The sequence below is a fragment of the Cyprinus carpio genome, chromosome A14 (genome assembly GCF_018340385.1).
Source record: "Cyprinus carpio isolate SPL01 chromosome A14, ASM1834038v1, whole genome shotgun sequence".
Lineage (NCBI taxonomy): Eukaryota > Metazoa > Chordata > Actinopteri > Cypriniformes > Cyprinidae > Cyprinus > Cyprinus carpio.
In genome coordinates this window covers 22,196,393-22,256,817 of record NC_056585.1, presented here as the reverse complement: position 1 = coordinate 22,256,817, position 60,425 = coordinate 22,196,393, and the positions used below count along the sequence as shown (strand labels likewise).

The 60,425-nt window shown below is 36.6% G+C and overlaps 1 protein-coding gene across 1 annotated transcript; it reads right to left on the bottom strand.

Annotated features, from left to right (window-relative positions):
* Positions 1–5,378: 5,378 nt before the first annotated feature.
* On the bottom strand, positions 5,379–53,108 carry LOC109110929 (vascular endothelial growth factor receptor kdr-like). The gene is made up of 31 exons (XM_019123881.2): positions 52,908–53,108; positions 52,642–52,818; positions 39,889–39,985; positions 38,468–38,667; positions 36,994–37,118; positions 35,115–35,274; positions 34,845–34,981; positions 34,524–34,695; positions 34,310–34,427; positions 32,848–33,017; positions 31,990–32,146; positions 28,894–29,014; positions 25,775–25,883; positions 24,067–24,354; positions 23,246–23,392; positions 22,974–23,099; positions 21,851–21,957; positions 21,439–21,574; positions 20,659–20,763; positions 18,868–18,981; positions 18,671–18,759; positions 18,429–18,582; positions 17,722–17,819; positions 17,029–17,151; positions 16,519–16,630; positions 14,332–14,431; positions 11,146–11,251; positions 9,731–9,852; positions 9,031–9,109; positions 8,825–8,925; positions 5,379–7,145 (listed from the first exon to the last, which is right to left on the bottom strand). Exons 2-31 carry the CDS (start codon positions 52,709–52,711, stop codon positions 6,968–6,970), a joined length of 3,921 nt encoding a protein of 1,306 aa, XP_018979426.2. The 5' UTR covers positions 52,712–52,818; positions 52,908–53,108; the 3' UTR covers positions 5,379–6,967.
* Positions 53,109–60,425: the final 7,317 nt, after the last annotated feature.

The following is a 60,425-nucleotide window of genomic DNA, read 5'->3' as shown; positions in this document are numbered from 1 at the left end:
AGGGCGAACTTTTTACATTCCGTATCCCTCACACCATAACACTCTCGGGTCACACTTCACAGCTAATTCCGGTTTATGGAAATGTGAGGTATCACCTACAGTACCCATGCGACGACAATGTGTCGTGCGTGTCGCCATGTAGTCGAAATATTTAACGAGTTGTTAATTCTTTTTACTGCGAGGTTTCTGGAGTATTTTAATCATTAACATATGCAGACAGTAGCCTGTTCAGGCTTGACTCTCTTGTCCCAGATGTTAGGGCAGAAAGGACAGTACATTTCATCTGAAAATATATGTGTTTGGACTTTATTTACTATAAATGACTAAATTTATAGATTTATAAATTAATTCATTTTACATTCGTTTACTATACAAAGCATTATATATATATATAATATATATATATATATATATATCTATATATATATATATATATATATATATATATGAAATATTAAAAAATATGTTTTTATATACTGCTGTTTTCCAAAACTGGTGATTTGAGCTTTTTTTATTTAATTTAAAGTCTTTTGCTCTCATAAATGCATTTTTTTAAAAATACAATTACTTTGTAAAGCTTTTCCAATAATACACTGGCATAAAATGCATGTATATTAATTTTACAATTGTTAATAATGTTTTAAATGATTTTAACTCATCAATTTAGGGACATTCACACATTTTCAATCATTTTCAAGAAGGCAATGCATAAACCCATGTCTCATCTTTATAAAGTGATATACTGTAACAGATTACTAAATTCATTTTAGTTTACTGTTTGTTCACTAAACTTTTGAAAAACAAACATCTGATCATGATTTCCATCATAGATCATCACATGTCTGTATGATACAGTGAACTATGAAAAAGTAGGACAGTTTTTGGCAGATTTGTGATGATGCACAGATAAAACCTTTATGCAATCTGTTGTTTTTATGCTACAACCCTCATAACATAAATATGTCAAAACGATATTTAATGTGATTTCTGTGTGATAATGATTAACCTTTGAACATAGCAAGGAACTGCATCTCCCTTAAACTGTCCTACAGTACAGCGAGACTGATCATCAAATCAGTGCTTCAAAGTTTATAACAAATGTGTTTGCTACAGTTTCAATACTGCAACATCATATTTATAGTTTTCTTCTATAAAAACTGATAAAAACAATAAAGATGATGATATGAAATTAAATCTATACCCCTACTGGAAAAATCATGTTATATCAGCTTGAGCTGTTTTTTTTAGAAGTCTGAGGTGGTCTACTGGCTTATAGCCTGGTCAAAGTCTACTAGGTTGATCTCAACCCCACCAGAGTCCAGCTTATCCATGTTCCAGCTTGGACCAGTTAGTGACCTCATGTCTGTGCTAGTGTATAGCTATAATCAAGCTATTTGGAAATATGCAGGCTTTAACTGTTGTATGACATGATTCATGTTAGCTTGCCTTGAATGATCCATCAGAACAGGTTCACATGGTGACAGATATCATTTATAAAAGCGTGTAAGTCCATGCTATCAATTAGATGCAAGCAAGAACACATTCCGTGAGCACACACGTTGCAGATGCAGGGGTACACAATAAAGAAAGCGACAGGTTGGTTTGGAGACTCAAAGCGCAGCGCAGCGACGCCCTCTGCTGGTCAATCAGCTGCAAGAGCGACTTAAAACCTAGCGAATTAAAACGTAGTTTAAGACACATTTTCTGACATTTATGGTACAACACGTTATTTCTACATCCTTTCATTTTTTAATGAAATTAAGAGTGATCTTGAGATTTCATTATAAATTAATCAGCACAATTACAGAAGGACCTCTAGAGGGCAGTATTCACCAAGTCATTAGTTTCCGTCGCTTCTACGGCTCACTGAGCATCACATTTCTGTGAATTACTTGCAATGATTGTATGTGAAGTGACATATATAATCAGATAAATTTCTGTTGCACAGTTGCCTAATGTTGTCACATTGCTTTTCGTTATTCATCATCAGTATGAAAATTTGATATAGCCTGTGGCATTGGCCTGACCGTTGTTTAGATATGACAATTGAGATAGCGGTAATGTCACTGTAGACTGTATGTTCTAGTACATAAACAAAAACAAATGAGTAAAATGTTTAGACTAAGCCTATGCATCCATAAGAATTGCTAGAGAGAGAGAGAGAGAGGGAGAGAGAGGGAGAGAGAGCGAGAGAGCACTCTCTTAGTAGTAATAATGAAATGGTCTATTTTATTATTTATTTATTTATTTGTTAGTATATTATGGTCACGTTATGTTTGTCTGTTGAAAGGCTTAAATAAGGATGGAAATGGATTTTAAACAAAGGGAAAAGTTTTGTTTGTGCACAGTTTTTATAACGGAAAGGATTCCGTTCTCTTCTTTCTAAAGGAAGAATGGTTTATCTGAGGACAGAGAAGCTCTCAGCATGACAGATTTATAACTTTCTTGGAAACTTCAAAATAACAACACGTGTGTCTCAAATGTATGGTGGTTTGGGGACAGATTTTACTCAAAATAGTTGATGTTAATTATGAATCATATACTATCTCTTTTTTTCCACAATGAGAATTAGGTCATGATACTGTTCATAAGAATATTGCTAAATTTATATTTACTAGGAAATAAAGGTTTTTTTTTTTTTTTTTGATTTATGGGCTATTTCAGAAATGTAATGTAATGTAATCATTACACAATGTTTGGTTTTCTCACAGAAACTTTATTGCAGTAATTCCCTAGGTTTTAATTCTCCTGTGTGAAATCCGAAATGAGTAAATGTCAGAAGTTTTGTTGAAGAATTTCCTCAAACTTTTATTTTTGAAATACAATGGCTATAAATGTATGTATCCAATGAATTCCAAAACAGAACAGATGCTCTAAGACAGCGTGTCTGAAACAAGAGCAGTGGCATACATGTTCATATATTCTTGGAAAGACTATGAAGGCAGTATGGATGGATTTTACTGGAGAGATCTTAGTTGTTTGGTCCAAATTGACTGTTGACTTTTTCTGGGGGTTCTGTCAGATAAAACCACAGACCCCCATCAGTTCAGTGCTCGTACTCAAACTGAGTTCATTCTGAAAGCTTTTCGCACTTTACTAACATTTGCAACAGTTTGAATTACCATTCATCATTTATGAGTTCATCATCAGTAATCCCATCTTGTTTTTCTTTACAACATGAACCAGGAGAATATTTAGTTATCCTGTCAAATAGCATACAGTATCTTTTAGACAGTCTTTGGTTCAATGCTTGGGCAGTTTTGAGTCCAGAGTTCCCATAGCACTGTAGATCAGATATTTCTTAATTGTTTTCAGTGTCAGAATTCTTGACAGATTATAAACAGTTAATTTTTAGTCATTGGAACCCAATGGGGACATAAAGAATTTACTTTGATCTGAAGGCCAAACGACTAAGACAACTATTTTTAAGACAAACAGTCTGTGTGATTTAGTCAGAACTCTTTGACTCAGTCTTTGGGCATCATGGGAGTTTATTAACTTATTTGAGGCTATTTGTATTTTTGTTGCCACCTTTCTGGGAAAAGGTGGGCAAAAGCCATATGTGGAGAGTGAAGTCCACCCCATTGTCTCAGGCTGTAGGTGAGAGGTACAGATGTGGTTCCCCCCAACCCCGATCCTGCCATTCCCAAAACTCCCTCACCAGAACACAGCGTGGGAAGCGCGAGCAGAGGGAAGAGCACATTAATGGGAATTGTACAGAGGAAGGATAATGGGGTATGTTAGGATTTCAAGGCATTCTGGTTTGTCACCAATTGAAGGAATGAGTTTTGGCAGACTCCCAAAGGCCAAAATATACCACCTCTGTTTTAGTGATTAATGAAGCATCTTGCTACCAGGAGGCTATTTTTTCTTGGGAAGGGACTCTGGAAGTGGCAACGCAGGGATGTACACATTGTCGAACAAGAAAAACAAAACAGTCCCAATAGGAGAGAGCCTTTAATTAGATGCATACGTGATGTTTTTCTCAGAGATAATTTTAGAAGATTCCATTATAAACTATGAAGTTAGACAAGGACTGCAATTTACAATCCATGTCATATAGGGGGCCGGAAATCCTCTGGTACAGTTAAAAACATTTACTGTCTATATATACATTGCCATTTAAAAGTTTGGGGACAGTAAGATAAAAAAAAAGTTTTTGATAGAACTATAGAACATATTTTATGCTCACCAAAGTTACATTTATTTGATAAAATTCAGTAAAAATGGGATACATTGTGAAATACTATTAAAATGTAACATAACTCAAGAAACATTTTTTATTATTATTATCAATGTTAAAAACAGTTGTGTAGCTTCATATTTTGTGGAAACCATGATAAATTTCTTTCCAGGATTCTTTGATGTATAGAAAGTACAAAAGAATTTTTTTTTGTGACATTGTAAATGCCTTTACTGCCACTTTGATCAATTAAATGTCTCCTTACTGAATGAAAGTAATAATTTCTTTAAAAAAATAAATAAATAAATAAATAAATAAGTTAAAAAAAACCTACTGACCCCAGACTTTTGGATTGTGTATATAGATAGATAGATAGATAGATTAATGTAAATGTGTTATTTTGTACTTTTTCCTGGTAAATAAAATGGGAAAAATACTGTAAGAAATTATGCATGATCATGTAATGTTCATATTAATTTAGAGCAAGGGAAATTGAAAACTCTGATTAGCTTCAGAGCTCTGAGACTGTATGTACTTCCTGTGAGCTTGGAAGATATATGAGGTGTGTGTGAATGCCCTCCCAACATACTTCCCTTGTTTGTTTATAGCTTTAATTCCTGAATCAGTTTACATAACCTTCATAACAAGCCAATAACACACCGCCAATCAGTCAATTGAGCTTTTAAGTGTACAGTAAACACTGTTTATCTTCAATATGACAAGCAGAAACGGCAACAATATGCACCTTTTTCACTTTTAGCATTTTAGTGCCAAAGCTGGGGGGCACTGTTGGCCCTTGGTAAGTTTAGTGTTTAGAACCCTGTTGTGATGGGAATGATGGAGAAGCCCTTCCTTTTCTTGCTAATAGTCATAGAGGTATTGTCCTGGTGACAGACAGACTGCCGTCACCTCGCCCTGTTCAGGAAATGTGTCTCTGTGACCAAGAAGCAGGAAAAAGAGTGTACAGATGACACACAGCCCAACCATCTCCACCAAGAATCTTATAATACTTAGCCTAACCTTACTGGAATTATGTATAGACCTATCGGAAATCATGCTGTAGGAAGAATAATGCAATTCTTGGCAGGCAAACCATTGGCATTGTTATGTCTGTGCATTTTTATTTATTAGTAGCAGTAGCTAAAATATACAGGCATGTACTAGTACAAATTCAATCATGACTCTGAAAAGGTGCTATATATAAATATATAGATCTTTATTTATGCTTGGTTAATATTAAAATACAAGTATAATACAAAATAATGTATGTAAAAATCAGTGCATACAATTCTTCACAAATATCAGTCAGCGAAAATAACAACATTATTGAAAGCATCATTTGGCAGTATATACATTTCATTATTTGGAAGACTATTATTTCAGCTATGAATGTAGTACTTGGACTTGAAACAATAATTAGCAATAAAGGGCCTAATTGCTTTTATAACTGTCAATATATGATCTGATTTAACCAATACAATGATTTCCCACTCGTTCCATAATGTTAAGGAGTTAATACTGATAGCACCTACATGTGTGCACATGCTTTTACTATAATTATCATGACCATTTATATAGTGCCTTTTGACAATATTACAGCCTGCCCTGCAAGCTTTAGTAGTATTTTAGCATAAAAGACTACTGAATCAGTAACAGAATACATTCCTCTGGTTAATAGCTGCACAACATATTACGTGCTGTTATGTATACAGTAGTGTAAACAACATAAATATGGAAAGTACACAATGCAGTGTAACTACTGTTGAACAGAGAAAGGCTGTTTAATTGTGGTCCAAATTTGATCAAATTTGTTTCCTATTAAATGTGCATGAATAATTTACTTGCTAAAGCTTTTGAAACCTTTTTCACAGTGATAGACTGGATGTAACGCACCCATAAGCCATTCTGTCCTGCCATATGTAAGCAGTCCAAGATGTTAAGCTTGACTGATTCTTTAAAATGATCCAGATTAAAAGCTATGATGATAAAAATACTAAATGCAGGAGCAAAAGTGATTCATTTTAGCTTCACTGAGCAAGACTCAGGAAAACGGCCCTCAGACTGGCGTGACAGAACTTGGAAACACAATGTGCATCCTTAGTGTTGATGATCAATGTGTCCTGCAATTTCAGACTGAGTTCTGGGAAGGAATTTCAGACCACACATTCAATTATTCATGATCTGTGGTGTTTGTTTGACAGTTTGTCGGACGGAGTAAAATATGAGTGAAATTTATTCTAAAGAAAAATATTTTCCTACAAAAAAAAAAAGAGCTTTAGTGAGCTCCAAAATAATTTTAGCAAAATAAAAATAAAATATCATATAACCAAAATTCCAGTTTTCATTACAATAAAATATTTATCTAGAATAAAATAAGAATTGCCTTTGTCCTCATTCTAACAGCTGAACAAATGATTTCATAATTAGCCACCATTCTGTATGAAAAATGCTATTTCACTGGGATAAACAGTGCCGTTATTGTAATAAAATGTGCTTGTTGTGTTCACAGTAGACAGCAGGAATATCTGAGGTGGTCCATATGTATCTCAGACTGCCACGATGATATAAGTGGCAGCCCACTGTACTCACACACTACCTTGAAAAAGTGCACAGAAAGAGAAAATGTGAAACTCTGAATGACCATTCCAGCATCAGGATAAAGTGGAATGGAAAGAAGTGGGGAAAATATAAAACAGATCTAATGTGCAGAGATAAAATGGACCCAGCCGATCAGATCCTTTAAAACTGGGTGAGACTTCTAGCGACTAAAGAGTGGAGATCAACTCAGACGGGTGGTGTGGAGTAGCGGACCACATAGTTATAGTCTGGAGGTGGGCTATGACATTCCAGCTCTGGGTCGAGAGAGGAGTCCTCCAGACTCAAGTCCAGTGAGGGAACAAGTAGTGGGTATTTCTCCTTTTCGCCCTCCAGCAGAACTGACTCCTTACTTTTGTTCTTCATCCTGTGGAAGGAGCAAACAGATTTTAATGAATCCAAATTGAAATAGTATTATTCTGTTGTACTTTGCTCTGTGTGTTGCTATAACTCATCTGGGGTCAACAGGTCAGACACCCTGGAGGGAGTCTGTGATTTTAGTCTACAGAGGCGATAATTTGCAGTAAATACCGATGCAAAACAGATTGGCATGTATTGGAGTCTGTACACAGTGTGAAGCAGAGCTGTCAGTGCCAAGCACTTCACATATGTGCATACTAAATGTGGGAGTACCAGGTGGAATCCAGAGGCACAATGTGGAGGGAGACATAGCAGTAAAGCTGTAGAAGGTCAAAGGGGACAGTGATTGAATGGGTCCTCGGCAGGGGCCGCCTCTTTACAATATATACATCATTCTCTACACGCTCCAAGTGGCTCTTTCATCCCATGCCTGTGACCATGGCAATCTGTGCATGGATTTGCCAGTTGGTTGAATTTAACTATTCATTTCTTTAATAAAAAAATTGTGACAACCCCAAACATTTGAGTGGAAATATAGTTTATTTTTATTTTTTACAAGACACATTATATGCTTCAATAAGATCCTTTTATAGATGAAGATCATATAATATAGCTCTGGCATTTAGGTGTACTCAGATGCCCTTATCTAATGCCAATCACGTATTTATACTGAACACTTCTTGCATGGCCAAGATTAGTCAGTTAACCACTTTGCCTCTCCTGGTCTGAGTCATAAACCTCCAATCAGTAAGAGATTATCACTATTTGTCTAGCTGCAATTGGAGGTACAAACTGCTGCCCTCAAATATTAGGATGCTGTATAGTCCACAAGGCTTTGAATGCAATTTAGAGGATAACCTTTGTAGATTAGCCCTGGCCTTTGCTGGACTGGAAGACCATAAACGCCATCTCAGATCTCAAATGCTTTAACAAAACCAAGGCTAAGCCACCCAATGGCCTGCCATTAATATCTTAAAAGGCCACCTTCACTTGAACATTTTTAAGCACCATTTGCCCTGGGGCCCATTTATGAACAAGTAATGTTATCTCAGACCCCAGAACACTTGTAAATTATTAGGCTGGTCTCAGGCAAGAACTGACCCTGTTTTTAAGCAGGTCCTTTTTTTATTAGTCATTCAATATTAAGTTTTATTCACAACTTACATTTTGTAGCAAAAATATTAGAACCCTAAATGGAATATATTGCGATCACTAACAATAATAAACACTCATTCTATCAAATACTTCCTAAAATAAAATAAATGCATGTTATTGTATGAGATGGCCTAGTGCCATATCTGTAGCCTTGCTGTTTCAACGATGAGCCATTACAACTCAGGCGTTACAAACAAAGATGCAAGTCACCAGACCTTGCAGCCAGCTTAAACTAGTCACACACCCAGCCTGGCTGTTGAGATTGTCACCTTAGGCAATATCTCTCCACTGTGCCATTGTCTGAGAGATTCTCGTGCAGGCACGGCTCTCAAAGAAAAGTGGTAGTGATGGAGGGGGGTCATGTGGAGTCGTGTGGAGATGGGGGGGCAACTGTATGACAATTATGGCATCTACAGTACATTCCAGTCCAGTGGGAGGGTCTCCAGGGCATACAACGGCAGATCTAGCCATTCCTGTGGTCCTGAATGGCCAGGCAAAAGATCTAAACAAGAGTGATTGTACTGTACTCACGCTCGGGCCATAAAACTCTGGGGTCTGGCCAGTGACTCCAGACGCGTCAGTGTCTTCAGGTCATCTGAAGATAGAGCTATTCCACTGTCTGACTGCCCTTCCTGTGAACAACCAAACTTGACTTAACCATAGACACAATATATTTGCATTATTTTATAATGTGCCTTTTCTTATGAGAGAGAGAGTGAGAATAACAGGCTCTTCACCTCATGGATGTTGTTAGTTCCATTCTCCATGATTACTTCATCAAAGGTCTTCACACTCGTTGGACGGATCTTGACGTTCCTGAAAGCATCAAATACTCCATATCAGAAAAGTGTGGAAGGTTTCTCATGACATTCATGGCTGGCAGATCCAAACAAATACATGAAGCACATTATGGTATCACAGTTGCCAAAGTAAACGTTCAATACTATGTTGGAAAAAATATTTTTAATTTAATTTTGTGCATCAGGGTAAAACAAATTCAGCTTAAGGGATAACAGGGATTGCAGCATTTTGATTCTATTCTCTACAAATATACTTGAAGGACCTGTGGAAACACAAGAGTTGGATAAATATTATCTTAAGTAGGCATAAATCCTGAAACTGCATTTGTGGCGAAAGAGAAAATTCCTTGAGGGGCCCTTAATGCTACGAGGACCGTTTCTTATCAAGAACCAATTAGTGTTTTCCTACACTTTTAAAGCATTCAACTCAAGGCCGTGTAGTGTATGTTTGAAACAGGAAAATATATGGAAACCAGAAAATAGGTGGTAGAACTTTATCTACAGAAAACACATTTCTAAAAAGCTTTAAATATTTCTCATGAATAATGGCATTCTGAGGGATTTTTAACAACTGAAGTACGAATACAAATCAGTCTGAGCCTATATCCGTTATATGGATATGATAAAGCTATCTTACCAAGCCGTCCCAGAGTCTCTAAGAGAGGCAGGTCTGGTGGAGGTCTCCTTTGTGGGGCTCATGTTTGAGGGGTCTGTGTTGGTCAATAGGGGTGTGTTGATTGGGATGTAGTGCTTTCCCTCCTGAGAAAGACAAAGTGTTTAAACACTCAGCTCATTTTAAAACTGTGACATCATCCTGCATATGGTTTTATAGGATTCTGGGGGAATCTGTACATAAATCTGCAAGGGAATGTGTGAATATTTTTTATGGAGATGATGTTATCAGGGGCAGTCTGGCTTGATTCCTTATGTGAGAAAGAGAGAGTTTGGATGACTTCCAATTCAGATGGCTTGGAATATGTTTTGATCTCTATGATGTTTAGTGTAGTCTTTTACTGAGACCATATCTTCTCTTCAAGCCATATTATAAATCAGATCCATCCCTTACTTTCTTCTTGACCTAAGGAAATGTATAAGAACATACTGCAACATCAAATATTTAACACAAATTGTAGATTTTTACCTACTTTTCTCTTGTTCGGATATCTATGAGAATTTGTATGACTTTGTAATTGAGAATAAAGGATTTGATTATGTAAATAAATTTTTATGTCTATGCCTGTATTTGCTGTAGCATACTGTACCCTACTGTTCAAACATTTGGGGTCAAGTTTTTTTTGTTTTTTTTTAAGAAATTCATATTTATTTCAGCAAGGACACATTCAGTTGAATAAATACAGTTAGAATGTTACAAAATATTCCAGTTTTAAATAAATATTAATCAAAGAATACTGAAAAAATTATCAAATATTAAGCTGAACAACTGTTTTCAACCCTGATAACAATAATGAGCATATTAAAATGATTCCTGAAGGATGATAAGACACTGAAGTACACTGAATTGACATTGTGACACTGGAGTAATGACTGCTGAAAATTTAGTGATGACAGGAATAATGACTATTAATGTTTCTACTAAAATATATTCTAATAGAAAACAGTTATTAGAAATTTTTATATTATTTCACAATACTACTGTTTTTACAGCATTTTTTATCAAATAAATCCAGCCTTGGTGAGCATACTTTTTTCAAAAAAAAAAAAAAAAAAATTAAAGTTTTGAATGTGTACACATGTATTTCTCTTCATGAGTGACTTAGCTTGTCTTAAATCTTCTTTACAGTCATTCCAAACTCACTTTAAATCGTTCCATTCATCACATTCATAAAATATTCACCTTTCATCTATGACTAGTTGTTAAACACAGTTTTCAGTGACAGGCTAACATGGTTTTGCCTGTGCAATGGTAGTGCGTCTATCATCCCATACATTTTTTGTGGTTTCGCTGTGGTCAGAGTTTAAACAGTAAACGTTTAAATAAAGTCTGTGAGTAAGGCATGCAATGTAATGATGAAGTGAATGAGACTCTCTTACCTGCTGTACACTAGCCTGTAGCAGATCTCCTAGCCTCTCTACCAGCTCTGTGAAAGTGGGCCTCTTGGAAGGTTCTCCTTGCCAGCAGTCTAACATGGTTTGATATCTATGGACAGAAACATGCATACGTTAAAGAACTTCCTTTGAACATACAAAGTGATTAATAAACCATAACCATAAATTGCAATTCTTCAGCAGCTACACAAACCCTCATGATTTACACCCTGTGCCTTGACCTCTAGGTTAGTCTGCAAATCCGGCTTATCCAATTATTTACAGTCATCAATAATATTCGATGCGTGACACAAGGAGTGAGGCTGAGTGTTTTCATTGCACCGTTCTCAGGGTGAGAGTTTGTGTTGAGAGGAACTTCCTCCTGCTTTACACAAGCTGTCAGCATCTCTCCCCACAAGGGATGTCTGGGGTCCTTTATTGGACTTTGCAGTGGCCTATAATGGTTTCGTTTATCTGAAGGCTAAGTTTCAGTTGTGAAACACTGGGGTGTTAATGCACCGAGCAGGCATTCATGTAAATGATCACTGACGATGATTGAGATGTATCCTGTTTATACTACGGTGTTGCCCTCACAGGTCCTTATATCAATAAAGCCTGTTACCCATGAATCTCTCTGATCACGTCTGATTAGCACAACACTGGGCAGTTTGGAGTATGGAAAAATTAGTGTACTAGCTGATGACTCATTACTTCCTTACGCTAATCAACTAATATATCCATCTGGGTTTGAATACGTTAGTGATCAGAGAGGAGGTATTCTTCTCATGGGCTGTGAAGGAGATTAGCAGGAAGAAGCAGGACTTGTTATTTTAATGAATCCAGATGGAGCTCTCCTTAAACTAACAGGAAGTCCAGAAAAATGGTGAATAGTGGTTCCTCTGAAATCAACGATACACCAGGATGTTCTACAGTATCTCACAAAAGTGAGTACACACCTTACTTTTCAGCAACCATTTTAGTATATCTTCTCAAGGGACAATACTATAGAAAGGAAACTTGGATATATTTTAGAGTAGTCAATGTTCTGCTTGTTTAGTAGTACAGATTTACTGTCCCCTGAAAATAACTGTGCACACTGCATGAATATACAGAGTTTCCCGCTGTTGTCGCATAGTTTTGAAGAAGCGCCATGTGTCTAACATCCAGCAGCTCCATGATGTCATTATGGAGGAGTGGAAGAGGATCCCAGCAACAACCTATGCAACCTAAATCTGTACTGCTATACAAGCTGCACATTGACTAGTCTAAAGTATATACAATTTTAATTTCTATAGTATTGTTCCTTGACAACATATAATAAAATAGTTGCTGAAATGTGAGGGGTTTACTTACTTTTGTGAGATACTGTATATCCTCTCAAATTGTGCTCACACTTATGGAAATGTAAATGCAAAATACATTTATGACAGCCTGTGGCGTGTAGTTCATTGTATTGAGTAATTATGAGCCTGTGGGACACTGGGAACCAGTTCATCATTAAACGTGATCAAATTCTCTGCTCTCTTGAAGAACAGTGTTTTCATTATTAGTGCTAAAGGTGATACACTATATTAAATTGACCCTTATCTGCAATGCTAGTTGACAAGTTCTTTGAAGCTGAATAGAAACACTTTTGGGTTTTGAGGATTTCAATTCAGTTCAGGTCTGAGGTCTGGACTGCATTTTGTAGCTCATCTCCAATCACCATCTTTCATGACCTCTTGTTATGTTCAGTTGGCGTGTGTGATTGCAAATGTGAGACAACTCGCATTACATGCAATGTTTTAAACATAAGTGCTCTGTCCAGGTTTCCCAATGTTTGAGATAGTGGGTATGATATAGTTACAGAATATCAGACATGAAAAATTACCATCCTGAACGAGCCCATAGTTTTGAAATGAAGATTGAGTAGAGCACATTGTATACAGCACTAGGGGTTGTTACTGAGAACGGGCAATAAATATTCTCTCTCAAACTGAGGCGATTCAGTTCTCCACACCCATTTAAAAGCAACACTAATCTGAAGTTGTCCGCTTCATTTCCTTTCCACATTTAAAACTGATACCATGACCCCTTCTCTCATATCTTGTTACATCTGAAAACTTTCAGATTTTGGTTTGGCTTGCTCTCTAACCCTGTAACCACTATGGGAGTATCTTGCCAGTGGGTTTCCTTGTCTGATGCCCAGGGGCCCTGCCTCTGTGTTTGGCCACCCCATGCTGCCTAGGTAGACTGAAGCCTTTAATGTGAGCTTGAGTTTCAGCTGCATTGGTGTAAGTCAGTAATGGATTCCTAGCACACATCAGCTGCACTATAAACTAGCTGCCAGTCAGAAGCTGCTCCTTTCCTTTTACTCAGCGAATAATTGATCTGTTTCCATTTAAGGCTTCAGTCTTGTGTCAAAGCAATGCAATTAGATATTTCTGCTCATTTCAACTGTATCGATAGGAGATGATTTTCTTTCCTCAGAGTGCAGATTTCAGCTAATAACCCCAAAGAGTTTTGTAGGGGGTTACAGAGAGAGGCGAGGTTTGTTTTGGGTTTACTTCAAGTTTGTTTAAAAGTCTTGTGATCAGACAGAATGAACTTACTTAGAGACATTTAAAAAAATAAACACCTTAAAGATAGAAGTTTTCATGTATACTTTGGGTACAATGGCATGTGCTGGAATAAGACACAGGCATGCAAATATATATTTAATAATAATATAATATATATTTTTTATTGTTATACTTTTATAAAAATAATGTTTTCTTACAACATAATGAGCAACAGGGTTTCACGTTGATACTGGTGTATGCTATCAATACTATAATTTATTTAAATAAAAAAAAGTTTTTTCTACAATAAATTAAATAGTAACTCAACATATTGTGTGAAAATTATGATGTTTGGTTGCATGTTTGTTATTGTTGGATACAGTTGAGGTGGGACAGGCATGTGTTTATGCTAGATTAATTTTCTATTACATAATAGTTTATCTAACATTTTAACATATTATTTAACACATTTCTCACAATCAAAATAAAGGATTTGTGACACTAATGCTTTAAAAAGTATTTATAAAAAAGTACCCTAGTGCCTGCAATACTCAATATGGCAACTGTTACACAACAATTGCATGTATAGTTGACAAAGCCCTGTCAAATCAGGACTGCCTGACATTAACGACACAACCAGAGCGACTCTTACATTTCAGAGGAGGAGAATTCAGGAGCTTTCATCCTGGTGCCCTCCTTCAGTCGGCAGCAGAATTCCTCATCAATGTGTAAGCCAGGGTAAGGGGAGGCACCTGGGGAGAAGAAAGAGAATAATGGGGTTATCAAGACTTTTCAATGAAATAGAGCTCTGGCCACTTCAAAGGGTCTGACAAGAAACTCACTAAACTGTGAAGTGGTTTGGGAGCACAGAGAGATCAATGGAAAGACCTCTGCACAATCAGCATCAGTGGGGCCTATCTGACTGTACTTGGAAACTCTACGCAAAGCTGTTTTCTCCAGAAACAAAAAATTATTAAGACAGCGTGAATTTGCAGACTGTTGAGACTTTGGTGCACACTTGCAAAAACCATGATTCATGAAAAAATATTTTCATTTACTTGACTGAAATCCTTTTAATAATATCTGATAACCACTAAAATATGCAGATCATAACAGTGAATCTCAGAAAAGGTCAATCTTTCATTAAACTATGATCTAAACCCCCCTCTGACAATAGATTAGGTAGTCATTGAAAACAAATACTTTAACAGCACTTGAAAATCTCCTGCAACTTTGGGAATAGAGTGCAGAAGATGTGGAGTGCCTAGAAAAACAGGGACAAGAAATTCAATTCCACAACACAAAACATGAGAGTGTACTTTGGGTGCGGTGCAAAATACTATCAAGTAGCAATAATAAGTTTTCTAAACTTTTCATCACCAACTTAAATCAGTGCAGCTCAATGGTTGTGACAGCTAAGAGTCATCAGTTAAGATCATATTCCTTCCTATCACTGATAATGGATTATTTATAGTGTGTTTTCCTAAATGTTGCTTTATTTTAACATGCAAAATGATGGCTTACTATTTTCCCAGAGTTCATTGGATTCAGCGTGAATGTAGATTTGGGGTAATTTTACTGTGGTTTCTAGTTCATTCAACATGCATTTTAAAGGCAAATTTTTAAAAATGCATTCATATGAGGGTGCAAAAGTCTGAAACCACTTTAATAATTTAGAATGTAAGTCATTTAAATATAAAATTTTGTGGTCTCTTAGTATTGTGAAAAACTTTGCACTGTGTTATGATGTTTGAAAAAGTTATAATGCAAAATGCAATGATGCAAATGCAAAAAAAAGAATGCAAAAACATTTTTGATTTCTACACTATTACTGGTTTCCCCCTCGGGAGAAATCGCGTTTGGGTTTCCTCTCCCTCACCAGGCCCTGGTAATCATCCTAAAGAAATTTGTATTGAAACAATACTAAATACATACATATATGAATGGTCACATTAAAGTTGTTTGGTCAGAGCCTTTAATGACAAAGGTGCCAAAGCGACACTGTACAATAAACCATTAAAGGTTATAGTACATTTTCATTAAATGCTGCCTGGTAACTGTGGGTTTACATTTCCAGTTTGAAACCTGATCAAACGGAAGATGATTTCTCCTGTTTTACAACCTTTATTTATGATTAAAAAACACATCGTTAAAGTTCACAGATGTTGCTGCACTAGTGGAATGAAAATAGCTGATTTTTTTTCAAGCTGACAATGCAATCCTTTTTGTTCCCAAAGGAAATTTTAACAGCAGCTGACAGTTATTGCCCTCCACATCTGGAGGAGGTTGATAGCGCAGGGCACCTCATGAGCAGCCTGGTTTGTGCCAGGTGTCTTTGATTGAGTACCCTCGGGTTCGTTTTGTTTCCATTTGGATGAAGCACAGCATGTGCTGAGTTGCCTTCCTACTCCATGTGTTTAACTTTGAAATGGGTGCTGAATCCTGTCTGGCCTTTTTCTGGTTGGTGTAAAATGCAAAGAGCTAGTAAAGCAAACAAACAAATTCTAAGAGACGTCTCTATAGAAGAAAGGAAGGAAAAAGCCGACACTTTGTTTCATGGAAAACATCAGAGCAGAAAACATTGTTCCAAGAACTGAACGCCTGAAATCATAAAAGCTTGAAATTATTCTTTGATCGTTTCATAATTGAATCTCCCCAAAATATTAAATCAAGACTGTTTGTGTTAACAGTCAATATAAAATAAAACATTAGAGAGTATTTTAAACTCTTTTAATTACTACAAGTTCCTTGAGCATTGCAACATTGCTGTGTGTGTCTCCAATGAATAGGTGAATAAAAGGAATGTGAGTTACGCTTTTAAGACAGCGATGATATTTACCAAGAGAGAAGATCTCCCACATAAGCACTCCAAAAGACCACACGTCACTCTGAGTGGTATAGATCTTGTCAAATATCGCCTCTGGAGCCATCCACTTTAAAGGAAGTCTGGCCTAAAAAAGATAAGCAGACCATGTTACTCTCACCTGTAAAGGAACAACTCCCAATATTAATTTACATTAAACAACGTGTCGCTTATAAAACGCTGTCTATTTGATTATACTATCTGTGTGATGTCTTGGCTCACACCTGACCACAAGAAAACATCCTTTGACCAGAATAATATTATCAGGGCTTATAAAATGACTAATAGCATGCCAAAGACTCTTGGCATTAACAGAAACATTTGATCTTTTTCTAGATGAATATTGACAGTGTCAGTGGTTTTTGGACCGTTGTCATTTGTGTCCATCACACTAAGTAGTTTTGAAACACTGTACACATAATACAGCCTGACTGCACCATGTATCCATGACCAATATGAAGTAATTGGATAATCTTCCACACTTACGTCTCCTTTGCGGACATAGTCTGGATCCTTGTATACATCTCTTGCAAGTCCAAAATCGCAAATCTTCACTACGTTGTTTTCAGACAACAGGATGTTACGTGCGGCCAGATCGCGGTGAATGCACGTAGAAGAAGGGAAAAGAAAAAGAAAAGAGAGATCCTATTACATTATGGTCTACCATACTTCATCTATCAGTTTATTGTAATAGCAAGATATAATTGTATATTCTTTCTACTCTCAGTGTCTTGACCAGGGACAGGGACTGTAGTGAAGATGCGTTTTGTGTCTTATTTGAACCATGTGTGGCATTACGCTGTCAGATGAAAATGATAAAAAGCTGTGATAATGTAAAACATATGGAACTGCCATCTGACCTGAGGTGAGATTAAATGACGTATTCTAAACCGCATCTTTAGTATGTGGCAATTAATCTCATCTGCTGGATGTGAGTGAATGAGTGTGTTGGATTAATAAAGTAATTTGGGTTTTCATATTCTGGAGTTTTAGACAAGCTTCTCAAAGTGTTGCCAAAATACAGAGATTGATTACTAATGTAAAACATTACGAGCCAGAAAATTATTTAAAAAGGAAATTGGTATTATAATGGGCTGCCATTACAAACTAAGAATACAATGATTCATTGCAAGGGTTAAAGCTATTTTTCATGAAATCCTGAGAAAGTGTGACTCTTACTTTTCTTGAAGCCAAGAACTCCATGCCTTTAGCCACTTGAAAGCTGTAGCAAATCAAGTCTTCTAGAGTGAGCACTTTCTTATACAAATCCTCTTGCTCTGCAAGAAAAGGGGAAAAGGGTATTAGCTAAATCAAAACAATTGTTTTGTTATGCAAGTTTTGGCAGGCAAAAAAAAGAAGAAAAAAAAAGAAACAGAATTTCCAAGAATCTCTTTTACTACAAATCTGTGAAATTTGGATCCTCTCTCAATCCCTTAATAAAGTTGTAATATTTTTGCTTTCATAATTCTCCTGTTTACAACAGACACATACGATAGGGAGACAATGAAATGTGACTTCTTTTTTTAGATGCAGACTGCAATGTGCACTTTGTCGTTGATACTCAAGTGAGAGGCTTGTGGGTGGATCATCCACCTGAGTAAACAGTTTATCAAACCAGAAATAACCGGCATGGGACAGCATGACCAAATGTACCAACAGCGGACTAGCTCTGGTCTTGGGGCAGGAAATTAGAAAAAGCTCTGCACACAGTGGGTGACAGTGGCTCGTACAAAATATCAGTTGTTTTTATGAATCCCTGAGGAAGTCACCTATCAGATTGAAGGGAAAAAAACAATCAGCGTAGCCTTGAGAGCAGAGAGGGTGGGGTGGAGGTGAGGGGTTGAGAGGGAGGAGGGGAGAAGGGAAGGAAGACACTCAGTCACTACCTTCCTCCTCTTCCTCCGAGTCACAGTAGCTTTTATCTTCAATGAAGCCGGAGCTGGCTGAACTTCCAGTGCTGGCCACGCTCTCCAACCTGCGCTTGATGAGCTCGCTCAGATCACACCCGGAGCTGGAACGCAGAGCCTTAACGTCCTGAGACTGTGGATGTTATCAGCATACATTCCGGGTCAATATCATGCATCATGTCAAATCAATGCTTAAATGAACAAGATAATTTTCTGCTTACTTTGTAAACCACAAAGTCACCCCTCCTACTTCTCAAGTAGTTGGAAAGATTTCCATACTTGCAGTATTCCACGATGATCATTAGCGGATCTGAGCGTACACCAAACAAATGTAAAAACAAAGAGGAAAAAGTTTTAAAAAATTGTGCAAATTTCTCATATCACCATGGTTGAATTCTCTCCGTCAACTTCCTCTAACCTCCACGCTTTGTGCAGGCTCCGAGCAGATTGACCACGTTGAGATGATGACCAATATGGATCAGAATCTTCAGTTCAGACATTAAAGCTCTCCACTCGTTATTTGTAGCTCCCGCTGTTGAGTGGAGAGGATAAGACGAAAAACTAATTAATGGAATGTCTTACAATTTTGTTTGGAATGTTAGGAAAATGTATGATTTTGTGGCGATGGAAGCATGCTTTATATTTCAGGACTCCTGACAAAAGGCTGACCTTTCAATTACAGTTACCATTGTTTCAAATGGATATAAGATGTTCCATCAATATCTTCTTGACATAACTGTGGCTTGATATTTAAAATACTAAACTTTTTTTTTTTTTTTTGTATACAAAGAATACAATTTATCTATATAAATATATATATATATCATAATTGTCTATAAATAAAAATGGGGAAAAATTAAATCATGCCAACAAAAACAGTTTGAGCAGCACTTTGACAATCAGGGTTTACACACCTTGAACAGACAACCTAAGGCACATCATAAATTATAGTGTACAGATCTGGCGGCAACATTGTTATAAACTGTCAAAAGGACTTGAACGAGAGAAACAGAAACAGCAATTTTGCAGTTTCTCGTTAGTTTGTACATCATTCTAGGGAATTATGTGGTCAGGAACACTATCCTGGTGACCTTTTGAGGTCATGAAGTCAGACTGTGGGCTGTTGTTTTAACACGTCAGGTTTCCTGTGGTTTAGACCCATCAAATTGACACGGGCGAGCTATGTTCGATGTTGAGCAGTAATTCGTACGTGATTTATACCAAAGACACCTTACAGTGACTTTTACTGAGAGGAATATTGGTGCTCCTTGTTTCAAAGTAGAAGAAGGTATGAAACCAGCATGAAGGACAGACCAATTTTTCTTTTGCATTTTAGATTTTTCAAGTTTTGGGTGATAAAAAAACATGCAAATAATGAAACACTGAGATTTATTAGATTTAATAATTTGAAGGGATTTAAATGAAGGCAACTGCTTTTTATTAAGAGGTGACCTGTGGTGTGTAGGGAGGTTATCATTCTTGCTCTAGTTCTATGTCTAATGCACAGGGAAGACTGATATAATAACTGTAGTGGAAACACAAAAGTCGACAGATATATCATCATCAAGAACAGACAAAACACCACCACCAGAGCGGCGCTCAACACTCTGCAAGAATGCACCATCACTAAACAAACGCCGCAGCCAGCTGACCAGACAGGCAGAGTTTAAACAAATTCAACCGCAAGAGGATACAGTCCTACTAGACCAAAATATTTGTTTTACTTGAATGCATAACACAAATTCTCTGTGTTGATTCAATATTGTTGTATAACAGTGGACAGTTTGCAAATAAGCAATAAAACAGCAAACACTAGACCAATTACGTGAAGCATGCTGGTTCTGGTTCAGTGTGTTTTAAGAAACATCTGTTTAAGGGTCATTGCTAAATGCTACGTGAGTATTTGCACATTCACTTCACTTACGTATACGGTTGTCTAAGGTTTTATATCTGTGGACTATCACATGCAACATGCAATACCCTGAAGAGCTGCCAATTATCTTCGTATACACTCAAGAAATGTGAACGAAAACCAAAAGATCCACTACGGACTTCTGTTTTCAGTATCTGATTTACATTTGCATTCAGTATACTGGATCAGTGTGTATTCAACACTGCCATAACGCTGCATGTCAATATTTCTTTTTTCTCTTTAACTTTCAACTCAAACTGTAATTTGTAATGGCACTAAAACATAGATCACAGATACCTTTCAGCATTTTCACTGCCACCGTTTTGCAAGTAGAAATCTTGTCTATGCCAAATGCAGAGGCCTCTACAACTTTTCCAAATGCTCCATGGCCCACAGTTTTACCTGTTATGGAGAGAAAGAGAGAGAGAATCTGCATGAGCTAGCCATGTCCTGGGGACTCATAAATCAGGCAGGATGCCCTGTCAGAAAAGATGTGAGGCTGTAATTAAAACAGCCTGCTGAGGTTGGGACTGCTTTACTGACCCTCCACTGAGAATTCATGAACGACAGAAGCAGCTTGCTGATATATAATGGCATAACAACCCTGATGCCTACTGTTCTCAAACAATAGGCCTGAATATTAAGCAATTAAGGAGCAGAAAGAGCCAGTTGTGTTGAGCTGTGTATGAACAGGTTTGCCTTTGTATTTTATGGCTCCTTACATGTTTAGTCCTACAAGAAAGAGACTTCAATATGAACTCAACAATTTTGTATCAAATTCTTCCAAAACTAAGTCATATGAGCTATGCCATCTATATTGATTTAATATTTCTATACTTTATGACAGCAACTATCTAACTTGTGGCTATTTTTATTTTTCCAAAGGCATTTTAAGAGAAACATCTGAGAAAAAGTTACCACCTAAATGCATAAAAAGCATAATATCTCTAATGAGTCTCCTGAGTTATGAAAGAAGATATTTTGAGTCAGGAAGGTTCATTCTTGTTTACATTGCTCTCAGAGGAAAATCTGAATTGTTATTTAGTAAAAGTGAATGAAAAAGATCTTTGAACTCACCGAGTCTGAGGCGGTCTCTGGGGAACTCCCATTTGTTGCTGTCATAGGGCAGACGATCACACTGCTCATCAAGGGGCATCTGGTCAGGATCCATGATGATGGACAGGTACCCTGTCTTTAAATCTGCTGAACTTGGCTGGTAGAAATAAATAAATGTTTTTTAAATCAGAATATTCAGACAAAATAAAACAGGGTTCTGTAATTCTTCCTATGTAACTGCATGACTGTTGGGTATGAGATCATTAAGAGTTTTTAGAGAAAACCATTACTAAGTAACAACTAAACAAAAACAAATCAAGACTGCATGTTACATAAGCATTAGTGTGCACTGTAGAACATAAAGTTATTTTAACTGTAAGAGTTTTTATACTGTAATCATAAAGAGACTTGTTTTAAAGAGACTTGTCCTTACCTTTCTTAGTTTACGGATAAAGAGAATAAGCATTATCCAAAGAAATGTTGCCACTGCTCCAGTAGACACTAAAATGATCACCTCAATATTTGGTTTACTGTCTTCTCCTGAATGCGAAAACAGCATGTTTTCAATTAAAGAACCATCTGTACCATATTTATCACAGTGATTTTGTCTAATAAATATTAAACAACACAATGCTTTTGTCTAACAAATTTTATCTGCACAGATAATCATGTTTTTAAGAATATTTCTACATGTAGTCACATACCAAGTATACCAAAAACAAAACCACATTTCACAATATAAACTGGATTTGTCATGCCATGCTACTTTCTGCCTTTGCACTACAGTAAATTTAAGTCTGATCTGATCTACAATGTTTGTGCAGTGTTCCACTCACTCACTTTCATTTATCATGCATTCAGTGTTCACATACTATATGCAGCAAAAGATATTTTGATTTCCAAAAGAGAAAGGAGAAAGAATTCAAAACACACTCTGTTCTCTTTGAATGAATGTGTTTGGCTTGGGTTTGTAAAATCAAGTCAAGCCAGTTTTTTTTTCTCATAACAGGATATAGAGTATAACTGAATTTCACTACTGAGATGAGCGTTGCAGTTGGCTTTGAGGGGTGCAGGGACAAGAACTTTTTTTTGGAACGGTCCTTCTGAAATTCAAACCCTCTTCTTCTTTAAAGACATTTCTCATTGGTCATTACTGAATATCCTTAAAGACTATGAAGAGGTCAACTCCCTTGTTAGAGGACCCTGACTTTAACTCCCCTATCATAAAAGTCTGGAATTTGCATGGTATTCCAGGCAGCCTTAGTCTGTTGTTCTCATTCAATAGTTATTCAAAGTTTGGGCAAAAAAGGGAAACTTTGAGAGCAGCGCTTACGAGCACGAGATTTTAATCAACAACACATCCCCATAATATGAGAGCAGCGCTTACGAGATTTTAATCATCTTCACATTGCCTGAATGGAAGTGAAAGTCCTATAACAGGACAATTTGCACAGTTATTGACTGTTTACGTCAACTGCACAATTCTTCCCTATAATATGAATGATGAATAAAGAAGTAAAGGCAAGTGAAGAGTTGGTCATCATCTATGTACTCACCCACTACAGTAATGACCGCACTGGTTATTGCTTCCCCTCCATCATTGCTGGCATGACATTCATAAATGCCCTCATCATCTTTCTTCACCCTCTCAATGACCAGAACGCCATCTTTTAGAGTGATACCTGAGAGCATTATAAAAAGGTACACCATATAAAACAGAACAGATCCAGGAAGATCCAGATCCCTGATACAAGGATCTACATATAAAGTCACTATAAAATAACTGATCACTTGTGACAGTACATAAACCCATTTAGTGTTTTCTCACCTGGTCCCTCTGTAACAGGAGTCTTGTCTTTGTACCATTTGATATCTGGTTTTGGCACACCCTCAGCCAAGCAGGTCAGAATCAGGGTGCTGCTGCTGTTCACATCCTGATCAGTCAGATTCTGCATCAGCGTGGGCCTTTGCCTCTCTGTGTCAGACAATGGAGAGTTACACCTTGTTCTCATTAACATACCACATTTTCTATAAACTAACAACGAATGACTGTATTTTCATTAACATTAACAAAGATTAATAAATATTGTCATAAATGTATTGTTTTTTCATGTTAGTTAATACATTAACTAAAATTAACTAATGGAACCTTACTGTAAAGTGTAACAATTAAATATATGCATAAAAATTAAACAATTTATTTAATAGATAAATGTAATAATTTGATTGTAAATTACTTTGAGTTAAGTACAACAACTGTACAACTGTATTTGGATAAGGAATGACATTTAATAAATGCTAATTTATATAACCAATGGACTGGATGATTTTAATTATTGTGTTATTTTTATTATAAATGTATATTTGGTTATAAATGAATTTTTGTCATTATACATTATATTATAATAATTATATATTTTCAGAATTAATTGTATTGTACTGCATTTAATTACACTAATTATTAAGCAACCATACAGGCTACTAATCATAAGTATAACGATAACAACAACAACTCGCACCAGTGCCATTTGTTTCTTACTGATCTGTAACATAAGCTGGGTCTTATATTACATCATATGATGTAATGTAATATGGTGTAATGTTCTTCATAAAGATTAAATTCTTTGGTGCTTGGTAGATGAAACTCACCATAAATAGTCAAAAGAGATGTTGTATTGACCGGTTTCGTGGAGTTAATGTTAAAAGCCTGGCATTCATAGCCCAGTGTGTGGTTTCTGGACACACGGGGCAACTTGATGGACAAAGATATGGAGTAGGGCTCGATCCGAAGAGTGGTTTCGCCTTGGGGCACTATGCGACCCAGTGGACCATACCAATGCAACCTATCATACAGGTATCTTGTGCCTCTGCAGGTCAATGTTACGTCATCTCCTGCAACAGCTGTCGAGGGCCCAATCTCAAACGGCTTTGTCTGATCTATTGAAGATAAAAGAAAATAAGACATTAAATAGCAGGATGAAAAAGAACAATTCATTGAACATGTCAGTCAACATGATGCATTTATTGTGTGCTTTGCATGCATAATCTGTAAATTGACAATCAGAGAAACCGTGACTAACTCACAAAACATATGGCTCATAAGGGACCTGAAATTACGCTATATATGTACTGTTGAAAGAGACTGTTGTACTCTGGCCCACACTACACACAAAGCTGTACACTGCAATGCCAGGAATGTCAAATTTGCAGTTATTTCCTGTTTCATCACTCCTAATTGGAAGCACGTTGTTGGCAAATGGCAGCAGTGATGGCTGACCTGAAGCATTACAATAGGAACCAGACTAAGGCCAGGCCTCCAGGGAGACGGCAAAACGCTTGTTTATTCACAGCAATATCGTCCCACCAGAGGAGACAGCTGTTATTACTATTTTATCCCTCTCACCAGCATTCCTGCGTACAAAGTCATCTTCACCTCTCAGCATATTCTCTGGGGTTTTCTGTTCCGTTCTGGAGACATGCCATTTGACGTCCACCATTTTATCTTCTGTCTTTTTATTGCACAGTTCTCATTTTTCACGCTTCCTGAGTCTCGTCTGATATTGATTCCAGCTCATTTTTTCTCATCATTCTAATCTAGGTAACTTTGAATACTCTGATAGCCAACACACTCTTCATTATGTAACTCAGTGAATGGGTTTCTCATTTCAAACACATTTGAACCCGGTCAGCTATATAATAAAGTGATTCATTACAAAACCATGATTGACATTCCACTACCACAGTCCATTCCAGAGTATGTAAGCGTAGGAGAAGCAGAACGGGGGGGGAGTTACAAGGCTTTGCCTGGAGTGAGGAGTTTTTTTCACAGTAAAATTGTTTCAATACTGCTCAATCATAAGCGTAACACATGTTAACTGTCCATAATTCAGTCACAAATCTGTCAAAATTCACCATGTGATAAAACAGTGTTAACAGACTACCAACAAAGATGGAATTTGTGAAATATGAAAAATACAAATTGTTCTGTGGACATATATATATATATATATATATATATATATATGTGTGTGTGTGTGTGTGTGTGTGTGTGTGTGTGTGTGTGTGTATATATATATATATATGTATAGATAGATAGATAGATACATACATTACATACATACATACATATACACACACACAGTGTTTCCCACAGACTTACACTCTATGTGCACACACCCATTTAGGTAGTAAAAAGCACTATGGTACCACCCTGGTATTTTGGACATCTGTGGTAGAATCAAACGAATAAAATTATTTAAAATGAAAATAAAATCAATAAAAACAAATTGCCACAGATCTTAATGGAATTTTAAAAAGTGGAATTTTTACTTTCGTAAATGAAAAATGGTCCACTTACTATACACAAAGAAAGGGATTCTCATAGTCCGGTTCCCAAGTTCATTATTTGCTGTACAGGAGTAGAATCCTGACACAATAGCCGTTTCCACCACCAGAGTGCTTACAGTCTAAAGTAATGGACAAAGAACATTAGGAATGTAAATCCGTAATTTGAGAAAATAACACAATACTCTTTAACAGGAATAACACAATACCATGTATCTCAGAACCTACATTCCATGACATTAAACTTTGAGGCATTTATTTCCTAGAAATAAGTAGATGGGTCACAACTGGACCTTTTTACACTCAGCCTCACATGCTTAGTAGAATACATCTGGAGTTTTGAGGCCAAACACAGCACAGAGAGTACAGCACAGAAGGTGTGCCTGTGTTCCATGTCATTTCCTGATACACATTTAAAATGCCAGGCTTAATACTGTCACCATTCAAGTCATTAATAGCCTATGTAGACATAATAATAATGATGCCGATTTTTTGCAAAATATCAGATTCCAGAGCTCTTTTTTTTAGTTTCAAACAACATCTGTTTTCCTGGCCATCACATCAAAGGTATAAAACACTCTGGGTGTATTTCTGGAGCAATGTACTCATTTTTCAGCTTACTTACTGGGGTTCACAGACTGTTTATAAGACGTATTTGAAATGTAAGAAGCATGGCTTTGGCTCTGAACAACAGGTATTTCATTTTTTTTTTTCTGTTTTAGTTTGTAAAGATGTAGAACACTCATATTTAATGCAAAAGAATTTTTGCAAAGGTTAGGATTTCTTTTGTACACAACATTAACGTGCTGGACAGACAGAAATGAGGTGTGGAGCTCATTTAATGTAAATCTGTGGACTTGTTGTAGTGCACTGGCATGTAACTGTTTAGTCTTACATGTAGCTGATTTTTATTGGCACACTGCACTAAAATATACCTGAAAAACAAGACGGTTCCATTCTATTTCCATTAGCAATCCAGTTTAACTAGGCAATGAAATAGCTCTCTGGTGTTTTTAAATTAATTGTCATAATTTTCAGTGTAAACACACCTCTATGCCCATGCTAATTAATCTCATCATAGATTGCACATTATTCACAAACTGGATAAACTCAATGACAAATTTCCTGAGTGACATTTAGCATTTCTCTCGGTCTAATGGTGTAGTCAGAAATGCAGAGTGACCTTTCCTATTTTGTCTTTTAGCTGCTGTGATGGCCCTTTCTTATTCTGTGGTTACAAGGCACCATAGATGAACTCTTACCAGGCTGTTATTCACTGTGCTGGGAAATTTATATGAGGTGACAGAAAGGAATTCACCCTAAACAAATCCCACCCTGTTAAATGGGGCCTTGTTATCACTGACCGCTGTGCTTCATCCCTGCAAAGCATCATCTATTTGTCACAAAAGCCTTTAAATACAGCTAATCTCAAAATTTACACCTATTCCATAGTGAGAGCGAACCTCCTAGCACAAGGGAGGGCAGGCATGATTGGTTTTAGATGACATTCCTACTGTGAGAATATACTGTGTCACATAAATCTTGCTGTAAGGAAAATCTTGCTGTAAGCTTATATTTTTGGTGGTGACTAAACATCATTCAGCTTGCTTGCAGTTGAATACATGCTTGACCTGGTAGGTTACAGCAGCTCCACGTACATTCACACTGAATTGTAGAGGAATGCTACAAATGAAAACCTGTGCTTCATTAAGTTTTGGGTGAGTGGTTTTGGTAATAAGGCCTCTTGGGATGTTTCCCAAAATGTCTGCAGTGTTCACTGTAACATTTGGCAGCACAAGCAAAGAATGATAGAGTGACAGACATAAGATATCTGTCTAATCAAACAACAATGGATACTGTGGAACAATTTCAACACATTAGTTGACTGCCCTGTACATAAATAGCATTTGAAGTCATCTCATATATTTGAAAACAGACCTGAAACAATCAACATTCAGTGCATAAATAGTCCTGGGAGAAAGTTCTGTTTATGAGGATTTTACTGGCTTCAGTGCGCTCAGTAAGATGGACTGATATATCAGTATAAACTCTGTCCTGGGGCACCACTCAATGCAGCAGCTGCCCTGTTTACTGGCCTCTGTTCTCCACTGAAGGTGACTGAAGCGTAACATAATTCACAGTAGAGCTAAATGAGCCTCAGCTATCAGTTCCATTAGGGGAGAACACACACATAGTCACTGACATGCACTCAGACTGAATGTCATTCTTCACTAATCTATTGATACGTCACCCAAATAAGACTACTGAAGTGGACTGCGCTGTCTAGAAACATAATGCAGATTGATGTTTTTTTGTGGTTTATTATATTGAGACCTTTTTTCTCAAAATGCTTTCTAAAAGGGCAATTTGGTGATGTGAATGTCCAATAGACTAGTTTTAAATGGAAGACAGATGTATGCTGTACATCAGATTTGGATTCTTCCCTTTCACTTCTAAATCAGCATTTTTTCATGAGCACATAAACTGCAGTATTTTGAGGTCAATTACTTCGGGCCAAAATGAAGCTGAAAGGATCATTAATCTGGATTAGCAACCCAGTTTCAGCATTATGCAAAAGCTTTAGTTTTAAAAGTTTGACTTGCAGACATTTAAACTAATACATTTCCACTTAATTGTTCCATTTACTGTTAGATTGCATATTTTTAACTCACAAATCGTTTACATTTTTAAAGGTATACTCAGTATTTTTTTATGTAAGCAGTATGGCAGTCATCAACACAGTATGACAATATACTGAGCTGACACCTAGTGATGTGGATATAGCGTCATGCTTAATTTTAATTTACCAATACAACTGAAGCAATGCAGCATTTTCAGTTAGCCACTATGAGAGCAATAACATGAGTTTTTAACAAGACAAAATAAGTAACGTTTTGTCTGGTCATGTCATCTCAACATGACAGCTCCAATGATGAGACCTGCTCCATGTAAAATAAAATAAACAGCTACTTTTTTTTCTCATGTGAGTGTACATGATTTAAACAAATTTTTCAAGAATATACTAATTTCTTTATGCACAAAGCTTAACTAAGGGAACAAAAATAAGTGCATCTTTGAAGGCAAAAAACTTTTACTAATAAATAACAAAATTGCACATACTGTAATACATACCTTGTTTTTACTTTTTAATAATTCAACCTTGTTGCTGACATCCTTAATCAGATTATGAGGATAACGGTTGTGTGATTCAGTGGCATCTCCAACAGGAAGAGGATCAGTGTAAAGTTTGCACCTATCAGCCAAAAACACACACATTTAGAGAAATCATAAGTGTTGAACCAGCATCTGTAGTAAGAAATTATATTTCTGATACATTAACAACGGATACAGCTCTGGAGTTTACAGAAGAAGTTTTTGCCTTTTGACATCAAAGCAGGATGTACACAAGGAAATACCAAGGTGTACAGCCATAAAATTTCAGTGAATGCCCTCTACTTTTAGTGAGAAATTTAAAACAGGTCTTCCCTTAAAAATAAGAGGAAACTGCAGGGCAAATTAACTTTTTTTTAACTAATGTCTTTCATATACGTTTATCTTCTGCCATTGAACAAAAAGTTTCACGGACCCTGATGAACAGTGTTGGGCAAGTTACTCTGAAAATGTAATCAAATTACTGATTACTGATTACTCCTTTTAAAAGTAATCATGTTACTGTTCTGATTACTTTATTTCAAAAGTAATTAGTTACATTACTAGTTACGTTACTTTTTTCTCCATTAAATTTATTAAATCCCAGCATACACGCTCCCAATAATATTTGTTATTAAGCATCAACATTCACAGAACACTGTTATTTTTAACTAAAGCACGCGGCTTCTGCGTGCATGGTTTGGCATGGCAGAATGCCAGCAAAGAGCGCTGCATTCATAATCTCTAAAATACATCTCAGTTCATCGCAATCTCACAAATCTCTAACACAATAAATATATGCATAATGAATCTTTCATAATGTTTACAATTCGTGTGTTATAATGAGAGGATTCGTGAGCACGCAAATTTCAGCACTGCATTGCTCAACGCTGCAAACACGTGTTATAGCCTAAATAGAAACTCTGCATACGCTTGCACCTGTTAATCGTTTATATTTTATATTAGTTTATGTTGCTTTTGTGCAATAGATACATAATTTATTTGTTTTAGATATTTTATGTTTAGATATTTCTATTTTGCAGGAGTCCCATGAATCATTTTATTCTCCTGCATCCCGCACGAGTCTCACCTGTAGAGTGTTAAAAATGTTGACGTAGTGTCTGTGACATCACCCGTAGGTTTCCGAAGAGCGTTTTTGAAGCCTTAAGTAGGCAGAGCCGACCGTCGCCATCTTGGCAGCGCGCCACTGCGCATCACTCCCGGATAATTGAAATTGGGCAAAAAGACAGCAACTCCCTTAATAAAACACGCCCACCTAGCTTGACATAATTTAAAAGTATCAGCAATCCACCTGTCACTCAAGTGGCCATGCCCTTAATTATGCAGAACTTTAAGGCTAAATATAATTTAAACGGATGAGTTATCCGATAACTTCTAATCGCCCCTTGATTAAAAAGACCTCTGAGTGATCACCTTCATGAGCGCAATAATGAGATCTCTAACATGGGACCCTTCCAACAAAACACTGATTTTAGGTTTCCAAAAGAGTGTTTTTGAAGCCTTAAGTAAGCGGAGCCGACCGTCGCCATCTTGGCAGCGTGCCACCGCGCATGACTCCCAGATAATCGAAAATGGGCAAAAAGACGGGAGCTGATTGCTGAAACCACCCCCACCTATCTCGACGGTGGTTACTGCAGCGGCAATCCACCTGTCACTCAAGTGGCCACGCCCTTAATTATGCAGAACTTTTAGGCTTAATATAATTTAAACGAATGAGTTATAAAAAAAATTCACCCCCCTCACAGTTGTCATTTAGGGCAAAATTAGCTATATAGACCAAAATCATTTTTTGAACCAGGCTGCAAACATTGTTCTGAATTTGAGCGCCATTTATCAAGTCATGTGTTTTATGCCTTGAAGCCACAGGGGACCAAAGATCTGTTTTGCATCAGTCTGAGTGGAGGAACAATCGGATTAATGAGAGTCGGGGTCGGAGAGGAAACCCCAGCGTGACAGGAAGGGCTGAGTCATGCGTCACTGTTAAAAGGAAACACCCCCACTCTCTGGCCAGCTGAGATAAGGCTGATCCCAGACCTTCATGGTCAACATGGGACAGCTGATAACTTCTCATCGCCCTTTGATTAAGAAGACCTCTGAGAGATCACCTTCATGAGCACAATAATGAGATCTCTAACATTGGACCCTTCCAACAAAACACTGATTTTATGGATACTTAATGGCACATCACAACTAAAATATGATCATGTAGGGGATTCACTCCCACAACTCCCAAATCTGTCAGTGTGAATGTGGCTACTTTTTCTTTTTGGTCACTTATCAAGAAATAAATTCATTCTACTGAAAAATAAAAGAATGGTTCTTTATTTTCTTCCAACTAGGGCATTGCAATTACCCTCCAATGTACCTCTCTCATTAGATGTTGAAAATCAGGACTTCTCACCATCTATATTATGAGCTGTTGTGTTTACTGCCATCGCTGATTATATTTAAAACAGCCAAGTGGTATTTTGGCACTGTGGTACAAAGCCCAAAGTATTTTTGTCGCAAAATTGGCAGTACTCCTTGACAAATAATTACTCTCAATTACGAGAAAACCTTGTCATGACACACCAACTAAGTTTAGGGGACATTTGTAGCATCCATAAAGGTTCACTAAAAGGCTGGCATTCACACAGCAGCACAATGCAAGCTTGGGGAATGAGAACAATAAATCGTCCTCACATTTACAGAGCCAGTGACTGCAAAATGTAGCTCTGGGGCTATTTTTCATCAATAAGCATACTTTATTTTGGATTGATGTCAAGGAAACGGATCCAGTTCATTTGAATAATGTGAGCTGTGGGTAAAGGCAAACATTCATCATTGATATTAACACCTCAGCAAGAGAAAAGATCTCCCAAGCAAGAGGATGACAACTGTTTATAGAACCAAAATTTGTAGAAATTATAAAAAAGACCATATTTCTGCTTTGACACAATGAAATGTGATTAGAAGTAATGCAATTTATCTGATGTGAAATACAGAAGACCAGTTGATTCAAAGCAAATTTGAAAATGAACAGTAAAAAAAAAAAATTATCTTTTATTATTGACTTACTCTGTAAGATCAGGTCTGGGTTCACAAGGTTGCCAAAACCAGGTAATGTTTGGCATGGGAATCCCAAATGCAGTGCAGCTGAGCTGGTGCCCCTCATTATATTTGTAACTTTGTGGGCTACCTGGAGCCACATCCTCTTCAAAGATCTTTGGCTTCACTGTGTGCACATGGACATACAGATCATCAGTCATTTAAATGGTCAGTCCGAGAAAAGAATACAGATCATTTGAAGATCATTGGCTAACACTAAAAAAACTTACACCTCTTAACTCAAATATGGAAGAGTAAGAATATTCAGGCTTATATGAACAATATTGCCTATATAGATCTCATTGAAGTGCAATGAATGATGCCCAAAAATAGTTGCAACCAGAAATCTCTTAATTCTGTTTCCGCTGTTTTTGACCTTGGTTTTGCTTTTGGGTCTGTAATGATGTCATATACTTCATTTCAGGTTGAGGACAGAGAAGCATTAAAATAAATATTTTATATTAGGCCAGAGGGGGTAATCATACTTGTGTGCATTGTGGGATGGAAGGTTTCCAAAAATTTGGGGTAAATCTGGTCAGCACATTATCAAAATCTCAGTTTTGAAAGCACATTCAAAAGCTTTTTGAGAAGAACATTTCAATTCATCCGCTTACTTTAATTTCTCCCCGACACATTAACAAAATGTATTTGGCTTCATTTACATGTAATTAAAATGCAACTAAAACTACTTTATTTTGTTCTGTTAGCTATTTATAATAGTGTTTTATCTTTAGTTGTGGCAGCCTTATTTGATCCAGTATTGCTTGCAGCAGAGTATCATTGTAGCTGTGGTTTATCGTGTGCAGTTCATACAGGTTTCTGCATTACCTCTGACTTCCAGCTTGTAGCTGTGGTTTCTGTAGAGACCCTTCTCCTGGTTTGACAGAGCGATAGTGAAGATCCCAGCATCCTTCTGCCTCACATGTTTTATGATGAGGTTGTAGCCGGCTGTCTCATAACATGTAGAATTTTCTGAAATGGCAACTCCATCTTTGTACCTAATAGGCAGCAGAAAAGAATAAAGGCCCTGATAAACTTCAAACAAAATCAAAGAACATACTTATATGACATAATTTCGAACAAATTCAGGCCAAAACTAAGTTCGTTTTGAGTTCGTTTCCGCAGTTCGAAACAGCTGACCAAAGCGAACTTTCTGGGGGAGTTCATTTGGCTCCTAAACACATTTGAGCTTCCACTGGTCCATGACGGTTACACATTCGGTGGGCGTGTTCTGAAACTCAACCTTCTTTGAAGTGCGATTTTTTTTTTTTCCCGGTTGGTAACAACATCTCCTATCACTAGCAACATAAATACAATGTGTCGAATAGCTGAACTGGCACAGATATATTCGCACTTGTACGATCGCTCGTGGACATACTTAAAAGATTCAGAGAAAGCATTTAATTCCTAGAAAGAAATTGCAGCGAAGCTTGGTGTCGACGACCTGGAGTTGTGCAAAAAGCAACGAAGAGAAACATCCGAGACAAGTTTTCCAAAGCCATGAAAAGAATGAAAGGAAAGAGTAAAGATATAAGGTAGCAAGTACCAAATACATGTGTTTCAAATAAATGTTACACCATACTGCTGCTGTTGTTCTTTCAGTAAGCGAATTTAAAGGGTATGCAATAAATGAAATGCCAAACGAGCATACAATAATAAACCTTTGTCTTTATCAAAAGTAAATCATGACACAAAATAAAATATAAAAAGGTGTAACAATTTATCCAGTTTAATAAAACAAATGAACCCTAATAAAATAAAGTAACAAACTGACAACAATTTTTTTTTCACATCACGCTAAAGTTTTACAGACTATGAGACATTCACACTTCCCATGGACTGATTATGGTTCTTTTGTATTGCAAACATGATACTTGACTCTGAACTGCTGCTAATCGTTATTCTTTTGTCTATAATATTCTCACCATTGGTGCCCGTCTCACACCTAGATTGCCTACACCTTATCATTTCATCGTTGCTGTGTTTAGGGGATACACGCGAGCTTTGGGAGTTATGTTTACATTAATCTACACCCCGCCTCCAGCAGCGTGGGGGTGTCAGAATGTTCGAAAACAGTATATTGTCGGAAAGCCTTTTCAAACTTCTTTTAGCCCCCAAACAAAGAATGAAAACGAACTTCGTTTGAAGTATACTTAAGACCCAATCAATATAATAATCATACAATAAATTAAATATTAGTGGAATACTTTTAGTTGGTTACTACACATCAAATTCCTCTCATGGCATCCGAGTCACATTTCTTTTTTTTAATGAAAAAGCATGAATTTACCACAACACTCTGTCTGGTGCGGGCAAGGCATTGACCCGTGGCTCAAACTGCACCTTTCTACCCTCTACAGTAGAGATAAAGTTGCGTTTATTATGGGTCACATTAAGGAATGGATGCTCTGTGGAGACAAACAGAAAAAAATGTAAAGAAATGTATTAAACTTTCCTACAAAAGCACGAGTGTGTTAGGTAGTGGAAGAACATCACATCCTCACCGTATACAGTAACTTTAGTTGAAACTTGAAGCCTTTTCTCTTCAATTGATGCTATGCATGCATAAGTGCCCTTGTCCTCCATTGTCACATAAGGCACGATTAATGCATTAGTCATCATGATGATGTTGCCAGGTTGGTCCCTTGTCTTGATATTATAGTGAGTGCGATTGATCTAAAAGCATAGACAGGAAGTTCGGAGGATGTCAGTCAGGCCAAGCTTTACATTTGATCTGAATGTGTACTAATCTAGTAATCTAATACTGCATGTCTTTAAATAAAACTCCAGCATCTTTAGCATCTTATCATCTCCTGATAACCCACCTGACTCTTATGGAACTGCCACTCAAATTCAATTCTGCCGTTAAAGGTGGTCTCTGCAGAGCAGTTGAGGACCAGGGTGTCACCGACCAGTAATTTTGGTCGTTCTGGTTCGATGGCAATGTTTTCCAGCTCCGCCGCTAGGCACAGAGAACACAAGGTACCAACATGAATCCAGATTATGTCATGATGAAAAACTTTTGTAATTTTCAATGACAGATTTCAAAAGGTAATTGGGTAACTGGTATTTTCTCCTTAATTAAAATGACTCACTTTGCCTTAAGAGGATGTAGTCTGATAAAAACTGTTTGTTATCCACACTGGTCATACACTGAATCAGTTGGTAGCTGTCAGTAGGGTTCAAGGGAATCTTGAATCCTCTCTTTGGATCCCACTCCAACTGACTTTTTACATGATCTGACATAGGATTCATCTGAAGAGCAAGGAGAGAATTTATTAAGTTTCTTTAAATATAAGTGATAGTTCTTTCAGTGAAGAAGGAAACAAGTTGTGTGAAGCTTTTACGGCACATGATTAGTAGCCCATCCAGTAATGAGCAAAACAGGGATTAACTTGTCTGTGAGGAACTGATCATAGTTGAGTTGTATACTCCATTTCACTTCTTTTGTTTGTTCGGAGTCCAAGTGCCCTGCTAGGAAAGAAGGGAAGGAAGGAAACAGGAAGGACGAATGCCACAGATCTTCCAATGGTAGAAAGGTCACATAACTATCTGTGCCATCTGGCTTAGAAGTGTTTATCCATAGCAAAGAACTGTGAGAAATGACCATAGAACCACTACATGGCCATTGTGAGATTAACAATTTTATTGATTCTCATGCAAATGACAGGATAGAATACAGAATACAATTCAGAATCTGATTTTTATTTTTTTTTCCCTTTAACAAACCACCCGAACTATACCCTAAAGATGGCTTTAAGGTCATTCCTTGGCTAACGATAGACGAACCACACACTCAACATTGTGTAAAGAAAAAGGAGTCAAAATCACAATAAAAAAAAAAAAATTAAATAAAATGTAGTCTTTACCGTGTCACAATCAAAACATGCTATTCACATGCTCCACTTCCAAATAGATTAAGTACTTGGACCATTTTTTAAAATACAATTTTAAGTTGTCCCTCTGCTTATATGACATTTTTTCATATGCAGCCACTCTTGAGAGTTCAGCTACCCATTCTTGAAAAGAGGGGGGCGTCTTCTGATTTCCAGCTCCGGAGAATAATTTGTCTGCCAATCAATAGACTAGTTTGAATCCAGGAGTTTGTGCCGGGCGTTTATTAAATCATTATTTATCCACCCACCTAATATAAAAAGCTTAGGACATAGTAAGACCTGGAGGTCTAAGATTAAAAACATATGTGTTCCTGAACTCTTTTACTACATGGCCATTGTGGAAAAAAACACTATCGTTTAAGTTTTAACTTTAACTATCGTTAGTTCAGTTTGAAGGATTGAATCTACTGAATCTATCACTGCTGTGTGTGTGCACTTTGGATGGGTTAAATGCAGAGCACCAATTCTGAGTATGGGTCACCATACTTGACTGTATGTCACATCACTTTCAGTTTCACTTTTCACTTTACTGCTTTCACATATTATGTAAGAAGCTTCTTTCTAATATACATAAAATAAAATAAAATAAAATAAAATAAAATAAAATAAAATAAAATAAATGAACAAAGGTTTACTACTCAAGTAAGGTTTTTTTATGGTGAGCTGGGCCATTTTTTTCCCATAACTTAGTCTTCATGGACATGATGTGTAAAAAAGGTATTTTATTTATAGCCTGAGTTTCTATTTTGAGTGAAAACAATAGTATAACACTACCTTCCTGTTCTCACAGGAAGCAGACAGAGTGACTCCTTAGGCCTCCTTGAGCTTCCCTGAGCCTATGGCACACTGTCTTTATCTGAATACACATGCTCAGGGGTTTGATGGGTATAAGTAACTCTGAGATGCCCATGGTCCAAGGCATTCTTCAATATCAGACCATACAAAACACATCCTCTTTTTTCATATTCAAGACTTCTGGGGCATGGAAAAAAAAAACCTCTATTGTATATGGCCTTAAATTAAAAGTGAATATTTTTACATTCAATGGGTTCAAAAATTAACTTAAAAAAATACTCACAGTCTCAAGGATAACATGTTGATTTGGGGATGTTGTTCTGCATGGGATCACAAGAAAAGGTTCATCCCGATATGCAAAAAGCAGGTGTGGTGAACTATTAGCCTCCACAAATGGATGATTGTGATCTGTGATTTAAAATCAAGAATTAAATAATACAGTAAATACAAATAATTTGTTTTCTTAGCACAAATCTAATTTACTGACCACAAACACAATAATTCATTAAATCACTTATGAATTTGAATGGCATTTTTAAAAGTATTTAATCTTTTATCAGTGAATTCTTAGAATTCAGGCAATGCCTAGACATCCATCCTAGAGGAGCAATTAAATATCCCAGATAAAGTCAGATCATTTTTCTCTTTAAACAGCAAACTGCCTCACAGGCTGCTGGATAAAGAAACAGAAACAGCTTGGCAGGAGGGGATGTTACTGTACAGCTATGCTGTGAAATTGGCGTGATTAAACAAACAAGATCTTCTGTGTGCTGACAGTGTTCATGTAATAAAATATATTTTTAAACAAACTTATCTCACATAAACAGTGGAATCACATAGTGAGATGAACCAGGGGACTATCAGGTTATATATGCAGCAGGCTGCAGTGGAAGAGGTCTGCTAAACAAAACAGTTGGTGAGCCAGAGACTTGGTGAGCTGTGTTGTCATTTTCACTATAGTCTTTTGCTAAAGTTAAACTGTAGATCAGCTCTTTGGGACATACACTAGTACCATTCAAAAGTTTACAGTTGATGAGATTTTTAAAAGAAGTTTCTTATGCTCACCAAGGCTGAATTTATTTTATTAAACACCACAGTAAACACAGCAGTGTTGTGAAATATTATTACAATTCAATTCATTATTACATTCTTTCTTGGGACATTCAAAAAAATCTATGCTATTGCACTTGCTTAAAATGTTAACAGCTTACACAGTTGTCGGGAGGCACAGGAAGAGTCTAAGCAGAAGCCCAAACAGGAAGTTATCAAAGACCAGGCTTCTAGAACAATCAAACTCTGTTTCCATCTCTAAAGACATCCAGCTTAATAGCCTTGCTTTAAGTCTTGGTTTTATGTGTCAATGATTTTCTATTTCCTAGTCTTTTGACAGCTGAGTTCTGTCTTGCAGATATGGTCCAGTAATCAGTGATTCAAAACTTTAGAGTGCAGTCCTAGCTGCATAGTTACTAGCTCCACTGCCTGGCTCACAGGTTTATGGCTTTGTTGTTGTTTCAGTGAGGTGAAGTTTCTCTTTACTTCATTTCTTTTTTTAAATCGCAAGCTTTTCTAATGGCTTGGGGTTTTTCCAGGTCCTGTTTCACACAGAAAGACCTCAAAAATCTCTTCTGCCAATTAACTGGAAGGAAAGTGGCAAGTTCCTCAGTTTATCTAGGGATCATTTCTAACCAAAAAAAGTGACATACACATATATTATGTCAAAAAAAAGTGTTTTATAGTAAGTATTTGTATTATCTTACCTTTAACAAAAACATATGTGGACACCTCATGATCTCTAGACTTTTGGTGACCGCTGCATGTGTAGAAGCCAGTGTCATTGTGCATCAGGTTGTGTATGACCAGCTTGCTGCAGTGCTTGTGCATTCCCTCCTTACATGGCTCAATCCGTACCGATGACACATTTCTGTTAGCCAGCCTCCATTGTATGGAAGTTGATCCGCTAATGAAAGTCACACCAAATAAACAGAGCATTAGCAACAATTTCAAAGGCAAGTAGGCCTATGCCAGATTAAATAGGCATTGCAGAGAGTATCTGCCACTATACCATTTGATTTTTAGCTATGTACGATAATATTACCGGACTAAAACAAAACAAAATCAGGAAAATTATACCACCAACCACATACAAACACGTTCTACAGCCTCTTTTAGTTTACTCTGACATTACAAACATAATCATAAAGGTAACAACAGACGTTTTTGATCGACATCCTGAGCATAACTTTAGAATTAAGCGTAAGGAGGGTTTATAGAAAGATCAGTTTAAAACAAATCCTCCATTCACTGATGCTTCTGCGGTTCCTGATCACATTTGTTTTAAAAGTTACAAGAGCTCTTTCCAAATGACTGAAAATGAGTTTTTACTCTGAGACCATGTCAGATTCCTCATCCATATTCTCAGCATATTCAAACGGGCTTATACTGGAAAGTTTTAAAGTTTCTTTTAAAGTGTCCCACTATCACATGGGAACAGGTATTTAATAGATTAAGTGCCCCAATGACATGTTTCAAACAGTGTTTATTTTTAAAAGAGTACATTAAAAGGACCCCAGTGGAGAATCAGACATATCTCACATACTGCTGCTGCCTCTAGACTGATGGGTCATGCACCTTCAGCCTCAAATCTCTGTCCAGAGCCAAAGACAGTATCAGTTTCTGGCTCACACGGCCTTCTAGGAAGCGTTACATTAGTTAAGCTTCTTTGGGGTCAGCATTCCTGGCATGACTGCAATAGCATGCAATGTTCTCTCAGATTCCAAATGTGTGTTTAAGAAGCCCCTGTCCCCCTTCTCTTTCCACTACATTTGGATGAGATAGCTATTTTTGGACTATACTGCCTTCTGAGAGCCTCTCATCCCATGTTTTGAAGAGTGATGGTGTGAGATTAGTGTGCTTGCATACACACCAGCTGCCAGCCAAGTGCTTATACAGAATTAAAGGGATAGTTTACCCAAAAATAAAATGTTGTAATTTATTCATTTACTATGTTATTTCATTTACTAAGTTGTTCCAAACCTGTCTGATTTTCTTTCTTCTGTGAAATATAGAATATATTTATCATAAAATGGTTTAAAAAGGGCTATTTGGTATAATATCAATAAAATAAACATATTTTAGATTTAGTGTTTGTGTGAGATGGGACAGCAGATGGGTACAGTACCTGCAGATGAGTGTGAGTGTGTCACCAACATGCTGAACGTGTGTGTCTCCGGCAGGAAGCAGCTGTGGATCAGGCCTACGAGATCCCTCTACCAACCCTACAGAAAACACAACATAATACAACACAACACACAATCAGTGACACACTAACATCACAAGTACAAAAGCACCACAAAAGCCACAGTGTGGTCAAACTGACAGCCTCCAATACAGTAATATAACACTGCAACAAGTTTCCAGGTACAAGTTTCAACTTTTTGTTCAAGCATACAAGATGTGCTTTACAGTTCTTTCTGAAGAATTGTAAGCACAATGCAAAACTGTAGTTAAGCAAACCATAAATGGAACACTAAGAAATTGCAAGATGCAACTTTTTGAGAGTATTCCAGTTTGATTTGGAGAGTTTGATTCAGAATGTTATGCAATAGCCTTTCCGCTCCCATGTGGAACTCCAGAAACCATCTCAGTGCAGTTTACTCTGTGCTGGACAGGTTTAAGCTGGTAGAGATGTGGAAAAAGTGCTTTTGAGCATGTGTATACATTCTTGATCAGAGGAGGGGAGGCTAGAGGTACAGCTGTGCCCCCCATGGAGGATTCACCTCTGTCAGCATGTGTGTGAGAGAACAAGGCAGACCCAGATGAATCAGATGTCCTTAAACACATCCTTCACATCAGTCAGTCCCTATTTTCTGCCCTTGCATAATGCCACCTTTTTATACTTTGATGAAGATCTTCATTTAACTCAGATCTCTTGAGATCTCTTCTGTTTGCTATTATTATAGTGAAGGTTCCCTGCTGGTCTGGGGCCAGGTAAAGCTGATGATAGGAGCCATAGTACGCTCAGGACAGGAAGCGGTATCATTCCCTCTGCTGCCCAGGACGGGTGACATTTGTCTCATAAGTGATTTCCTTCTTTTGAACCTACTCTCTGAACGCTTTCTGTTGTGGCATTGTAACACAGGTTATTTGTGTTGCCAGGCAAAAATGGTATTGTTTTGATTTTTTGTTATAAGAGCAGCCTTCTGGGAAATCTCCCCTGCGAAAAATACAATCGAATACAATCTTAGATCAGCACGATTTTCATTCTGGTCCACACTGGTTTTTGCTGGTCTAACTAGTGGACTAGCACTGCAGTACTGATTTTTGGTATTAAAAGCACAATGCCATGCGGGAGACACTAAAAAAGCAGCTCGATGTGGTGCAAAGATGAAAGACGTCCTTCATCTAGTGCACATTTACATGAAAAAAAAGCAATTCAAAAGTAGTTAAGTGGAATGCAAAAACATCTTTTGGGTGGACAGGTTCACTTTTTCATTATTTTTCTATGTACTTGCAGACATACTCACTTTTCCAAAGCCTCATGCATCTCATTCTTAAGTTACTATCTCATTTTATAACATATTACGTTCTCTCTCTCTATAAAAAAATACTTACTAATAAATACTGACAGACATCTTCTAATACTCATGTAGTTTTTCCCTCACATGATTTAAAGTCACAGCTGCATTCACAGAATGAACTTACTACACCAACACTGCAACTTACTATGAACTTCCTCTCAGTATGCTTCAACGTCATTGTTATTTCACAGTCCAAAGTAAGTCATGAGGAGGGAATGTAACCAGAGCTTTTCACACAAAGTACACACCTCGATCAGCTTGATACTACCCTCTGCCTGGAAGAGACAAAACCAGACATAACCACAGCTGTACTAGTCAAAAAAAAATACTCTCCCCTATGGTGACTGTCTTATTGCTCTAGAAATCTGTTCTGTAGATATTTAGACAGATTTGACTTGTAGATTTACATTTACACAAAAAATAAAACACATTAAAAATGTCTTTGCTGTGATGTTGATGACTTTCATGAATCACAAAAAGCCACAGACCAAATGGTGTCAAAGACCTCCTGTCTCAGACACAATTCATCATGAAATTTCCTAAAGCTCAAATGTTGTAAATTTTGTCCACATGTTTTATGAGTCATCATCACTCATTCTGATGAGGATGTTTTAGAAACACTGTACATCTAAATCCATTCAATCAGAGTTACAAGAACATGCTGCTCACACTGTAAAACTGAGAGATATTAGTCATAGTGAGTCAAACTGGATTTGACCGCACTGAAATGTGTCTACCACACAGAAGCTTCGGTCTGATACAATATGAGTTCTATGAGAATCATTTATTCCTGCTGAGATCCACATATTCTTATCGAAGCTCATTCACAGAAGTACGCCTGCACACAAACATGAGCAGTGAATCACATTCTATAAAACCCAACAATTCAATTCAAGTTTATTTGTATATCACTTTTTATGATACAAATCGTTGCAAAGCAACAAGTTTCTACAATATTTAGTAGTAGCTTATCAGTGGTGACTGTCAGTTTATGTGCATATGGCAGAAATGTACGGAAAAACAACTCTCGCTGTCTTCACAGCTGCCCTTTTCAGCAGGAGGCCCCCAGCACCCCACCTAAGGAGGAGTACTTTCTCATAAAAACCTCATCTCTGTCACTGTACATACACGTATTCCCACAGCACATAGCCCCCCACCTGCCCCTGATGTCTGTCCAGTGCTGACCTCAGCCCAGCACTTTGCTCCCCTTTCCACCAGCTGTGTACTGCATTCCTCCTGCACAGAGACTAAAAAATGCCAAAAATGAGGCTTGTTGTGGTGTTTCAAGGGGCCTGGGACTTGGTTTCCATTAAAACCTATTAAAAATAAAAGACAACCATGGAAGAATGGAAAAAAACACAGCGCTGATGCTCTAGTATATGGGCTGCCATATTCCACATGATTAGCCTACGTTCCTCTTGTGGGAACAAGTAAAAGACATGTCACTGTCAAAAGTTGTGCTCCTCCTGAGCTCTTACAATCATGCAATCAGTCAATCATGGTGTCCTAATTGATGTTTGTAGTTTTGTTAGGAAGAACAAGAGAAGGTTCATGTTCAGAAGAGCAGAGGAGCCTTCACAAAGACGATAGTTTTAAATGTTGAGATGGGAGGCACAAAACACTCTCAGCTTAAAGGGTTAGTTCACCCAAATATTAAAATTATGTCATTAATGACTCACCCTCATGTCGTTCCAAACCCGTAAGACCTCCGTTCATCTTCGGAACACAGTTTAAGATATTTTAGATTTAGTCCGAGAGCTTTCTGACCCTCCATTTAAAATGTATGTACGGTATACTGTCCACGTTCAGAAAGGTAATAAAAACATCATCAAAGTAGTCCATGTGACATCAGAGGGTCCGTTAGAATTTGTCGAAGCATCAAAAATACATTTTGGTCACAAAAGAACAAATATTACGACTTTATTCAGCATTTTCTTCTCTTCCGGGTCTGTTGTGAGCGCGTTCACAACACTGCAGTGACGCTGCTGACGTACGACGCTGCTGACGTGTTATCTTTGTTATTGGGCGCACCAGAAAACACATCAGCAGCGTCGTACGTCAACAGTCACAGCAGTCGCGTTCACAACAGACCCGGAAGAGAAGACAATCCTAAGCTCTCTGACTAAATCTAAAATATCTTAAACTGTGTTCTGAAGATGAACGGAGGTCTTACGGGTTTGGAACAACATGAGGGTGAGTCATTAATGACATAATTTTCATTTTTGGGTGAACTAACCCTTTAAGCTGAAATGTGTGGGTTTTTCATGCTAAGTTGACTTCTGGAGAACTATAAATAATATCAGCATTGTGTTGTGAAACATTTAGACCAAAAACTGTTCAGTTTTTTTGGACTTCATTTTCCGCCCTTCTTGAGAAATGGAAAGTTCCCTTCATGAGAAATGGATACAAACCAAATTTAGCTGATATAGGATTATGTTTGGGGTGTGAAGAAAGTGAACTTGGAACAAAACTGAGATCTGATCTAGATATTTATGATGATCCGACAAGTCCTTCAACCACAGTACTCTTGTCCTTGAAACGAATTTTGGCACTCTCTGACAAACTCCTTCTTGCATTTGCATTGTCCAGGAATCAGAATATTCATTTAAGAAGTCCTGACGGAGATCAAGAATAACAAAGAAGTTGCGAGTGTTCTGCCATTGTTGTGACATATTGCCAGGTATGGTGTCCCACACTCAGCAATTGTGCTCTGCATTTAACCCTTCCACACACAGCACTAAGTAGAGAACACACTCGGGAGCAGTTGGGGTTCGGTGCCTTGCTCAAGGACCTCAGTTGTGGTTATTGAAGGTGGAAAAGAGTGCTGTATATTCACTCCCCCCCACCTACAATCCCTGCGAGTACTAAGACTCAAACCCACATCCTTCGGGTTACAAGTCAGACTCTATAACCATTAGGTCACAACTGCCACTACTTCTGGATAAAGAAAGGGGATAGTTGTGGCCTAATAGAGAGAGTGATCTGACATCAGAAACAGTCAAAAGTTGAACAAAACATTCGCTAATATTACCAATTAGATCTTGAAGTACCTGTTGATGAAAAAAATATAAAAATTCTCTGAGCATACCTAAAAAAAATCGAATTAACTGGATGGTATTTTGCTTACATAACATACTTCATTTCCAATAAAAAAAATGTACCCACCCTATTGTTCATTTACCATGTCATTGGTCCCTGGTTGATGTTAAAAAGCTGGAACTTATGAAGTCAGATTATGCTTGAGTTAGATTTTTTTTTTTTTTTTTACAGATATAATTCAATTTACTTGTGTACAGTCTTTTATAGAGAGGATATCCTTTTGCTGCCCAGTAAGTGTTGGTCATAATATGCGGAATTCCCTACTCTGTGGCTGGTACGAGACTGCCTGTGCTTCCCGTCCACCCATGTGATACACAGTGCCGGTAAAACAGGCTCTGGGGGGGGAGGTATTTTTTGAGCTTACACAACAATAGAAATGTATTAATCATTTATCCTTGCCACAGTATCCATTGTGATTTCAAAGCTTTACAAGCAACGAAGGCTTCTTAATAAATAAAAATAACGTCAAACAATAGTAAGCGTGTCCATGGCCACAAAACCCAAAAGTCAGGCAACAGTTGCACACGAGACATCAGGCATTAATTTCTTTCCTGTCTTTTTCAGAAGAAGACAAAACACCCTTCTGGGACATGTGAAATCTATAAATACTGGAATTTTGCAAGACAGAAATTTATTGTGAATATTTGTCTATATAAGCTGACATATTATGACAAAAACAAGATTTTTTTTGTAAAAGATACTGTGACTGTACCTTTTCCCTCATTAAGTTATCCATATACTTGATATCATAAATCATGTAATATGTAGTCAAAAATATAAAATACACAAATGACAAACTCAAGTATCAAATGACAAAATCAAGTATTCCTGAGAGCTATATAATAAAATGTAATAATATGTGTGCTTATAATTTTACTATAATTCATGTGATAGTTCAGTGGTGGTTATTCTGCCTCTAATTATGCAGCTTTTACATAATTAATGGCATTTAATGATGAATTATCATTGGTTCAGTCTGTCACACAAACAACAGTAAAAGAAATTCATAAGATGTTCAAAGAGCTGATGGAAGACAGAAGTGTAAACTTAAAACAAGAGACTACCCGCCAAAAAAGTCGCTACTACACCTCCAACTGTGCTGCCTGCTGTGCCTTCTCATTCACTGAAGTGTTCTCTTGTTGCAAGTCCCTTTGCTACAACTACTGATCCCTGCCAAACTGCAAGGTTAAGACAACAGCAATGGAGAATGCAGATTTTATTAGTTCCTGGATTGGTCTTGGGATGGTGGAGTCGAAAACCCAACACACATACACACACAACTTGTACAAAAAATAAAATAAGATGCTAAATTAAACAACAGCTGGCAACAGGCTGAATGGTAATTCTGGTCATATTTGATCAAATATTAATGGAATATGAAGAACCTTGGAAATAGTCTCCATAAGTGGATCTTTATCCCATAAGCTTCCACAATATGTTCTGGAGCTCAGGGGATTGTGCTATTCTTAATGCTGGAGATTCTGCTTGAAATTGCAATATAACGCAACATGAGCAGCCATCATGGCCTGCACAGAGACTAACTAGTGTGTCAAAGAGAAAAGACAACTTGGAGGTAATAACCCATGACCAAAAAACATGACACATAAATGTCTTATTAAAGTCCTATGCACACTAAAAAACCACACTACCTAACTTTATCAGTAATGACAAATTTTCCCAGCTGATAAAACAATTGACAGCCAATCAAAAGCATTTAAAACAGCAGATGACGTGGGCTTATAACAAACAGAACATTAATATTCTGTTGGTGTGGAAGCTGAAATACAGTGTTAATTAATGTTTTAATGTTTAATGAAGGCAGAAAATGGAGAAGACTGCAAATGCATAGAAAGCAAGCTAGTAAGTAAGACAGAGATGAAAAGAGAGAAAGAAAGAAGGACGTCTGTGTACAGTCTATAAACTTGTGCCACCCCACCTCTGTGGAATGAGTGAATGAGCTTGAATTGCACTTGGCTGACCCCTACCTACTGTATTAATCCCAACATGCACTGCTGTTGAACGGCTGTTCAGAAGGAACATTACTGTTCTTCCTGAGCCTGGAAAATAAAATGTAATCCAGAAAAAAGCATTACGCACGTTTAACCCATCAGGCACCCATTTAATCGTTTACTGTATTTACACTGCTTGAGTAAGTTCTGCGTAGCAAGATGCAAGTACAGTTTCAGTCCTGAACCTATTTTGACTGAACTCAGCAGAATACTAATTAAAATGCACTATTAACATTTTTGTCACTTGCAGTACAGTAGGCTTTTATTAAGCAACATAAATAACTACTCCACTGTTTGAGAAAAATGTGTGTCAGTCAGGCTTGATGTACATACTGCAAGGTGGAGGGGGGGGGGGTGCAAGGCGCCAGTGCAATTAAACAGCTGACACATTTAATACTCCATTTTTGGTCATGCAGATAAGAGTAAGACAACCCGCAAAGTGTTAAAGAAAAAAAAAACTAACACTAGCTTCTCTATTCTTTTTGTATTCTATCTATTTATTTTCTTTTTATTTATTATACAATTAACAAAAGCAAAAAGGACTATTTTTATTGCAATAAAAAGAACATTTGTGTTTTTGTAATTAAGCAAACAAACAGGATGCACGTTCTGTCATCTCTGTTCTTAGTTTCCTTTCCGTGAACTTGTTTGGGGATCGCTGTGCCTCATTTCTGTTTTATATCTGTTATTTATTTATGTCAGATATATTTCACATATTTATACCTTTTCTATATATATTATGATTGTATTTTATTTTTATGGAAACAAATTTTGATATTTTTAATGTAATTTGCATATATTTGCCTTAAATCATCCTGGCGACCCATTTTTGACCCAGGCCAGGGTTTGAAAACCTAGGCTGTATAGTTAGGTCCATGCAGAAACTTGTGAACGATGCTCTCATAGGCTAGCTGTGTCATCACCGTTTTGTGACATCATTGAATGTTCCGGGAAAACTAAAGTTGTATTGTCAGTGTCGGTCACGGCGCCTTTTAACTGCTGATTTGGATCCGGCAATGATTCATTTACAAATTAAGCACTGTTCAACTTCCTCATGCAAATCAAATTTAACAACTTTTAAGTCTTGTAATATTTCTTAAAATGTACAGTACAGGTCAAAAGTTTGGAAACATTACTATTTTTTAATGTTTTTGAAAGAAGTCTCTTCTGCTCATCAAGCCTGCATTTATTTGATCAAAAATACAGAAAAAAAAGTAATATTGTGAAATATTATTACAACTTAAAATAATAGTTTTCTATTTGAATATACTTTAAAAAAAAAGAATTTATTCCTGTGATGCAAAGCTGAATTTTCAGAATCATTACTCCAGCCTTCAGTGTCACATGTAACATCCAGTCTATCACATGATCATTTAGAAATCATTTTAATATTCTGATTTATTATGAGTGTTGGAAACAGTTCTGCTGTCTAATATATTTGATGAATAAAAGGTTAAAAAGAACTGCATTTATTAAAAAAAAAAAAAAATTCTAATAATATATATTCTAATAATATATTTTCTTTACTATCACTTTTTATCAATTTAACACATCCTTGCTGAATCAAAGTATTGATTTTATTTTAAAAAAAAGAAAGAAAAAAAAAATTACTGACCCCAAATTACTGACCAGTAGTGTATATTGTTATTACAAAATATTTATATTTTAAAAACATAGCTTCTTTTTTTTTTTTTTTTTTACTTTTTATTCATCAAAGTATCCTAAAAAAGTATCACATGTTCTGAAAAAATATTAAGCAGCAGAACTGTTTTCAACTTTGATAATGAATCATCATATTAGAATGATTTCTAAAGGATCATGTGATAATGATCCTAAAAATTCAGCTTTGCATCACAGAAATAATGATAATTTAAAGTATAATAAATTTAAAAACAATTATTTTAAATTGTAATAATATATCACAATATTATTTTTTTTTCTGTATTTTTGATCAAATAAATGCAGGCTTGATGAGCAGAAGAAACTTCTTTCAAAAACATTAAAAATAGTAATGTTTCCAAACTTTTGACCTGTACTGTATGTCTGTTATCAAGGTATCACACATCATTTTATTTTCTGTATAGAGTCAAATCTCTGTTATGCAGGATGAACGCTTCCAGACTGAAAGCACAAAGTGAACCTGCAGTTATGCTCTGCTTTCGTCCTGCTTATGCATGCAATGTGAAACAGACCTAATTTGTCAAGCCAGTAATGAAATGTTGTATTACTGCAATGTTGTGATGGTAAAGGAGCAAGTACGAGTTGGCTAGCACGTATTCAGTGAGTTCTGGAAAGTAATGCAATGCAGAGGGTTCTCAGATGTGTAAAATTCCTGGAGTATTTTAACCTTTAAATGGTCCAGCAAAATTTGAAAACAGAGCCCTGGGCAATATCTGGATCTTTTCAAGATGTCTTATATCTCTCCACACAGCAGCATTTGTGGATTTTTTCTTACTTAAAACAGACTTCATTTTTAATCTTTCTCATTCCTGTAAGTAATTTCTAACAGCCAAGTAAAAATGTGTTTCACTTCTCTAAATGTGTTATATGAGTTTATAGAGCTATAGTGCAGAGTTTCACTAGTTGCTCTGACTCACTTTGTATTTCTTATGTAACAGTTTCAGTTGATTTATTAATACTTGAGAAATCACAAGACATATCTAACTCTCGGTCTGTTCGCAATTGTGTTCCGGGGGGTTGGGGGGGCTCCCCCTCGGTCCATTTGGCACGGGGCCCCTCAAGCACGAGGCCTGGTGCGGCCGCACAAGTTGCACCTCATCCCCCCACCCACCCCCCACATTTAGTTGCGCTACATTGATAAATTCACAAATTTCAGCTAACAAAACTTGTCTTAAACGTAATAATCACAATGCATCACCAAAAATCTGATGACAGAAGAAAAGTGGCACACGGCTAACCTATTTTTGATTAATGGATTAACCATACACCCCTGGCATATAAAATATAATAGCATGTTCTTCCGCTCTACCATTGTCTTGAGGTGGGGCGAGTGACACACATTTGGAGTAGAGGAGTAAGCAAGAAGTCTGGGGAAAGAATCTTTTCTCAGGTATACGTGTCACATTTCTGTGACCTCTACTGCCAGAACAATTCCAGGGTGCCTCCTGCCTCTCCATCCGCTTCCTTCATGTGTCTTTCCCACGCTCAGCGTGCGGACAGTGAAGGAAATCTACTTGGAGACCTTGTAGACAAAGCTTGAAGACCCAGAAAGTCATGGGGGGAGCAGTATTTCCTCTGTTTGGATCAGAGTAAGAGCTGCTGTTTGTTTGGACAGCAGGAGGAAGACCTGTATCTGTAGTGTACAACTGCCCTGTCACAATGAACAATGGCATCCATCTTTTACTATCCATCTTGTTTATAAGGAGATGCAGCCAGAAGTCCAAGCAGCCAAGAGTCAACAATATTCTCTTATAAACACATATTCTCTTGTCAAACTCAAAAACAACACTGGACCTGGAGATGTGACCATACTACAATAAACTGTTTTGGATGTTATCAAAAACACACCTGATATTTCAAACAAAATGTGTGTTTCCTTCTTGAAATAACTAGTAATTAGTGACTCTGAATAACTAACTAGTCCCTGAGGATGGACGAATGCAAGAAGTGCCCACTGCCCTACTATTCTTCCATCATAAGCTGTGATGATTGGTTGGTCCCCAGAATGATTGGGGTCCCTAGAAAATGAGCAAACGTCAGTTAAAGTATTTAAGCCCCAGCGGGGATAGATCACCTCCTGCTTTCCAAATGAGCATTTAATTTAGGGTAAACGTACCTATTAAGCTCAAGTACCCATTAAGCACACTTCCATATTTGAGCTCAGATTATAAAAAGAAAAAATTATGTATTATCATACTTGATGTCTTAATCAATTAATGTGTTTGTTACTACATATCTCCTGTAATTTCAAGTCAATCACATAATTGCACACTGAGATATGAGTCTCCATGTGTTCACACTCCATGTGCCTGGAGGCCATTTTGAAAGTTGTCTGAAAACTTTCACCAAAAGAGTAGCTCCTTAAATGTGAATTTTTTTTTATTTTTTTTAAAGATATTTAAGCCTTTATTTTGGGTAAATTTCACTACTTATTGTAAAATTAAGAGATTAATGTTTAGACTTTTGCAGATAATAACCTGGAACTTGGATGTGGGAAATAATCACAGTTAGATCCAAAAGATAGTTTAAGCAACATAGCGCAGATGCTACAGAACAGTTAGCTGACTGGCTGTATAAAATTGTGTGCTACGCTAATATATTACTTCACAGGCATTACTGCCTAGTACTTTTACATCCATAATATTACAAATTGACAGATTATTACTGGTCTGTGGTTTTAAACTGCTGTATTTTTTAAAGATTACATATTATTTTACGGTGTGGTTAAAGGGTACACTACTATGAAAATCACACAGCGTCAGTGTGACATCAATAAGAAAAAGTATAATTTCATAGATATTGTTAATAGTAGTTAAAATACAAAAAATTGTATGAACTTAATACATGACCTAGATTAATTATTTTGCATAATCTTGTCATTTTAATAAATATTACATGAAATTTATAAAAAAAATTGTTTCTGCTCCCATTAAGCTCAGTGTGCTCTCTTTAAGCTCTTCCACATTGAACATCTATGTAAATACTTCATAAACAAACTTTAAATATTAAGTGAGAGTTTTAACTTTAAGTTAATCGATTTTCTATAGATTCTGTCAACTCAAATCTGCAGACTGGCTCTGACCTTCGGTAACTACTGTGAACTTCTCCAGACTGTAAATCAGTGGAAATTTGGGGCAAAACTCTCGTAGTGTAGTCCAGCCTTAAGAGACTATAGCTAAATTAACATCCATTCAAAAAGAGGCTTCATAATGAGGCTAGTGTCTGTGTTCATCCCTGTGAATGAAATGTTTTATTGGTTTGTTTTATTTGATTTTTGAATTTGTGTTACTTAGCTGAACATGGACTGGTCTAGATGTTGCAATGTGCTTAAATGACACTTCATTATGAATATATAACTGATCAAATTGTATATTGTTGCTTGATTTTTGTGTTCCATTTTTTTTTTTTTTTTTTTTGTGATTGACTTTGTACATTCAAAAAATAAAATCAATTGTTCTTTAAAAAGGTTGTTTAAAATAAACAAGAATTTTTAATAAAACATGATGTGAGCTTAATGGGAACAGGGATGTGCTTAAAGGGTACAAACATGTACCCATTAAGCACAGACAGACTTTTTGCATTTAATGATGTATATCTTAATTGAAATGCTTTTGTCATTTAAAATAAAATTAAACTGAGATTAATCTTTTATCTTAACATAACTTTTTGTACTGAAACCAATATCTTGTGCTCTGAAAATGTCTCAGTGTAGATTTTGGTGAGCTTAATACGTTTACCCTATTGCCAGAATACAGAGTGCTGATGACTGGGTCTCAAAACCCAGTGAGCTGCACACCTAGACAAAATCTGGGACCCCCAAATGGGTTCTTACAATCCATTAGGCACATATGATCCCCAAAATGCTGCACCAAACAATCTGTGTAAAGGTATAGGCAGCTCATTTGGTTTTGAAAAACATATCAAATGACATCAAAGCAGATTACCTTATTTTAAATTATTACATTTTAATATTTTCTACAATGAACATCTATAAAATCACATCAATGCAATGCCTTCAGATAAGTTCTGTACTTTTACTAGTACAAAAACGCTGTAAAAAGTCATCACTGTATCAAAAGACATCATATTTGTTCCCATCCAATTCATTACTCACAATAATAGTAATTTCTTCCATTCTTCATTGAGAGTTTCTCAATTCTCTTCTTCAGTAATTAAAGTCGAAATAGTTTAAAAAGTGCAGTGAACTCATGACTGAACGTCAGTGACTTTCAAGTTAAAGACTACAGAATATATTTTAATGAAGAAACTTCTCATGTTGTAATAATAAGCTATTTTCTAAAATGAAAATAGTCTGACATCAGAACAATTACACGGCTAACCATTAATTCAATGGCATGATGTAAGTGAGGTCATCTTATTCTAACACACTATTTTTGTCATCATTACATCCACATCTGTTTGTATCCATCTACACGCAGATCAGTTAATGCCCATAAAGCTGACAACATATGAACTTCAACCCGCATCTGTACAACAGCAGCCCATTGAAAGATCGCGTGCCGCTTCACTTAAAGCGCAGTAAAATGACAAAAAGCGCGAACTTACCACTTGAGAAGAAATTAAGAAGCAGCTGGAAAGTGAAGAAGCCTTTGACTGAGGTTTGAACGGGAGTCATTTTGTCCGGTAACTCCTCACAATCAGCTGTCACTTTATATTTGGATGTGGCTGTAATAGCCCAGGTATTGTGATTTCTCTTGGCGTACGGTTAAATGTGTACAGTTCCTGTTGATATGAAAGGGATTGTTGTTTCTAGAGTGAAAACACCTCTTGCTGTCTCTCAGTGAATGTAAATGTGTCGCATGGTCCTGAACCTGAGCCGGTGTTGAGCAGCTCCAAACTACTCCCGAGGGCAGGTGCGATGTTTGCTCTTCCTTCCTAAAACTGAGTGAATGAACTTTCAAAAACTAGACTCTATGAAGAAGGTCTAACGACAGTATATCAATGAAAATAACTAATACCAACCGACTGATAAACCACCCCACTGCCTTTGGCTTTTCTGCTGGGTTTGTCCTCTCGAAGGCTTTATATGAGTGAAGCGGGGACGGAAGGAAACAACGTCACCATAGTAACCCTGCAGCGATACTCCACCGCACTTTCCTGTTCAACTTACGATATTGACCATGCAGATATCGATTAAGATACTCTGTCTTGTAATGATCTGATTAAGTAAATGTTTTTGTTATTTTCTGTCTGATTAAATTAAAGATTTATTTTATCTCTAAGACACATATCCCTCCCAAATGCCTCTATGAATGTGAAGACTTCACAAAGTAGGATATTTCACCATTGTTTTGAACCTAAAATCCCTTAAATATCTAAGTGCAAAGGTAAACAGGCATTGTCTGATAACATATCAGTCAAAATACCTTGGGAAAACATTTACAGGGTTTATTTTTAACTTCAGCAAAAGGATGTGCAGCTAATTTTATATCAAAGTTAATAATCATGGGGCTTCTTTTCAGCTTCCAAAGCCCCATGATGTGTGGATACACTACCGACGGTTTGTCCTTTTGATGCTACAAATGGGGACACACTCCCTTCAATGTAGGGCAAGACATTGTCCATTCATGTCCTTCTATCATTTCAAATGCACAGGATGTTAAATCTGTTAAACAGAAATGAAACAGTACCGTTTAATACAGTTTGTCATTGATGAGGTATACGGTTAAAGAGACATGAAGTTTTCTTCCTGTGTAGTATTAATTAGATTATGATATAATTAATGTGATAATGTAAGGGCCACTGATAATAGTTTACCAGTTTATTTACTTCTGTGACTCAGAAACAATGAAGGTAGCTGCTAATGTTAAGGATTTAGTTATTCCATGGGATGTCACTTATATTTATCTTACGTATATAAATCATTTTTTATTCTGCAGTGTTATAAAAATGTGTATTATTTTTAAAAATAACTCATCCATGTTCATGACATTTTTTTACTACTTTTTAAGGAAATTATGATTATTAAACAAATAAAAAAATGAATACCTCTATTATTATTATTATTATTAATTGTTTATGATTTTATAATACTTTTTTTTAATCTACATATACCTACGTTTCAAGTAATGTTTTCGTGTTTGGCAGCAGAGATCTGATTTAGGTATTTCTCAAATCTGCTATGCAATAATTTTCGGCTAGTAACTGACCTTTCATACCAATTTAGAGCTGTGAGGTGAAGTGTTTTTTTTTTTTTTTTTTAAATCTGGCACAAATTTATAAATATGCCTGTTTATTATTATTTTTTATATTATTTATGTAGCAGACTTTAGGAAATCTTGTGTGCATCTCTCTGACCACATGTCATAGGGATCATGTTTGTTTTTTCTTTCTCCTGTGCAATCAAGCCCTCTGAACTAATCACATTTCCCTCAGGCCAGCACGGTGGCTAGATAAGACTCAGGCAGAAACAATTGCTGGAAGCCAAGCACCAGGAGAAGTGTGCTTTTAAGACATCTTATTGTTGAATCTAGTGCAGTGAACACAATAAGAGAGTCCACTACCGATTCTGTGTATGCAGCTTGAGCTGTTTCCTTCAGCTCAACAATGACCTCCCCTGTTAAAACAAAAAACTCCAGCATTATCAACACATACTTTCTTGGGGGTGAATGAGGTTCTAACTACCAGAAGGTGACGAATATTATGCTTAAACAATGCTATTATACCAAAATGCCCAAATCTTTCAACAGGACAGAGTTAAGAATTCTGAATATAGGCCTACACTCCTTAAAATAAAGGTGCTTCACGATACCATACCTTTTTGTCTGGTTCCATAAAGAACCTTTAACATCTGAAGAACCTTTCTGTTTCACAAAAGGGTCCCTACTGTACATGCCACAGTTTTAAGTCTGGATGTCCTGTACAGAGCACATTCAGGGGTTTTTAGGGATATGAAATTTTTGGAGGTTTGATCTTAAACACACCTTCTTCTTGGTCTTTAGATAAGAATGATAACATTTCACAGAATGATAAAATTTAGCACTCTTAGGGAAATATGATCACATTTTTAAATTATTGTTTAAATCTTACTCATTTTCAAATTGTTTGCTGTAAATAAACATCTCAGAAAAATACGATGGGGTTTCAGATTGGAATATAACTTTTTGTTATGAAACGGTATAATTTTCATACATGTCTTTCTTCTGTAGAGGACACCAGGACAAGCATCATGTTAATCGGGCATTTTGGTGAGACACAAGAAGTCGATAGGGAAATAAATTATAGATCAATATTCCTATGAAATATCCGATATTCTTATGAAAATGTTGCCACGTTATTATTCTCATTATAAAACTTCTTTTTTCATTATGGTTTGTCACAAGAACACATTCATATGCAAATTAGGTGCAATGTACAGATACATTGTATAGAATGGAAATACCAATTTATGGACATTTAACACACATATATTGCATAAAGTAAAATAAGTTTGGCTAAAAATAACCTGAAACCTAAAAACTGATTGGTGAAATGAAAAAAATTAAATATTGTTTTTGCCTATTCTTGCCTTTTCATGTTTATTTATTTATTTTTTGAATAACTTAGTCCTGGCGTCCTCTACAAATTGTCAAAAAAAAAAAAAAAATTTGTTTTCAAAATAATTGTATTTATATATATACTTTTAACTTTTTTATGGTTCTCGGGGGGATATAATAGTATCAGAAGGCTATTATTAATTGCCATTTTGCACAGGTCAAATTTAATCTATTATGTTACTAAATATTTAGTAAAATAATTGTATTTTATAATTTCTTTTATTGTTTGGGCAATGATAATATTTTGTAAAGCTGCTTAAATCTAAATGTGAAATATGTGAGGGAGAGGGGAATGAGAGTAAATACATAACCGTGTGTGAGAGACACCACCTTGTGGCCATACAGCAGTATTACATTCGCACTACGCGCGTCCCCGTGCGTGTTCTTGGCGGTGGACGCTCGCGAGGGGTCGTGTTTCTATAACTGTCACATAGAAAATACAGACAAAATATTAGATCGTTTTAATTCACCTTACTCGACTTGTGTATTAAAATACACTAAATTGACCGTAATATGGAGCAGTCTGTTGTCAATGTAAAAAGTAAGAATCTATTTTGTGGTAATAAAAGCTGTCAGGAACTCTGTCAGGAATTAGCTGTTACGCACGTTTATAAAATAATCGACCCCTTATGAATATTAGCGGTAATTTTAGTATAATCTGTTTTAAATATTTCACCTTACCTTGTCATGAAGTGATTTAGCACTTGAAGACTGACTCTGTGGCTTTCACAGACCTGTCAGAGAAACTTCTCCAGGTGATTATTTGAGACTCTCTTCAAAGCGATTTCAACTCTAGATGCAGCAGCAAACCTACAGGATTCACAGGTGTGAACTCTACGGAAGCCACAAGAGATCATGTTATTTTTTCTGTCTTGTTTTGTCGCGTTCATGCCTTTTTCTCGCATTTTCCCGTTATCTTCACATAAATCATTTTTATTTTTATTTTTAGTAGTAACACAAAGCTTCATAGAAATGTGGTAATTGTGGTTTGATATTTAATAAATGTTGCAATTGTATTTTGTAGTTGGAGGAAATCGCAATATAGCTGTGGAATTGGGCTGTGACCAAACGTGTTGGGTCAACTATTACAGAAGAGCAAAAAGACAAAGGTCATTTTTTTTCTGTCTGTCTATTATTGAATCTGTCTATTAAGGTATCTGCCAATCAGTATGTCTGTTTTCTGTCATATAGTTTTTTATCCCCTGTACCAACAAAATAAAGTCTATCTCCAGATGTGTGCACAGATGCCAATTATTTTATAAACTACAAATTTGTTTAACTTCTTGCACATGTTTTAGTGTGTCATGTGGCATGCAGACTTCTGTATTCATGCAGGCCTGAGAACCCATCAGAGAATATTGTTGTAAGCAGATACTAGTTTGTGAAATCTGTTTTTGCTTACTATTTTCATCAGTTTTATATCTCTTCATTTCCCGATTGTTCCTGCCATATTTTATCACTATTACTGTAAACTCTAAAATGTCTTCCTCAGATGGCGAGGAAAATGGGAAAAACATGGCTCGATTGTAAACAACCCAAAGCTTCTGCTGATTTTTTGAGCCTTGCTGTCAGTGTACGTAAAGTATGAATGCAAATCTCACTATAAAGAGGGGAAGAAAGACTTTGCATGCATGCAAAAAATAAATAGATAAATAAAAAATGTTACACATGCAGCCGCTGGATATTAGAACATTGGAAATACCCATGATTATTTTTCATATCAGTAGTGACTCTGAGAATGAGAAACTAAGAATATGCTGCCTTCACAGAGCCTGGAGATTCTGCAGAAGATACAAACACACCAAAGGGAGACATAGAGAAAGACTTGCTGCCGGTTTTTGTCTTATCAAGCTGAATCTGTGAGCAGAGATTGCTGAGCATATCCAGTGATATGAAGCCTAAAATTAATGTTTAAATACTGTAAAACCACTGTATCAAATGTGCATATTTAATATGTAAATTTAATCTTTGAGACAGTTGGTAGATTGTCGCAGTATTTTTTACAATTTACACTAATATATTTACTTAGTTTTTATTATTTATTATTATTATTATTATTATTCAGATTACTTTCTGTTGTCTCAATAGGAAGTTTCTCAAGAGCAACATTTAGAGGCAGTGTTATGCATACAGCGATGTAAAGAAAAGCTTCTTCGTCTCCTTAAAGACGTGTAAAAACTGTTGTTGTCTCCGTGTCAAGTGATGTCATCGCTTTATTTGAGAAATAGATTTAGAAAATTCAAACCATAAAAAGGAATAAACCACACTCTTTTGTGCAACTTTGGGGTCGGCACTTTCAGCCAGGGAAAGCATGAGAGAGCACATTTTGGCTAAGGTAGGGATCCCTGTAAGATATATTATTGTTCAAAAGTTTGGGGTTGGTAAGATTTTTTTTAACCTTATTAAAAGAAGTCTCTTGTGCTCAATAAGGCTACATTTATTTGATAAAAACTACAGAAAGAAAAAACAATCACATGTAATGTCATAAAGTCCAAAATCTGTTTATTTACATGTTTAAATCAAATTACAAATTTTCAGTGTGGCTTTATTGCAATACCTGAATGCATTGTAATCTTATTTCCCATTCCGCCAGGCCAAAGTTTTGAGACTTTGAACAGTTTATTTGGAGTGGGACTGTCAGAAGTACCTGGAGAAAGCTCTTCATGCTGTGTGCTTGGCTTAATAAGGTATAGCATTCCTAGTGAAACCCAGATCTGTGTCAAATAGACCATTAGATTGGCTTGTATCACACACACCATTGCTGTTTTGTACATTTGGCTATTTCATTTTTCTTTTTTAGGAGCATATGCAGCTGTCAGGGGGAGGCCTTTAGCTGAAGATTCGTATCCTAGTTAAAAGCCGCAGCCCAGATGATGCACCAGGCATTACAGAAAACACTGACATGTTGCTGTATCAGGGAGGTTCTGGCCTTTGACTTCCTGAAGAGGGTGTGTCAGTACTTTGAGTCATCTCTTGAACTGGGCTCTGCTCTGCTCATGCATATAGAGCTGCTGCTGGCCAGCGGAAGACTGGTTGTGCTTGATTGATTGTGATGAAGTTGTCTTTTCTAACTCTTAGCGTGGAACTCGGATCCTGCAATGTGGCGCACAGTTTTGTGAGGATGAGCGTTTCTTTCTTCTCTCCTTCCAGGTAAGTTCAAACACAGTTCCCCTTAGTAGCTGTAGGCTAGCTCATAATCATGTTAATGCAAACTCACACACTGATACTGTAGCTGTAGTCAAGTGTAGTTAAAGCAGGATGTGTGATGTGGTGTCTGGCTGGGCAGCTGTCAGACCGAGGTGTGTTGATGGGGCAGAAGACGTGTCTGCTGATGGCTGCTGCTGCCTCTCTGGAGATCTGCAGGAGCTCTGATCACACTGAGCAACAGGTGGATCACTCACAATCGTTTTAGCAGTTCATCATTTCCACCTGATTAAACGATGACAAGTAGGCAAGAGGCATTTTGTTTGCTTTTTAAAGACATGATGGAGCCTGAAGTATGAAACTTGACACTGTACAAATTCTGAATATGGACTGAATTTGTATGTTTCAATGCATGGGCATTTCAAGGGCTTTATAAGTGAAATTCCTTTTTCCACATCAGTGGTTTTTTAACCAGGTACAGTGGCTCACTAGAGGGCCTTGGTCATTTTCTCAAGGCCATCCATTGTCCACAACACTGTTCGAATGGCCTACCACTCCTATTCTCTAGTCTCTAGTCCCAGGATTCCAGAAGTTGAACATTATTAAAGGGATTGTTCACCCAAAAATAAATGAACACAAAAGATGTTAGAAGAATGTTGGTAACAAACCTTAAATATTTTTATATTCATTTACATTTATTATTTTTAATTCTAACAACACAAAAATTGTCTTGATTATTTAATATTATTGACAGCCCTAGATTTAAATGAAAACAAGCATAATTTCAGGCAGAAGTGCAAATGCAAATATCAAAGCCCATGTAGGGAGTTTTTGCAATATTGTTTTTGACAACGGGAGACCTTGGAGTTGGAAAGATTTGAGAAACACTAACTCCACATTTACTCTGATCTCAGTTTTTTTCTTTGTTACCATGACTAACCAGCAGAGGGCGCAGTGTAGAATATCTGTTGTGCTTTCAGTTGTGTGCACATTCAACTCTGTAAACGAGATCTGGACGACCATCAAAGCATCAGGTTGTCACTGACTATTTTCATTCTTTTACAAATAATTCATTTTAAATGCTGTTTGTCCAGAATGACAGGGATCGTAAGCACCTTTTTGGCACATTATTTCCTCATCAGGCACTTATTCTAAAGTACAAAACAGACCACATTAGTGCTGCTCTATGAGTTTGAAGCCCGGGCCAAATTAAATGAGTTCCAAAGCTTGAATCTCTGTGCTCAGATCGGTTTTGGAACTGGATAATGTTGAGACCAAGCTGTTAGAAATTAGTGCAGTTCAAACTTCTAGAACCAATAACCCCCATTTTAAAAGAATTACATATTGTTGAAGTTTATGGATGGTGAAATTCTGACTGAATGATTGAATATTGCACTACCATTCCAAAGTCTTGTTTTTTTCCCAGAATTGGTAAACCCGAATACTTTAATTCAGCAAGGGTGTGTTATATTGATCAAAATTGACAGGACTTTTAATGTTACAAAAAGATTATTTCAAGTAAATGCTGTTCTTTTGACCTTTTTATTTATCATACAATCCTGATTTTTATTATATTTTTATAAAAATATTAAGCATCATGACTGTTTTCACATTGATAATGATTCTTGACCACTAATCAGCATATTAAAA

Bases quoted from the DNA above. Each gene is read 5' to 3' on its own strand.
- LOC109110929 (XM_019123881.2), bottom strand. From the start codon at position 52,711: ATGACTCCCGTTCAAACCTCAGTCAAAGGCTTCTTCACTTTCCAGCTG. The intron at 23,393-24,066 runs GTGAGTTTCATC...TGTCTGACACAG, and splicing joins ATCTCTTTTGACTATTTATG to AGAGGCAAAGGCCCACGCTG. The intron at 21,958-22,973 runs GTGAGTACATAG...TTTCGCATTCAG, and splicing joins TGCGGTCATTACTGTAGTGG to GAGAAGACAGTAAACCAAAT.